The 55,911-nt window shown below is 33.5% G+C and overlaps 3 protein-coding genes across 3 annotated transcripts; 2 read left to right on the top strand and 1 right to left on the bottom strand.

Annotated features, from left to right (window-relative positions):
* Positions 1–1,899: 1,899 nt before the first annotated feature.
* On the bottom strand, positions 1,900–18,297 carry LOC129801605 (uncharacterized). The gene is made up of 2 exons (XM_055846831.1): positions 16,921–18,297; positions 1,900–5,440 (listed from the first exon to the last, which is right to left on the bottom strand). The coding sequence occupies exons 1-2, from the start codon at positions 17,570–17,572 to the stop codon at positions 4,431–4,433; spliced, it is 1,662 nt and encodes a 553-aa protein (XP_055702806.1). The 5' UTR covers positions 17,573–18,297; the 3' UTR covers positions 1,900–4,430.
* Positions 18,298–24,678: 6,381 nt separating this feature from the next.
* Positions 24,679–30,244, top strand: LOC129801594 (uncharacterized). The gene is made up of 3 exons (XM_055846820.1): positions 24,679–25,540; positions 29,285–29,501; positions 29,560–30,244. Exons 1-3 carry the CDS (start codon positions 24,740–24,742, stop codon positions 29,745–29,747), a joined length of 1,206 nt encoding a protein of 401 aa, XP_055702795.1. The 5' UTR covers positions 24,679–24,739; the 3' UTR covers positions 29,748–30,244.
* A 3,266-nt stretch (positions 30,245–33,510) lies between these two features.
* LOC129801586 (importin-5) lies at positions 33,511–53,211 on the top strand. Its single transcript, XM_055846808.1, has 7 exons — positions 33,511–33,817; positions 34,191–34,340; positions 38,317–39,612; positions 43,057–43,626; positions 44,887–45,457; positions 48,048–48,360; positions 51,963–53,211. The coding sequence occupies exons 1-7, from the start codon at positions 33,737–33,739 to the stop codon at positions 52,282–52,284; spliced, it is 3,303 nt and encodes a 1,100-aa protein (XP_055702783.1). The 5' UTR covers positions 33,511–33,736; the 3' UTR covers positions 52,285–53,211.
* Positions 53,212–55,911: the final 2,700 nt, after the last annotated feature.

Genomic DNA, 55,911 nt, shown 5'->3' with positions numbered 1-55,911 from the left:
ATTTTTAATGTTTAATACGCACACTCTTATCGATGGACTTTGCTTGTCTTGCACCACCAATATGTCCAAGTCCAATGGAATGCAGGATGATCACAAACATTCATTGCTAACTTTCTCAGATGCTCTTGGATTCAGTCTCTTTGGTGAGTGGTCATTTCTTCATCAACCAGACACCAAATGAATTTGATGAGAGGGGGTTATGTTTGTGCAAAAAAATTCCTGTCTTTTTTTTCTCTCCCGGATTTCAATGAAATTCCAATGATTCCTATCCCTCCGAAAAGTCTCACTCAAAAGACATTCTCTCAGAAAGTTGTAGTTCATGGAATTTTAACTGAAGATTCTCTCAAAAGAAGTAATTAAAAATTATATATATTTTTTATCATATACAGCTAAGTGGGATTGGGAGAATTTCTACTTCAATTCAAAATGATGCTATTGTTTGGGCCATTTTCGCCTAAAATAATAAGATGGTTAAAATTTCGTGTACTAAAGTGGCATTTTAATTCAATCTCCATTGTTTAAGAAGATTCTCACGTTTTCATGTTATGTCATTCTTTTTTTTCCACTTGAAACTTGACTTTTAATATTTTGTGCATTAGTGTTCCGTTTATTAAACAGGAGATTTATAACGAGAGATATATAGTATTGATTGGAAAGAAGCAAAAACAAGCTTTTCAGCTTCCAATCAATTTTTATCACTTGTGCTTCCCATTAGACTTAATTTGAAGCAGTTGTAATGAAACGATAAAAATTAGAATGTCAATTATAGATAATAATAGGCCCTTAAGAACTAGTAAAAACCGTAGGAATCTTTAACAATTTCAGTAAAAATAGTTGTTAACTGCATAATGATTAGTTGGTCAATAGGAGCAAAAAGATAATACTAACTTAAATGAAATTCCTTCTTAATCAATGATTCAAATATTTTCAATCATCATATTTTTCTTCAAAAATCAGTATTTGGTGAATAGCTGTGATAAAGTTGCGAATTCCAAACAAAATATTTAAACAAAAATTAGCAATGCAAGATTTCTACAAACCTGTCGCTGCTTTAAGAAAATTTCCAGCTCTCGCAATTTGAGGAACGAGTTCCAATCCAGCTTCTTGGCAAAAAAACAACTTCAAATTCATCAATTTTTTTTTTGTTATCGAGAAGGTTGGTCAATTGGCAAAATTCCACATGACGACGACTTTAGTCAACGACAAGCCATTTGAAATATTTACCTTGAGATTTCTCATAAAAAATCGTGTTAAATTTCACCATTTGGAATGTATTGGTTTGGTAGTCATTTTGAGTGACTTAGATACTACTAATTTTCGTTAGAATGCAATTAAGAGTATACTATTTAACCGATTGCCAGAGTCGTCGGAGTGGTCATAAGATTAGATTTATTTCAATATTAATTTTTCGCAAAAAAAACTATCTTAGAGATTCAATTTATTTTGTCTTATTTCTCTTATTGTCTACTAAACGGTATGAACGATTGTGAAATATATCTAGTTTTGTTGAAAACGGTTTTTGAAATTATTTAAAATTTTAAGGTGTACGTGATTTTTAACAATAATTTTTTTAATAGACTAAATGGGCTAAAATAATTCAAAACAAGCTAAAGAATAATAATACTAAGTATGTATGTATATTCATAAAGGTTAACTGAATCGATAACATTGAAAAATTCATGTACTTTACACTTTAGAGCATGTCTTATCTTTAGCTTGTTTAATATTTTAGCAGTTGTCTATTTAATTTTGTTAAATTAATTTTTCTAAACAACTTTTATAGCCATAGTCATGTAATACGATTTGCAACATATTTGCTCCATTTGCATAAATTAAAATCAATGGACATAAATCGAAGGGGATTGGAGAACAGGTGAATTTATCACAAAAAGACTGGTGTGTGAGATATTTATTACTTTTATTAGCTCCTCAATGTACTCAAAACTGTTTTCCACTTTAAGCCTACAATTACAATAAATTTTTCATATTCATTACAAGTAATATAATCATTTTCTTCATTTTCTCTTCTTCATTTCTTTGATTAACAATTTTACACCTAGTAAGGCACATGGCGTTTTCTGTTTCAGTGCTGTAGATTTTCCAATCTTTACAACACTTAGACACAACATTAGATATTCATCGTAATAATAGAGCGATAAAATGTATTTATAAAAGATTACAAATTATTATTACATATGCAAAAAAAAATATTTATACTTCATCGATTTTCTTCTTTTAGCATTGAACTCTTTCAGATATTTTGTTTTTGCGTTCAACACCCATATGGTGCTTTTCACCTTCAGAGACTGTACAAATTGGATGGTTTTTCATTGTGAAAACGGTGCAAGAAAATGTTACTATTCTTTGAGTATTACGGTAGTTTTTGCACGTCTTAAAAATGCAACATGTAACTACAATTTATCTCCTACCAAAGCCGTTACTGTTATTGTAATTTCCCTCCCATATCCATCATCATCTGCACTTTAGCAAAAAGAGATGACTAAGAACTCTCCAGACAATTCAGAGAGAATTTCAGTAGACATAGTAATTTCTCCCTATAAAAATAAAATTTCTAGTGCCTAATTGCAAAAGACTAACTTTGCACAAAGAAAATTAACTCGAAAGTTGATTTAATTGCGCAAAAATTTGCCAAGAATTTTTGCCCTGGTTGGCATGTTGGAAGGTCAAGTATAGCAATAATTCGAAAGTTCCACAACTTTTATGCAAATTCACAGTTTAATTATTCCATTTTTTTTCTTCATGGAGACACTCAATTATCGTCATTTTGTCATGCCTCCTACTAGACTTTTCAGGCCAAAATGATAATGGATTAATTATTAAGAAAATTAATATGTTATTCGTTGCTTTAACCCAAGTATTTAAAAAGATTTCTACCTATAAAAAACATTCCTAACATTTTTACACAATTCTCTGTTTTTACGTAAAATACTCAATTTGAATATTTTAGAATTCAGTCAATATCTTCCTCTTATCTCAGCAGAATAGACGTGGAATGAATCCAACTGAGATTACAGGTCCGACTGCAAAATATCTATGCACTCACTAATATCTTTTCAATTATTAATTTGAAGGACTTTGTGTAAAGAATTTCTAATCGTGTCGGGAAGTGTCCAACACAAAGAAATAAATTCAATTGTTTGATAGAATCAAAGGTCATATCTTAAACGTGACTTCCTCAAAATGAAGTTACAGTATCCAACTACAAACTATTTTTTGAGCAGATATTTTTAAGCACTTTATCCAAATATTGGGGACTTAATTATATTTACTCAATCCAATTATGCGCAACTTAAATAGTTAAAAAATTATGGCATACGCATATTTTCTTTTGTTTTGTAAAGATATTTCCGAAACTGGAGACGACTAGAAATAATTTATTTACTGAGCAAAACACAACAAATTATATTTTGTAAAATGTGTTTGACATTTCAGAAAGAGTGAGTGATATCTCGGTTTAGTGGAGCTCCCTCTCACTCACTCATATTCGAAAACATGTTTACAAACCAAATTTTAATATGTTTATGCCATTATGAGCAGTATACAATTACTTCTGTTTGATGTACAAGTGTTTGACATTTTAATATGACTGATCGATACTTAATTTTAGTTATCTCATTCACTTTTAAGCACAGTTTCTAGGATATTTTTAACCAATTTATTGCATACACTGAACAACTTTTGCCACGTGTACGCTTTAATTCTATTTTTTACATTCTAATATACCTGCTTTAAAATATAATTCACAAAATAAAATTAGTCCCATATCGATTTCTTCAAACACTTGGCATATACGATCAGTGATTCAGTGGTTTCTGCCGTTTACCTGATGAGATCGGTAGTGAAGTCGGTCGGCAGCCGCATTAAGCATACTTGAGGAGAAATACATTGAATTGAAAAAAAAATTGTTCAAAAAAGGGAAATAAACAAAAATAATTGTCCACTGTATATTAGAATACCCGCATTTTTTAGTTTTCATAATATTAAAATAAAATATGGAGTAGAGAAATTGAGCTCTTTAAATTAAATCCAATTTTTTTTAATGTAATGTATTTAACATTCTAGAAAATGTTTTGAAAATGCCAGTAAAATTTGGCAGTATTGTATTAAAGATCTCAAAAATAATTAAAAAGTTGTCTGGAACAGAAGATTTTAAAGAGCAAGTAAAAGCTTTTGATATTTTAATGTTTTATTGAAATTTGGCTTAATTGAACCTCATATTCTACTGAATAACTTAGGGAAGGGATCTTTAAAATCCTTCAAAACTTTATAAATTAAAAAGATATAAAAAAAATTTGGGTGCGCAATTAATTTTCACACGGACCTGTATCTCAGATGTATGGCTAATAGTGTGAAATTTCGGTTGTCCGAAACACACCTCAATAGCTCAGATCGTTCGTTTTGTTTGAGAACTATCTCCTGGGCTTGCCAAATGTTCCAGATGACCCAGGCGTCATATTTGCTCGCCTTTGCAGTGTCGAACTGGCTCCGTCATTGAGATCCAATCCAGCCACCATCTGAGCAATCTCGCGCTCTTTCTTCATATCAGGCGGATTAAATTGCAAACTGGCCAAAGATCCGTGGCTCCGACTTCGATGTTCCTGGCGGATAGAGTAACTGAATGCACGTTCGTTCAGGTGACCCTTCCGCCTGTAAATTCCTGTGCCACCTGGGGATTCTGCACCAGAATTTCCAGAATCCTCTAAGCCTGCTGCAGCGCTTTGGGCCAATTTGCGATTGCTCATGGCAAGTGGCCGGGGTTCGGGCACCATTTGGGCTGGAGGCGGGTAAGCGAAGAGTGGTGTTGGTACGGGAACCCCAAGGGGAATACCATTCGCTCGCCCATTCATCATCTTTTCTTTCTTCTTCTTGCCTCCCTTGCTGCCCGGCGTCTGCAGAGTAGCATACTGCGGCGGCAGCATAATGGGCATCGGCGGCATGGGCAGTGGCATCATGGGCATCATGGGAGGTCGTCCCGTGGGCACGTGCCCGTTCGTGTAGCCGGTCCGGTGTGTGAGAGTGTGAAATTGGCGGGAAGGTGGATGGCCAGGAATGGGACCGTAGATCATATGCGGCGGCGGCTGACGGGTGAGTGTGAGGGAACTAGCATGTACAGGCTTGGGACGTATGAGGGTTCCGGAGAGACTTTGGCTGCCGACACTAGAACGCTGCTTCTTCTCCTTCTTCTTCTTCACCTCCTCTTTGGGTGGAGGAGGTACTGGCACGGGGGCGCTAATTTGACGGGCGCGCGCCGGTCGCCCTAGAGTAGATGTGCCACCGGAGTAGATATCATAGGGACCCTCGAGACCACATCCATCCAGCTGATCCGTCGATCCTGTCCACACCTTGTGATTCTCATCGCCATTGTACATTGATCCCTCACCATCGTCCACTACATCCAAATCTGCACTGCTCGCATATACTGGAAAAAAAAATTAATTAAGTAAGTAAACTTTAGTACAAAATCATTTAATTTTAAGGTAACATAAAGTTTAAGAAACCTGACTGATCTGACTGAATATTGATATTCAATTCATTTGAGGACAATAGTAATTATTTAGGCATTTTTTAAAGTTAAGAAAAAAAATTAAATGAGAAATTTCGTTTTCAAAGTTTATTTAAATTTTTTTTTCCTTTAAAAACATATTTTCTAGGTAAAATAAAATTATCTCTAAAAACGATTAACTCTACTTGTAGCACTGACGCAACAGAAGTCAAAGTTTATTTGTTATTTGCTCGACAAATTAATTACACATGAACGTACTCAGGTTGATCCTGCTGATCCTTGAGAATATTCAGTCTGCAATATTTGGCAGTAAAAGATTAGCTAAAGGAAATTTATTTAACCCTCTAACGGGTAAGACTGCCTCCTTGGCGGTCTTCACAAAAATCACATTTACAGCGACAATAAAGGTTTTATTTATTTAAAAGTGCTATAGTGTCCTCGGTAATAGTCTTATAAACATCTCTTGAAAGTTTGTTTGAACTCATTTTGACTCTTCGTTTTGTTGCTATTCCCAGTTTTGTGTGACAGGTCAGAGAAAAAGCAACAAAAAATATTTGTGTAAAAAAACTCATTTCCAATTTCCATAAAAATACCGATTTCAAGTTATCTGACTAAAATAAATTTATTTTTTACTGAAAGATATGTCATTCTACTTTGTATATTTTATTTTAAAAAATTGAAAGAACTAAAAATGTCAATTTTAGAAGCAAAAATAGTTTCAAAAAATTTTTATATTTTCTCACCTAGCGCCTAAACTAAAAATGATAATGAAGAATAGATGTTTTTTTTTACTTTATTGGATCATAATTATCCTAGAAAACATTGTTTTAGAACTTTTTTTCGCATATAAAAGAAAACACCATTAGAGGGTTAAATAACGTAATCGATGATCATAAGTCCTCATTGTGTAACATTTCAGGATAAATCTTTACTGGTAAATTTTACAGACTGAATATTCTCGAGGATCAAGTCTAAGTCTATTTCAGCCTTTCTCACGATAAGCCGATATATAGATTACCGTAATTTACTGTCAAAATATTGATCAAAGCATTCCTAACCATTATTATCTCAGCCGGCTTTACACTTAACCCATAGGCGTATCAAAAGGACCTTAGGGTGAAGCTATGTGCTGCACTTATTAGTTTACGGTTTACATCTTTGAGAAAGATCTCTTAATGGCCTTATCGTATAAGAGAAAGAATATTTCACAAAAATATTTTACTTCCACCTTATAAGTAATTTACTTATTACAAGAACCGATTGATTACTTACTTGGCATAACGCAAAATGCGTTAACCCTTTAAGGACGATTGGAACACCGGTGTCCCATAAAGAAAATAATTTTTCCTGACTACCTAAAGTTATTTTTTTCTTATGTCTGTACATAATTGTAAAGTAGAAGTTTGAAGGAATCTAGAATATTTTTTGCAAGTCTCTAACTATTTGCTATGTAGTAAATATTTAAGCTCGTAAATGGCGAATTTTTAAATTCTCAAATTCATAAATAATTTTATTTATTTTTTATACTTACTTTTAATCAAAACCCTTTTGGCAATAAAAACTACAATACTCATACATAATATTTTTCATTAAAACGAAAAATATTATTCATTGGTATTGTCTGAAAAATTACTTAAATTTTCGGGCAATTTTTGTCCCTATTGTTCATAGAATCACAAAATACACCGAATCAGACTCTGTTGGACTTTCCAAGGTTAGATGTAAAACTTATCATTGATTATATTTCTCAGTTTAATTTTTATTGTTGATTTTCAGACTGTAAAAAGTGTCTCGTCGTTAAAGGGTTAAAGCAAAATAAGACAGACGCTATATAAATATGTATATGTGTATTACATATATAATATTAGAATATTAATATTATATTATATATATAATATATTATATATAATATTTAAAATATATATATATGCATTGTACCCATCATACACAGTAAACTTTTCAATTATTTAGAAGGTGAAAATGTGGCTTTTATGTGGTGATTTTGCGACTTTTGCAATCTCATTATGCCTCGTTATGCAAAAATATCTGTGTATGAATGAGTTAAAAAAAAATATGAATACAAACACCCGTGAGTCTATTGATCTGGCCTATGGAAACGGTCGTTCAGTTGGCGGAATATTTTGTAACGGGTTTCTGCATTCACTTCATCGATCTTTTTCTCCCTGCTTCACGTGGCAACATAAGACTTTTTATTGCATTACACACTTGCACATAAATGTGGAATGTTTTGAAATAATTTATGCACTTCTTCATTGATTATTCCTCTCACTTGGATTTTTTTACTCCTGCTTTTGTGCCTAACTTTAAAATCTCTTAAATCGTTAAAATACTTGCTGTAGTAAATTGAAATGTCTATTGCGATACCCTTGCAATGAGAAACGCCCTACGGTCCCTGTTTTCCCGGGGATAAAGAAAATTGGTGTAGAGATGCGGTTAGATGTAAGAAGAATGAAATAAAAAGTGTAAATTAAGAATGAGAAAGAGAGCAATTAATTGTCTTAAGATTGGTACAGTTGAAAAAAATCTTATATAGAGCCCTAGATGCAAGAGTGAAACATGAGAATTGCGTTCATATGACGGTGCTTTTGAAAGTCAAAGCACTTAATTATGCAAGCGATCTTGTGGTTTTCTGATTGTCTGAACACTCGTTGACGTCGCCATCATCAACACAATCATATACATTTGAAGTTTTCTGCTGCTCGTTGACTCTTTACTCTCTGAGAGTGCAACTTGTTCCAGGGACCTAGGCCATTGCGTAATTATGACAATCACCTAGAACTATGAGTAGCATTTTTTAAGAAGAATTCCTGAGAATTGCAAATTGTTGGAAGAGTTTGCAATTTTCTTCACGTGGCTTTTGTAAACTACTACCAGGTGTGCTTCTTGTCAAATAAAAACCGTCAAGTGAATTCCACAAAGATTTTTTTATAAGAATTGTAAAAAAAAAAATCAAGGTGTTTAATATACTCTCGAGCGTATTTAGCACTTTTTGTCCATATCTGTGATCTAAATCCCATCGCAAATGTGGATAAATCTTTCTTGCTTGCAGTATGCTCGAGGAAATTAAAAAAAAAAACACCTTTATGTAACCACAATCGTTTTAGCAATTATAAAGCAATTAGTCTCTTCACATATAAATATTGTTATTCAATAAAGTCATATAAATTTAAAAAAAAAAATATTTTCATAAGAAATTGCTGAACTGCATCGTTAGACTTTTGCCACAAAAAGGTACGATGTTTAATTAAAGCCATAAAAAGATCGATTTATGCTACAATTTAGTGAATGAAGATTTTTAAACTGAATAATATAGTATAATTTGTAATAAATTTGCATATTTTGGTGATATGAATTTGTGTAAACACTAAGAATAATAAGTTCCTTAATTATAAATGTGAATTGTGATTGTATGTCATGGTTAAAATCTGCGGGTGTTCCATAAGCGAGGCAAATTCAAGAACCACTATATTTATTGGAAGTAATTTAAATTTAAAGTGATTCTATGTTGGTTGAAATTTATATGGTTATTGGTGAATTATACAAGATTGACGTTTGATAAAAAGCTCAAGAATTTGTTGAATTAAGAGGTGCAGATTTAATTGGAAAAATCATTTCAAAGTATTTGCTACAAAATATACAATAGGATTTTTTGTATATAATTTCCGCTCCAGCAAAATTGAAATTGAAACTTGTTAATTGACATGTTATGTTTCATCAACTATGTAATTTGTACATTAATTTAAAAAATGTATTTATGAATAATTTATTTTATAGCATTCTTACATATTTGAAAAGTTATTCAAGAACGCTATTTCGTTGTGTTTGTTTTTCTGAATAACGTTTTTTTTTAACAATATTCAGCCAAAATTGATTAATAAAAGAAATGTTTTGTTTTCAATTTTTTATTTTAAAGAATTACTTAAAGAAATGGAAATTTTTTTGAAATTCAATTACAAAAGCTCAGGGCTGTTGTCATTACTTTAATTTTCTGTATGTTATAATTTACAACCGTGATATCCATTTTTCAAACTTTTAGAAAGTAGATTATTACAAAAGACGAGTAGGGGAAGTCTTTCAGATTTCGCACATACTCTAGCTTTGAACAAATTATATTTTTCCCATATTCCTTTAATGAAGACAAAATGTGTGAGTTAAGACTGGTTAGGATATTGTGCCACTAGGTCAAATATATTAAAGGAATGTGAAAAAAATATTTTAATTTGATGCTTTTAGATATTTTATTGGACAGGATGTCGGTCAAAGTAGGTCTTAGGCTCAAGACCTGAGCAAGGGGATTAAAATGGGGGGGGAGACAAAAAAGGAAAAAATATAAAATGCTCGAAGTCAGAATATATGCGAAGTCTAAAACCCAAGATGCAAAACAGCTGCCTTATAGAACCAAGTATTAGACAAGTCCTTTAGTACACTTTTAAAAGACTTAAAGTGAGAATTTTCGGTTGAAATTCTTATAGAAGCTCTTAAGATCCTTAAGAATGCGCCACTTTACTTATAGTAATCTCAGTGATGGAACCAAGAGCGTTATAAGCAAATAAAAAGATTTTTGGTTCTATAATGCCTTACTTAGGGAATTCTACAAGACTATATTAAGAAAAAATTGTTTCTTGGGAAGACTTCCCCTATACTAAATTATCCATTTAAAACGTCGTTCTTTTTCATACCCCATTTATTCAATAAATTATTCGATTTCACGATTAATATTAGCTTTTAACAAGTATGTACTTAATTAATTCTAAATTATTTTTAATATATTTTTCAAAGTTAATAGAAGAAATTAATGTGAATTACTAAATTAACAAAATATTTTCTGAAATTCGAATATTTGGATTAAAATCATTTCTAATTTAAATGCACACACTGAACAAAATGATAGATTAGGGATTGTAAATATACATTATACTATACAGAACAAATATTAGAGAATGTGCAATGATATTAATCTACTTGTAACAGTTTCATTCAATGACTCTTGTAGTTTGTATTTCTTAAAGGTTATTTTCGACGATTGTGTCAGCAAGCACCTCACCATGTGATCATCAGTTCACGATCATCGATCATATGATGAGAACAATGGAGAATTGGGCTTGGAAAAATTGCAAGAGTTTCAAGGTTTTTTTTATACATCTCCTCCGTGGCCAAAAAACAAGCACTAAAAATCGTAAATTAGTGGTAAAATGTTATCATGTGCTAAAAGTATTGTGGGAGGATTTGTCAAAATCTTCATCAACAAGCCATGGAAGAGGCATATTTTTTACTTCCCATTCGTATATGAGAACTTTTTAGCACAATCATCCATTTCATTTCAGATAATTGCTAACATTCCCATAAATTGCGAGATTTAATATGGCAAATAATGTGCATTTTATGCCATCATCGAGCCATCAGTATTATCAGATTTAATACAGGTATTATGGAAAGACTCTAAAAGTGCTGCATTGTCATGATCTTGAAACACTTCCCAAGTCGAAGAAAAAAATTTCTACCTCATTTGAAATTGAAATAAAAGCATGTTATGCTTAAAAAAAACACATTAAATTCAGTTTTTTTTGCACCACTTCTTTCTCTCTTACATTAAACTAAATAATACAGAACTATTTAAGACAATAATTTCTCTTCTCATTAAAATTCAAAATTCCAACTTACATGATCATGGTTTGAAGTTAAAAATAAATTAATGAAACTTTTTTTTCGAAATCACTTTCAGTGTCTATTTCCTTGTAGAAACTAAACTTTTCACGATTTTTTTCCGTTTCTCATGCAATGCCCAACATAAACCACAGAATGTTTTCAACCACCAACACAATATTGCACAACATTTTCAATTCGTTTGATTGAGATCATTTCGATTTCATTCAAGTCAGCAAATTTCGTGGATTTTATGCACTATCTATTGCAATTTTGAATGATAATGAAACTTCGTACAGAAATAGATCAAAAAAAGTAAAAAATGTGTCTCTATTTTGAAACTAAATAGAAAGAGAAAATAAATTACAGAGCAAATATCCTAAGGGTCTTACCCGGAGTCTTATGCAACTGAACTTTTCTCCTAATATTAATTCAAATTGCATAATAATCATAAATCTCGCGAATTCTGAGAGTTATAATTTCCCACACCCTCAGTGCCTTTCATAGATTCAAGATGATGAGAAAAAATGATGTTAAGGTTTTCTATAGAATAGTCTTATTTCTAGCACGAATTATTCTTTTTAATCGTAAATAAAGAAGTCAAAGAAATAGTAAGTTTTTAGTAAGGTAAACTGCCCTCAAGTCGACTGGTTCCTCAATTCGACCGTTAGAATTTTTTATTCAATTTATTTATATTTGCACTAATATTTGGCGTATGATCTAACATAAATAGGTCAATTATTCCATAAATAAGTACGAATCAGTGATAATTTTATAAAAATTCACCATCAAACATTCAAATATTGACCACCGGTCGAGTCGAGGAACCGGTCGACTAGAGGGCACTTTACCTTATATAAGAATATTTCATCTTTCTTATTTTGTATTCAGATTTAAGCTCATTTTGGAGTTAAACATAAAAGAACTGAAATAATCTTTTCTTAAGAAGTTCATTTCTTTTATCGACTTTTACCACAATAAAAAGCACCACAAGGAACTCGTAAAAGCAAAAATATGGTAAAGCAAATTTATTGTAATATTCTTTTATGGAAAATTAATTTAATTTCTTTAACAAAATCACAAGTTAAATAAAAATAATGTCTGTAATATGGAGAAACGATCTTACAAAAATAATATGCGAAATCAGTAAAAAAAAAATCTTTACACTAAACAATTTTTAAAAATCCGTTCAACTTCTGAAAGGTTTATAACCTTTATTTTATGTAGACTTGTAGTCCATTTTGCCACACCCTTAAAACTTTTACAATTTCCATTCCTCATTTAAAATTCCATAAATTCCCATAAAATACACCAGTTTACTGCTACATTTTTCTTGCAAAAATTTCACATTAATTGACCATCTAATCATCACTGAAGAAACCTTCCAATCGGGTTCACCTTGCCCATAAATCTCACTCACCAATTGCTCTTAGGAGTGGTCTTACGACTGCCTTTTTTCTCGCAACAACACCACAATCTTAATTGTAATTCTATGTTATGAAGAAAGTTTTTATTTTCAGAGTCACAAGACTGTGAATAATATATTCAACTTGTAAAGTTAAAAAAGCTCACTTTACCCTAGGTCTTACCGAAGGTGCATGATTCGTTAATTTGTTGCTTTCGCGTCACCAATTAAACCGTATATGATGTGTGATTTTGGGGCTGTCACAGTTTTACTGTTCAAGCCCACCTTATTGCACACCGACACAGTGGTTTTTTTTTTTTGGTCAAATGGACTTTCACGTGATTTAGGGGGTTTCTCGAACAGTCAGATATTTTCAATGAAACGCAACAGGAAACCATTTCTTGAATTCTTAAAAAAAAATATCACTTTAATTGAGAAGAAAGAAAGAGATTTTTGTTGAATGTACGAGAGTACTTAAAATGGGCATATCAAATACCACCTATATACTTATTGTTATTTCAAAATTTTTACATTTTTTAAATCATTAAATTCAATAGAATTATTTTTAAAGCTGTACTAAAACTGTATGCAAAATTCATTATTTAAATATCAATATTTCAATTCAATTTATTATTTATGTCAATTAACAAAATAATACTTTAGGCCCTTTAGGTGTTTTTTTTTTGGTGGTATGTGGTATATGATGAATTTGAATGTCTGATGGATTAAAGAATCCTTCTGGTTCTAAAAGATATTTAAATTTGGCCGCTTTTTTAAATAGCGAAATTTTAGTTTTATTATTTTTTTAATTAAAAAAAGACTATTTTTAATCAATTGAAATTATCAAATATTACAACCAATTAGTAAATATTCTATAGATAATTTTTCTATAAATTTGTTAAAAAATGAAGTAGTGTATGTATATTTGTAACATTCTTCTACTAATTTAAGTGACAACAGTAATGTAGTGTGGTAGCGGGCTATAGATCTTTAACTCTTCGCATTGCATTGCATTAAAGGTTGGCATTTCTTAAGTGTTCTTTAAATCTCGTTATGGCGAAAAGACAAAAAATCTTCAATATCAATTAATTATTATTTTTATAAATTTATAAATAATTTATAAAATTTTTATAAATTTTTATAAAAGAAAATAACAAGGAAGAAAAAATATAAACCGAGAATATTTTAACCAGAATTATATAAAAATGCATTGAAATATGTACGTTACACTTTTTTAATACAGTCAAGCAAAAGAAAAGGAATGATTTGTTTAATGTTAAATAAATATCTCACCAACTAAGTTGAGCTTTACCCTGTGACAGGTTTAGGGGCAAAAAAAATTAAAAAAAAATAACAAAAAAATCTAGGTCAATGGATAAAATAAAGAGATCTACAGCAATTCTACCTTTTTCTCGCACTTAACTTCCTCAGAGTAAATAAAAAGACTTTATCCATCATGACACCACGAATTTCCCTCAGTGATGTGGAACACAATTTGTTTTACCAGTCGTATTAGAATTTCTCTGAAGCACGGCTGTTTTTCTCTCTTACTGACACTGTTCTTCATCAATTTCTCCGTGACTCATTTGATAATTTTTCATGGAATAGATTTCACTTGGCATGTACAAGAGAATTCACACTTCAATCTTGTGCTTCTTCATGTAACATACTCTCGTACTGTGGATGCTGTACAAGTTCATCATTGTTCAATTGGTAGTTTGTGAGCAAAAGGCAAAAGGACAGTGATCTCAGTGGGAATACAATTTCCACACGAGTAAGCTTAATGAGTCATAATACAAGAGCAAATACCTTTAGCATATGGAACAAAATCAACCATGGATTTATGCAATATCTTCCACGACATACCAGACTCTCCTCAAGCTGAGAGATCACAAATCAGAGAACACCTCAAGATCTGCCAACCAGCGCATAGACACTATATAATACAAATATATATAGGAGCGGTTTCTATTGTGCAGTATACGAGTGGTAACGGACTCTAAGAAATGACTGTCTCACTCTTAATAACCAATACTCCTTCATCGTATTTTATTCTGAAATTTTGAGCAATTTTGTGGAAATCAAGAGCAATTTTTGTAGCCATGTCGGCCACGCGATCGACTTTCCAATTGACTAATTGCACTAATTGAAAATCAACACAAAATACATACCTATATACACGTCACAATCGACGAAAGCCCCATTCAGACTAATTGCAAGTTAGTATTTTTTTTATGAAAATCTATTAGGAATTTACCGTTCATTAAATTATAACTACACACATCTTATGGCATTGTTATGGCTTGTTTGTTCCATTCAAATGGCAACACGGATAGCAATTTATAACGTCGCAAATTATTAAATGGAGAGGAAAGAATCTTCAACAAAAAAGAAACTTGAACATAATAAAAAGCGACTAAAAAGTCAAAGAAATCTACACGAATGAGAAAGATGATAAAAATACTCAACAATCGAAATGGGGACTTCTTTAACATTGCTTTTTCTAACTAAAAAACAACAAGAAGAATACAAAGATGAACAACAATTCAGCAATGTGGTCATGTGATGTTTGCGTGCCGAAGAAAATGAAGCATCTCAAATTATTTTCTATTTTTGAGACAAATTATTTATACAATTGTTTGTCTCAATTTAATGATTTCTTCTTAACATCCACTCATCTTTTATTGAATATCCCCCTATTCTCTTCAAATTGTACCACATTGCATGATGAAAAATTCCTAGAACATGAAGAAACATCTCCACAATCTACTAAGAAGCCCCTCTATATACCTTTACACTATTACAGAAATGCTTTGAGTGTTTTTTTTTTAACAAGCTCACAAAGTGAATCTCAATTCCGAAAGAATTCACCTCAATGAATCATTTCTCAATTTGCCGGAGCGTTTTTTTTTCCTGCAGACTATTGCACCTCTTATTGTTTTTGCCACACTCTATCTCACTCAATCACTTTCATTTGGAATTAGTAATGTGAAAAAAAACCACGTTCCACACTATTCCCTTCCGTTTCATTAAAACAGCAACAGTGATTCTTTTTCATTATAGACCTGCAACAACGATCGATATCTCGCAAATAGATTGAGTAGTTGAAGGAAAATCCATCAGGCTGTCTTCTTTGAGGGGCATCTCACTAGACAAACCTTTCATATTTGTACAACAATTGTATGGAGTAAGGTATAGTGAGTTTAGACATTTTCTTGATTTTTGGATACCACTTTCATTTGAAAAGCATCGATTTATACTGAAATCTGCCTTTTTAAAATCAAGGTTATTAGTAGATAGCGCTCTCAATTGTAGGATTTAACTTAAAGCTCTCAAATGCAAAATTTTATTGTTTGTCCCAATTTAGTTTAATATATAGCAATACTTAGATAAATTGGATACAATATTGGATTTTAACGGTTTGTATCGAAACCTTAATCTTTTAAGATCAATAGGTCATTCACACTTATAAGAGGTACCTGTATATTCTTATGTAAAAGTTAGATAAAAGCTTATTAAAAAATGGTTTTTAATTTAATTAAGTTTATAAAACTCATTTTCAATCATTTTTTTAACTAATTTATTGTATTTAATTGATATTAATAATAGTACCTAACGATATGCTGTTAGCATATATTTTATAAACTATGTCTTTTCGATCGAATTCTACTTTTATCTTTAAAGTCAAGTGTTTTTCATTAGAACTTAACCCTTCTATGCTATTTGTAATTAATGAATGAATTTTTAAAACCAGAACAGTATGAGAAAAAACGACTTTTTAAGTTTTCTTCTTTTCCACGAAAGGTTTTAGTCGTTTTGAAATACCGCTGTTAAAGATCAAATTTAATTTAAAATTGAAGCTTTTCGCTTTTTGAGTGTTTTAAATTAAACGAAATAGAGATTCGAAAAATTGAAACGATATTATTTGAATTTAAATCTCGGAAAATTTCACAGGACAATTCAGCGAATTAAGCTGCCACTCTATCTCTTTGAGCTACGTTCCCAATATGTGGTCCTTCGACCCGGATCGAAAGAATACTTTTTGGGGATGTGAATATAGGAGTTTGCAGTAGTTCAAAAATAAGAGAGATTGTTAAAAAATCTCACCTAATTTGCAGAGTAGTTTTTTTCGTGGTTTCAGATGATTTCCCTACTTTTAAATACTTCAGTTCATTTTAATTTTTAATAATCGTCTTCAAGTCTAATTAAGAAAAAATATCTTTCGACAATCTCCGTTTTATCTTATATCTCCTTATTCAGTCGTAATATTCAGTCGTAATGGTCGTAATACACAGGGTTATGAGCATCTATAAAATGTTGCACTTACAATTCTTGACTGTAAATGAATCCACTCCATTTGTAACTGGCTGTCGTCCCACGCTGTTGAGAGTTGTGGTGCTGCCGGCTCTCGAACGCCATCCTTCACCATTAGGCTTCCCTAGTGTGCCATAGACACTGCCTGAAGTGCTGCCCTCGAGTTGTCTGGCGTAGGAATTATCAGCATAGGCATGAAAGCAGCACCTGACCAACGCATTGGCTGCTGCCTCCCGTTTGCAAATGAAGACATGACACTCAAGTACTTTGATGCCTGTAGTTCGCCTGAGAATCGCGGCGAAAATAGGCGGATGCTGGGCACGTGGTGTACGTGCAAAGGGTGAGTCCAGCGGTAGGAACTTGGGCTCTGGACTAGCATTACGCTCAGGAATAAGTACTTGTCTCACTGCTGCGCAATAGTGGAGTGAGTCAATTGGGAAGAAGCGTGTCACCTGCTTCCTGTTCTCATCCACATTCTCCAGCAGTATACCATTGGACCAGACACTGAGCCAGGAGTCTATGCCTTTAGCACCCACGGCACCTTCAGAGGGATATAGACTCTTCAGGGGCTCCTGAATACCCTGCAGACCATCCTTGCTCTGGCGTGGCACGGCACTGCCCAAATACAGTACCCGACAGCGACATATCGGTGTAGAATCACCCATTGTGGGTCACACACGATGAAACACAACCACCAAAGATTCCTCTTCTATCTCACTTCCTCTTCGTTTTTCTCCTCTTCGACTTATTCTACCAATTTGTTTTCTTCTTATTCCCTGACCAGTGCTTCGTCTTCACTTCAACAGGTATTTCTCTTTGGAACACACACACTCACAAGTCCGTCTTATTTACCAGGCACACCAGCCGACCACTACACTTCCATCGTCTCCTGATTCAGGGAAATATTTTTGTGAGGTGGATGCCTCTTCAAAAATGGCGTCTTACACGATCAGTATCCATCTACAGACTTGATTACCCAAAAAGATTTTTCAAAGATACACGATCATTGCTTTCACGAAATACACTCCATTGATCTTTATAAGATCAATTCACCTTTCTTTCCAAAGAGATTTACTTTTTTTTTTTGGGATGATCCGAGAAAAAAAATATTCACTCACACCCAATTTGATAAAAACCACGTCAACACTTTTTTCCGTGGGAGAGGATCGACTTGATGAAGAATCTTGTGACTTCTACATTCACGGTGTATGTTCACTTGATAACGGTTCAATAGCACGACACATAAAAAAGAGTGGCGACCGATGGCACTTTGCAGTATGGTAGACCCAGAGGCCAATGAATTGTGCCAGAGCCACTGGAGGAGCACACCTGAACAGCAAAGTGTTGGCACGGCAGAGGTAAACTCAAGAATGGCCGCCTAGACGACCGTACGATCGCGATCGAGCTTCAAAGACGAAGCACCAAAGCCGGTTTATCGTCTCTCTCTATTCAGTTTCAGAAAGGTGGGGATCGGAGACTTGAGTGTCTTGAGAATTGTGTTCCAGCATCGAACACATCAGGCGATCTCTTTCTCAGGTATTTCGCTTAAATACCACATACGCGACACAAGTATGTAAGCCCACGGATTGTGCAACAATAGGTGAGACGGGCAAATTGGATCTCTCAATTTTTCATATCCAACATACTCAATGTGCTAAATGGAATCTCGAGAAAGTCGATTCATATAGCGAAAGAAATATCAACCTGTCGCTCTATCAATAACTATGTTCATTCAACTAAACTACTGACCATTGCTGTTCATTTCATACGTGACCCTATGTCCTCTTTTATTTTACCCAACAACCACAGTTGCACCTGCGACACTGGATGATATAAAAAACTAAGATGTACAAATACCCCCATAATATTTGATAATTAACTGTGGAAGAAGGTAGAAAACCAAACCAATGGTTATGAGAGAGAAAAAGAAGAATTCCTTGATTCCACTTGTTTATTGTGCCTGTCTTTTTATGGGGTACATCCAACAGGTAGCACGTACAATACATAAACGGAAGAATGGAATTTGGAAACGAAAATCACAAAATTTATTATGTAGGATGGAATCTTTCATGCATTCATATTTTAATACTCCGTTCAATGAGTATGTGTGACCGTTTAGTGCTCGACCCCTTACTAAAATACTTTTAGTGTAATCGACAAAAAAAACTTTTTATCAATTATTTTTATTCCGACCAAATAACCTAATAAAATTCACATAGTATTGAACGACTCGTTTGAAAAATAATATGAAACGTCTTATAAAACAATGTACTGTAGATACAAAGTTTTAGGCCTGATCAAAGTTGGATTACACCTCGAACAACAGAAGCTGAGGTTATAAAGAATTTTTGCTTAAATTGAGTTATAATAACTCTTTAAGGACATCCCTGTTAACGGATTGTAGAAAAAAATTATTTCACTATTATATGGATTTATTAAACTAAGTAAATCAGAGGTCTGCAAGAAACCGTTGAAACCGAATTAACGTCAAAATAAGTTTGTTATAGTAGCGTTTTGACCATTTGACGTACATGTTTCATTTGACGTTAATTCGGTTTCAACGGTTTCTTGCACACCTCTGAAGTAAATATACTGATGTTTTTTCTAGGTTAATCCAATTGTAACCGCTTTTTAATTTTGAAAATTCTTATAAAAGACCTATCGCCGAATTAAGGAAAATGTATTGCTCTATTACAGGGTATCCTACGTATTGGTGACATAAATTTGTTGTATATGCGCAGGTGATAAATGCGAAACATTTTCGGTGCCGATTTCAAAAATATATCCATTAAAAAAATTAATGTGAGAATAACAAAGGACTGAGTTGCCACAAATTTCTCAATAACTTATTATAATCCAAAAATTATACGCAAAAAACCCTTACATTGTAAAAGAAAGTTTCGGTTTTTCATCAAAATGAAGCATTTGAATGAAATCGCTTGCATACACAGAGAAAATCTTTGAAGTATCCTGTTTCAATGTGGTATTAATTTTAAAATACCCTAACTATGCCAAATTTTACTCAAAAAATAAGTTAAACTTGGAATAATTTTAAAGTATTATTTAAGAAATATTTGGATCGTTTTTAAAACTTTTTTCAGCCATAAATTTTTCAAATTATTTTTTTTTTTAATGAGAAAATCGTATTGATTCTAGGACTTCGAGGGTATTTTTGATACAGTAGGTACTGACGGTACTTAGACTAAGTGAATTAAGGAGCTGAACTCTTTTCTGATGCGTCAAGGGGTGTAATCTTTTTAGGACAGGAATTCTAGAGTATTTTTTATACTGCAGAATTACATTTATTCAGAAACAAAGGAAAAAATTAGTTATTATTAAGCTTAGGATCGTACAAAGCATGGGCGCTTTCCCCTATAGGTTAGAAAAAAAGAAATGTTTTTTTTAAGTTTGCATGGAATAAAGATTACAATAAAGGTTCTAAAATTTACCATGTCAAAAGTAATATAGGCGTATTAGGCGTATTTAAAAAATGATGTTGCTAATTGGCTCATAATGGTAGGTAAAAGTGTCTGATTATGTGTTCTAATCGTGTTATTTCACTAATCTTAATGTCAATTGTCCCGGAACTCCCTATATTTTGAATCAAAATAAATTAAATAAATTTTTACTGATGTTTTCAGAATAATTCGAAAAAAAACGTCATTATTATCAAAAGTTCTCGTGACAGTAGATGGATTGATTAAACAATGTAAAATTAAAATGCTTTCATTTTTAACAAATAAAATTTACTTCAATTCTTGAAAGTATTACTATTTACTATTTATATATTTTTTCCTGTGAAAAAGTTTCACGATTTTAGGCTCATTTAAAGTTTTGTAGTAAAGTTCCATTTAATTCTAGAGGATTAGTTCAATTGCCAAAGGTCTCAAATTTCTAAACTAACAAGCAATTGTTGTAATATGTAATTCTATTAATGCAGCACATCAATACAGCATTCAGCTAAATATCTCAGACTTCATTGCTTTTATTGTAGTTGAGACAAGCAAGTGTTTTCGTGGCTTTGGAGAAGACCCAAAAAAAACACAAGAGACGAGCAGAGAAGCAGATAATACATTGAAACATGCTGTATAAGATTCTTTTTATGTAGGATTATTAACAAATCACATCATGGTCTGAGGTTTTAATTATATATATTTGTTTCTCTAATTGACTTCCAAGAGACATTTACTTTAAACAAGAATGTCAGAGAGACCGAGACTAAAAAAGAAAACCTACAAATTCCATTTAAAAGCATTGCAGATTGAAGTAAGAACACCATTTCAACATGTGAGACATTTAAATTGGAAGGACACGGTTGATGGAATTAAATGGTCAAAGGAAGTCTCGTTCTAGCTGAGATTGTGCGCCAAAGTGACGATAGAGTCTGAGATTAATTTCATTGATATTTTCCAAGTGAGGGAATATCGTGTGCTTTAGAAGATCTTCAAGTCTTGGAAACATTCCACTGAGTCAAAATCGACATTTAACAGTTGATGGTGTAAACGAGTCTTTCAATTTTCACGACACCAAACACCGAAAATTTCTTCTCAATCGTTCACAACCGGTTTCATCTCTTCGTGTCGAAGGCAAATCTGTATAACCTGATAAATAAAAAGACAATCTTGAATGCTCCAACTTCAACTCCCTCCAAATAAGAAGGGAATCTTCTTTGGTATCTCAATGGTAGGTATATAGAAGCATTTGTGCACGAAAGTCTGGCAACCAGAAGAAAATGAATCAAGTCTTAGGGTCTCGAATGAACTTCTATTGTCGTCTGGTGTGAATGAAAAAATTGCGTGACTCTCGCAAGCATATCAGACCACAATCAGCTTCTTGAAACTCCCATAACCGTCACAATTAGCTTGGGAGAATATTAATTCCAGAAGTGAATTAAATGACACAAAAGAAATATTTTCATGTTAAAGAAATTCTGCAATTGAATTTAATTAATTTCACTCGATATTTCAGGAAAATCTTTTTACTTTTCACTGACACTGATGATACTTATAAAGCGAAACACTGTGCGATTTAAAAGTCAAATTCTAAAGGTGCTAGTATGCTTAACTTCCTCTACATTATTTCTAGAGGAACGTTTGGACTTTGAAATAAATATAATTTTAGGCCTTCATTTGTTACAGTTAACTGAAGTTGGTATTTTCCAATTTAAAATTTCAAAAAAAGTTGAACTGTTTAATAAAAAATGCCACATTATATTAAAGACAAATCACTAGAATAGCGTGTTTTTTGTTAGAATTTCAAGACCTCTTTTAACTGGGCTAAACGTTTAGTCTAGAAAGCCGCATAATACGCATTTATCATAACTGCAAAACCATTAAGAACCTGAAGAACTGCCTCTGGGTTAGAGCTTGAACTCAATATAAAAATTAAGGATAATTATTATTAGTCCCACAAAAAATTTTGTTTGAAAAACCTACAACACTTTTCTTTTTGAGTTTTACAACGTTTTCACTTGTCGTAGGTCCTTCGTAGGGTCGAAGGTATAGCTATTGACACTACTCGTATTTTAAAAATATTGACACTCTACCCAAGAAGCAAAATAGCTGCCTCATAGAACCAAGTATTAGGCAAGTCGTTTAGTGCACTTTTAAAAGACTTAGAGTGAGAATTTTCTGTTGAAATTCCTATAGAAGCCCTTAAGATCCTTAAGAGTGCGCCACTTTAATTACAATAATCTCAGTGATAGAAGAGCGTTATAAGGAAATAAAAAGATTTTTGGTTCTATATTGCCTTACTTAGGGTAATCTACAAGACTATATTAAGAAAAAATTGCTTCTTGGGTAGGGGAAAGTGGTCTGCCTTTGAATGCGGCAGCCTTTGAATATTGTAATTTTTTCACTTTTCTTTAAAGCATAAATTCTTTTCTATTAACTATTAGATAGCTATTCATAATCCTCACAAGTCATCAAAAAATGCAGACCCTAGCTCTTATTTTCTAGGTGCTAGGGCAAAAAAACGAATCTGAGCTCTAAACTGTAATTTTGATGTTCCACAATTCATGTGTTTTTTCATAATTAAAATAATTTTTCGAACAAATCTTCTATTGTGAGTCATAGAAGGTTATTCTTGGATGGTATTTCTCCAAATACATTTTGATTCAGATGAGACAAATTTTGTGAGTGATAAAAGTTTTCAAATATTGCTCTGCGGCAGCCTTTGAATCTTAATGTTGTGTGCCTTTGAATCCTCTCTTTCCATGCATTGAAACATCTGACAGCTTCCTGTCCGGGAGCAGAATAGAACTCCTACTTTGGTCTGACGAATGTCATACAAATACTTATAAAATGCTATCTTGGTCCGGCCGAGATGTTTCAAACCGACAATTGTCAACTTCAATGGCGTTTTATTACAAATTTTCAAGTGAAAAACAGTGCTTCAGAAAAATGTAAAAAATGTTGTTGTATAATGACTTTTGACTACAGTGGTGGTTTTATTGAGTGCATTAGGGTTCATGCTAATCAATTATGGGCCGTTTAATGTTACAGCCCTAATATTCTCAGTGAAAAATTAAGATTCAAAGGCTGCCCAAACACATTCAAAGGCAGACCATGCAGGCTGCCTTTGAATATATCGACATAATATTTTTAAGTTCCTCACCAGGAAAATCTGAGGACTTGCGAGTCCTGAATGGGGTAAGCATAGCAGCTTAATGAACAAGAGAATATTTTGGTGTAGTGAAAAGTAAAACTAATGTTGTAGTTTACTCTGAAAAAAATCTCAAATTTTGAACATCATTTTTCGTTCAAAGGCAGACCACTTTCCCCTATTCTGTATAATTTGGTATACGAAATTTGAACACTTATACTTATAGGAAAAGGTACATAGATTACTGAAAAATATTACATTATTTACATTTTAGATGAAAACAATTTTTGATGAAAACTTCTAACAAATGTTCCTTGCCTAACTCATATTCTTTTTACAGAAACAATTGAAAATTAACAATTGGGATTTAAACATCGTTCAATAGTTAGACTTGTAGTTGCTTAAAGCAAATTCTAGACAGTTTTGGAAATCTTCGAAAATGATCAAATAAAACTAGATCATTTTACTGTAGATGAGATCAAATTTCTGAAACAAGTGCAAATTTTGAATTAAAATCAAAATATTTAGAATTTTGATAAACAGAGAGATATGGGTGGAATATAAACAGAATGGTCCTCTCTAATTGTGCCCAAGAACTTGATTTTATCGGTTGCCTGGAGCCGATATAATTCAATTTAAGAACTTAATTTAATTTAATTCAATGTATAATAGGTAACGTTGTTAAGAATCCGCCTAAAATAATACAAAAGAACAAGAATCAATCTATTTGTCTCGCCATTCTTCACGTCTATAAAGCATTTAAATATTGTAAATAAATTTATTGATATATGAATTTATTAGTAAATTTACTTGCACTATTTATTTATCTTGATATACAACATACATTGTCTTGATTTTTTTTAAACAATTCAAGTGCACGTTGCGTTGGTCAAACAAATATGAAATCTTGTATATGTTTGCGATCGAAGAACGACAACCTCGGTATTTTATCGCAATCAAAAGACATTGTGTGCAAAAATAACATTCGAAAGTCGCTTATTTTACACAAAAAAAAACAAACATTATAGAAAGAGATATACCTATCGCAATGTCGATTGAAGTTGATAGATAAGCATAATCGGAATAATTACAAGTGGCATAGATACTGAGGGAAGCCAAAAGCTGTGATAAGAAATTCATAAAATAGGTACTGGATGTTATCAGTGCTGGAAATATTCTTGAGCAAGTCAGTAGCGAATTTATCGGAGGTGCGTGAATTAGACCAAAAAATGTTCATTCCCACCTGGTTGAACAAAAGCTTCTTCGAAGAAGCCTTGAGAGTACACGAAAAGGATGAGAGCTTAAAAGTGCTGGATGTTGATGTCAAGAGTATATTGGATAAGAGTGAACCCACAACAAGTGCTATTTTTTCAGCAAATGTATCCTACAATTTGTCTACCAGCACAAATGAGTGCTCTATCAAATTGATTATAAAGACTCCAGCTACCTCAGAAGTATCCAGCAGCAATCTGGATCCTCTATTCAGCACAGAAGTGGAAATGTACACAAAAACACTTCCAGCTATTGGGAAATTTCTTTTATGTTCACTGGATGAGAGAGTTTTCTTTCCCAATTTAATCTATCACTCCAAGAGTCCGAACTATGTCTTGGTGTTCGATGACATCACCGATAAGGGTTTCGCCAAAGAGAGCAAGCAGCTCAATTTTGAAAATTCCAAGCTAGTTTTCTCCAAATTGGCCAAATTTCACGCTTGCTCAATGCTCCTGGAACGAAGGACAAACGAAGTCTCCGATTACAAGCAAGGGCTATTTCGGGTTCGACCTGATGGAGTTGAACATATGCTGAACTCCATCAGTAAGCTTATCGATGAGATCACCACCTGGCCAAATCATGAGACTTACGTGGAAAAATTTCAGAACATCCACAAAAATTTTCACCGGAAAATCCGGCATCTCTACAGCGTTAATCCACCCACACATGGCTACAATGTTCTCAATCATGGGGACTTTCACTTTAGAAACATGATGTTCAAGACGGATAAACAGGGGACAGCCTATGACTTCATGCTAGTGAGTGTTATCAATTGATATAGAATGAGGTATTTTCGATAAGATTTGCACTAGACTAACGGCGTTATCACACTTGCACATTAAAATTTTAATGTGATTCACATTAATTGTCGCTTGTGAGCGTCCAAATATGTTATTTGTGTCTTTGAGTCACTTAATATTTGGGGTTTTTCTATTTATTAATAAAAAAGTGGACTTGGCCTGCAAAAATAAGTTTAAATTTACCTAAGTCATAAATATTTTTCACATTAAAAAATTAAAGAGAAAATCGCATTAATTTTTCGCATTAATGCTATAAATCAATTTATATAAAATTTTGCGGGCCAAGTCTACCTTTTTATCAACAAATAGATCAAATTTTGAATATAAAATGATTAAAACACACAAATTACACATTTGGACTCTCACAAGCAACAATTAATGTGAATCATATTAAAATTTTTAATGTGCAAGTGTGATAACACAGTAAAGACCGTTTGATCATCATAAAATACACAATATTATGGAAAAGATTGTATAATTTCTTATATTCAAAATATTGAAAAATATCGAAATATTTGATATTATGGCACCGGCAGATCTGGGAAATTTCATGAAGTCAAACTCACATCCTTTTTTCAAAAGTTTTCTCGCTCTTTTTTCCTCTTTTGAAAATTGCACCAAATTAAATTTTGGAGGTAGACCTAAGCAAATCTTTTGAGAAAGAATGGGATGCAAATTTTGATTGCCGGATTGAGTACCGGAGGCATTGAAACCAACTTTGCAGTGCTAAAATTCAGCTTTTATATTTTTACTTTCTTCAGCATAAATATTTTTTAGAGCTTTTGTAAAAAAGGATGCATTGGGTCACTTTCGCCGATACTGTTTAAATGCCACTTTTTGTTCCTAATCCATATTTTATGAATAATTTACGTTAATAGGGTTGTACTATAACGTTTTCCTGGTCATATGTGTCCGATTTGCATGATCACTTCTAGTATTTTTTCATTTATAACCCCAATAAACACAGTTTTAAACAAAAAAAAATCTACACATGTAGAGAAAATGAATAAAAATGGATTTTGCTTTACACTGGTAAAAATAAAAGGGTCACCGATGATCCTTTGAAAGGGTCACTGTTTTGACACCTATTTAACTCTGGAATAAACGAAGAAAAACAATGAAAAAGTCATCTTTGGTGTTCGCTCAGATGAGAGAAATATGATAGGAGTAATAAATTTACGATAAAATGTAATCTATTGTGATAAATGTGCAATGAAATTTCAAAAGATTCAAGTGAACCTTTCAAAGGGTCAAATATGATCCATTTTTGTCGAAAAGGGTCAATTTGACCCTTTTATTTTTACCAGTGTACAAAGTGGATGCTAAACACGGATTGATTGATTGATTGATTAATTCATTTATTGTACTTCGGCCGTAAAGCCATTTTGTACAAATACAATACGATTCCATCTTCATCTAACCCCTAATCTATTTGAGAACGTTGCCCTAACTGAGGTCTGGCGAGAAGTCAGCAGTCTGCTAAACATAGAGTAGGCCATCAGTGACTAGACTACACAAATGTTCCATTCTACCATAAAATTAAGAAAAATGAGAAATTATCCCAAGTTCATCACTAATAAAAAACTGAATTTGGTCAAAAATTAATTTTTTGCTAGATTTACAAAGTTGCTTAACCTACAAAATCGATTAAAACTGTTAGCCTAATTGAAGATCAGTTTCACAAAATACCGATAAGTCATAAAAACATAATATTTGTCAAGTAAATCTTGTAATTCGTCAAAAAAAGAACCGAGTTTTCATCCTATTATTCAACATCAATCTGTTGACATATTTTCGTTTTCATATAGTTATTACTGCATTATTGGACAATAATTAAGCGTTCCTATGTCCCTGGCGGCCGTTTTTAATGTAAAATGTTAAGATTAAGTTAATACAAATGAATATGATTATTAAACCTTATAAAGGTTTCGACTTCTTTCTAAGGCTTTTAGGTCGAATAGTCTACGGCTTATTGATCTGTTCTGAAACTGTTGCTCACTTAAATTACCGGTTTATATCGATTTTATAGATTAGGCTACTGTGTAGAAATCTCGCTGAATGTGAATTTGACCAAATTAAGCTTGTTTTCAGTAGTAAGGTCAATTGCCCAATTTGTTAATTTCAAATGAGGATGGAGCATAGATGTGTTGTCTAATCATAATCACTGTTTATATTGACTACAACCGTGTTTGGTAGTCATTTTGTAAAATAAAATACATTTTATATTCATTTGTTCTATATGAGAAAAAGAGCATAATTTTAAAGGTGTTCTAATTCAAATTCTCCTTATGTTCAAATACAAATTTAACTCATCTATATTACCAGGATCTTTTCTTTAATTGAACCTCTTGTGCACAGCAAAGCTTTTTTCAAAAAGGCTTCCGAAAATCAGATCCCAATGATTAAATTTTTCAAAAGCCAGAAAATATAATTAAAATGTTGTACTTTTATTTAACGGCATAAATTAAATATTTTTTCTTATATTGAAAAGAAAATTTAGAGAGAATATGCTGTATTTTTTTATTTTAGTCTTCGTGATCCACATAACCCCTTAAAGGAATTAAATGTCTTTTGATGTTTAGTACGGGCTTCAAGTCTAAGGCTTAGCCATATGGCTTAACTTCTCTTATTTCTTATCAATCTAGATTTTTTGGTAAAATATGACTTAGGATTGAATATTATGGGTATAAATCATCTGGTTAATTCTCAAAAATCAATAAAATTGGTTACTATTTTGAAATTTTACTCTTTCGGGAACTAGGCTAAACCCCAGGTCTGAAGCCGGCATAATAGTCAAAAAGTATTTTTTTCATGTTTATGTAATATGTAAATAATAACTTATCCAGTTCAATAAAATCTTCCATCTCAATATGGGACTAAAAAATTAAGTACTCCGGAATTGAAATTTTTTTAAAATATTAATAAGTTTTGTGAGGTTTAAACGATTTTGTACTTCTTATTTGTGAATTAATTGTGTTTCAATTATTTGTATTGTTGAATAACCACAATTTCAAAATATTTATTCTATCTATTCTTAAAAATTGCAAAAATCACAATACTTGCAACTGATTCAGTACGCAGATTACATTTTACTGAATGGGTAATAAAATAAATATCTCTACGTTGAATAATCTGCCCTGAATATACTATCTTAGCTTCTCAAGCAAACTCACTTAACAAAAAAAAAAAAAACAAACACTGCAATTTAAATGAATGAAGTTGATTTTTTATGATTAAAGCGACTCAGTTCATTCTTATCACTTTTATCTTTTATCACATTTGTTTTAATAAATGATTCAGAATCTAGCTTACTCTCATACAAATCTCTTTATTTGAGTTATACTATTATTATTTAAATTTTTATGTGACAAATAATTGAAATTGTAAAAATAGAAAAATGAGCAATAAATTCCGGTAAGCTTAAATGAAATAGCCGCTCAAGTATGCTAAAAGAAAGATAAAGCAAAATTATCAAAACTGTCTTAGGATTGATCCAATGCTAAATACCTTAATCTTGAAACCACTAGATAAATTATTACAATTATTACTTCGATAATTATTGCAATTGTTTTGAAATTATTGAGAATAAGATATTCCAAAGAGTTTCATTTTGATTAGATAAGAAGAAATATCCAAAAATTGAAAGTGCCCTACCCTTCCCTATTAAGCTGATTTTGGATTTTTCTTGGGCTTTCCTTCTAGGTAGACTACCAGGTATGCATTTGGGGATCGCCTGCCCTCGATGTTATCTATGCGCTGTACATGGTAGCTTCGAAGGACACCTTGGAAAAACACCGTGAGGACTTGCTTTCACACTATTACGACGAATTTGTGAATGCTCACACAACTCTTGGAATCCGAGAGAAACCTCCCTCGAGGCTGGATTTCAACACTGAGCTTGTCCGCCATGGATTTTTGGGTATGTTTTTGAAGTTTTCTATGGAATTTGAAGATTAATCAGTCTTTTTGTTTTATAGAAATGATCATTGCTGTATGCTTCATGCCCTACGTTCATGTGGATTTTTCTAAGATCACCATTGATGAATTAATGGCCAATGGAGAAGCTTCCAGGGATGTTCGGAAAGAAATTTACGGACATCCTGAATATAAGAAGGCTATTCAGGAATTATTGCCAAAATATTTGGAAAAAGGATTTCTAGATTAAAGACAACACTTGTTGCAAAATTCGATATATTTATCAGCGGAAGTTTTAATTATATTCATAAATGTTCAATACAGTTTTCTTTAGTTAGAATATTTAAATTTTGAATCCTTTTGTGACATTTTATTAGGTTTAATAACAATAAAACAGCATATTTAGGAAAATGGTGTATTGCAAAAAGTTTTATGCAAGGCCGGGAATTGTGCAATTGAATTTTTTATTGACTTGAAAATGAAATTACATTAAGTAAAAAGATATACAATAGATACGTTATTATAAGATAAAAGATTAGAAAGTATTCAAATTAATAACAAACCTACACAAATATGTACTATAAAATGTTTTATAGCCGCTCTACATACTAGAAAAATTTATGTCCATATTGAAGAGTTTTTCATACACGATCGTAGGGAATTTGCTTTAATATGGACATAAATTTCTCTAGTGTGTAGAGGCCATTACTCTCATTATTGAGTTAATAAACTAGTCGTCTTGAAGAATCGAATTTATTACTGAATTAACCCATTCCTTACCATGGTTTTATACATCATACGCAAATTGAGTGATTTTAGATTATTTATTCCAGGGAAATTAATATTCGAATTTATGTCGGGAATGGATTTTTAGTTACTTTAGTCCTTCAATTACTTGGAAAAAATAGCCCGACAGAGATGGGAATACATTTTGTTGTTCTTTTCTCGCTTTGCGTGAAGTCATGCAAAAATTTTACTCAAAATGGCGGACGGAAAATTCGACATCTCGTCGAATTTGTTAAAATTGACCTTCATCCTCTTTCCTGATTTGAATTCTGGTTGCCAATGTGTTTTCTTGGATAGTTACTCTATCTAAATCAATAGAGTTTGTAATAAATTAATGTACAGAATTTAAATTCAGTGACCGTTAAGACGCGTGTTTGAGGGCGGCTCCCCGCGCCCCCATAATGGATAAAATTTTTTTCTTTTCAAAAAATTCATCTATTAATCTGTAGGAAACTAATCCCAAAATTCGAACATTCTATCTCAAGTATTTCTGGTACATTGACTGAATGGGTTAATCTATATTTCATCACGTTAAGGCCCAAGACTAAAGTAGATTTTTCAGAACATTTACCCTGCAAAATCTAGCGTTAGAGTCAAGAAGGGGAGGGAGTGAGGCACCTTTAAATTGGAGTACCTTTGAAATTGGTCCTTTTCTCCTTTTTTAAATGAAACTGAATAACATTACTATGATAAAATTTAGCTCAAGAAACCAATTGCGAAGCTAAATTGCATCATGATATGGCTGAATTTCATTTAAAAAAAAGGTGAAAGAAGCCAAATAGCCCAATTTCACGCAATTTAAAAATGCCCCACTTCCTCCTAAAGAAAATATGCAAAGAACTTCTAATCCATGGTCCTTACTACTCAGTGTATGATAGTTTGAGCTGATCCTTATTGACAAATTTTATGGAGCTGTGTCTCTTTGTAGCTTTAAATTTAGACTGATTTTCCGGATTTTCCCTTTTTTCAAAGTGACTTTCAGTATAACAATTTCAAAATTGTGGAGAACGTACGGCCTATTCGACACATGTCAACTCAGTTGGCGACCTTAAGCCTTGAAGGACAATTGGATCACCGCTGACCCAAAAATTATATATTTCCTACGGCCTTCTAAAGTTATGTTTTGCTCTAATAAAATGCCAGAAAATTTGATTTTATTTGTGAGACTCTTGTCCTTAAAAGGTTGATTCACTAGTCCTAATTTTATACAGTAGAGTCTCGCTATAAGCCATCGCTCTATATAGTCCACAATTTATCGACCGTTGATTTCAAAACACTGATTTTAAGTTAGGATATGTTTTTTAGTATGCGAAATTCATAATAATTTTAATATTTTTGTCAAACTTTATTAAGTAGTTGTGATAATTGTGATCCACAATGAAGAGAGCAAAGACAAGTATACCACAATCGCAAAGAAAGTGGAAGCCGTCGAGCAATTTCAATACTAAAAATCGTTGATAATTTTAAAAAATTACATGGACTATAGTGCGACCCAAGTGTCAAATTTGAAACCAAATATGGACTATAGCGAGACTCTACTGTATTATTTTGACACTCCCAACTCCTACTAGCGTTATAGGTGCTGAAGGATTACTTTGAGCCTCTTAACTGTCCTCAGTCTTCAGTGAGTGGGCATTAGTCTCCGTGGATGGTTTACTTTTACTCTTATGAAGTGAAAGGGGTGGCAAAGCGTCCGAAGTTTTGCGAGCTGCTCGAACTCCCGAGAAAGAGCCCTGCCTTATATACCTATTTTTCTGGTATATATCACAATTTTTCTGGTGCATATAAAATTATTGTCGAATTAAATTTGTCTATAAATCACCACAAAACCATCTTGAAGTTGAAAATTGTTCATGAAGAGGGTTTCAAAAAATCATTATGATCAGCGCACAATAACTTTTATTTGTAAACATATTTTCAAAATTTTCCATGAGTATGAGCGAGATGATTAGATCTAGATCTCACTCACTCTCATTGAAATGTCAAAAACATGTCAAAAACATTACTAAACAAAAGTTATTGTGCGTTGAGCATTAACCTTTTAATTAATAAATTTCTCAAAACTGGTGAAAATTAGGCTTTTGATAAGGCTTTTCTAAGGATAAGGACGAAATATTCAGCTGAATTACCTCCAAAACATATCCAAAAATGAAGGAAATCGTCAGGGAAATTTTTTGCAAAATTAGAAAAACCTAATTTTTTACCTATTTTTGGGGGATGGGAAGCGCATGAAAGGGGAGGGGGAAAACTAAAGTGATTACTTTCGAGATAATGTCATTTGAGGGGGGTCACCGAAGACAGGAAGTTGATATTTCTTACCGTTTGAATTTTATATAGGTCAAAAGACTGAAAAAGTGCGAAAAACAGTATTTTCAAAATTAATCTATTTCCGTTCCTTTTCCGATCCATCACCGATTGTGACCGATGCAGTCGGGTTCAGAATAATTAAAAGATCTTTCAAAAATCTCCAAATTTATCCAAATTCGTTAAAAATTATGCCCTCCAGGGTAGTTGACCTTTGATTTTGAATAATTCAAGATGGCGATTTTTCCGGTAATAGGTGTCAAGGACGAAATGTTCAGCTGGATTACCTCCGAAACATATCCAAAAATGAACGAAATCGTCAGGGCTAATTTTTTGCAAAGTAAAAAATCCATGTTTTTGGAGGGGTTAGAAGGGGTGGGTGGTAATTTGGGTAAGTTAGTTCGATAGAGAAAGTTGACTTGTAGGGGGGTCACCGAAGACCGGAAGTCAATATCTCTTACCGTTTGGCAGTTAGGATGGTGAAAAGTTGAAAAAAGTCGATTGTGGAAAATGCTCTCCCTTGGAGTTCGAGCAATTAAAATGGGTGGCACGGGATAGCGCATCTTCAGTTCTCTAATTTCCCTCTATTAAAATTTAATTTTATTTAAGTGAGCTCCATCAAGGCTTCCAATTGAGATTTTTTTAAAAACGCAAATAAAAAAATTATTTTAAATTTCAATTTTACAGATGGATATGCTGGAAAATCAAATTTATTTAACAGATTTAAATTTAAATAACTTCCAATCTCCACTATTAGATGGAGCGGAACATAGAAACAGCGAAAGCTTAAGTGTCTTTGCTAAATTGAGATTGAAAAATAACACTGCGAGCGCTGTTATCACAAAGGAGTCCAAGTTCCCTATCACATATCCATGGACATGTCTGTGGAAATTTATTAACAAATCGGTAAGATTTTTTAATTAAAAAAAGTATACCAATTAATATCCTGTATTTCCTCGATAAATAAACGAAATATCTAAGTAGTTTTGTCGCTTGGCCATACGTATTTTTGCTAATCCTTTAAATTCCTTTTTGGTATTGAATGCTGTCCATGGATGTCTGTAGTCGACCTTCAGACAATTCCGCAGACGCCTGTTGTGGCCTAATGACCCTGTAAAGATTTTGACATTTCTTTCAAAAGGCGAAACAATGGCTGGCGACCAAGTGCAGTTTCACCAAATCCTGAATTCCCTTTTATCCGTGGACAATGACGTCCGACAACAGGCTGAGGTATGTAAATCGCGAGTTTAGAAGCGCCCGTGTGGGATACAATGGGTTTTAGGTAGAGTCGCGGAGGATATACGGTGTGAAAAGTGCGTAAAAAATGTGCGACAACAAACAACGTGCTTTCGGGGTGCTTTGAGATTTGCAAAGCGTCGTCATATCACACAATCCCAAAACGTTGCAAATCTCAATGATTCCTCCGGGTGACTCACGCGGCCTCAATATCACGCAGACTGCAGGCAGTGTGACGGGAAGTGATGTGTCCGGGAGTGGAGCATATTTTTTGTTCGTGACATCCGGAACCGCGTCATCCGGACATTTTCCCTCCAAAATGCTCAGGAGAGGATACTAAATTTGGGTTATTTTTGGGGTATTCCAGGAGGCTTACAACAACATGCCAATCGGAGATAAAATCTCACATCTCCTTATGGCCATCTCCACCACGACCCTGGCAGAGGAAGCTCGGTTGATGGCAGCTGTTGTCCTAAGACGACTCCTATCATCAGAATTCCAGGAGTTTTATCCTATGGTGAGTACAAGCCAAATACCATTGACTAGCCTGAACGAGAAAAACTAGCAAGAATTATCTCAATCTCAATTAAAATAATCTTTAAAATTCCCATCTTCAGTAATTTATTTTTTTAATTATTAATTTTTATTCAAGATTCAAATAGAAATTATGTAATTTTCTTTAATTGCATCTTAAATCATATTCATATTAAATTAACAACCGATTATTCATGAGTTATATCTAAAACAATTATTAAATTTATCTTATAATTTATTATTAAAGATAAGCACTCAGTTGTGTACAAATATTTGTAGTTTTTTTAAAAATAATATTTGGAATTATCCCAAAACTTCTTCCCCGAATTGATTTAAAAAATTCACAGAGCGTCTTAGTGTGTTAAATCAATTGGGTGATCTGATAAGCAAGGTTTATCAAGGAAAAAGAGCAAACCTGAACTCAGAAGACAGTTCATTGAGTTATTGCTTTAATTTTGGCATTGGAGCATTCCCAAAGAGCCACGTAGATTTCAATCTTACAGCTTCAAATTTAAAACTAGAGTAATCGAAATCGAGAGCTTTTCCGAGTTGAGATTTTTAAAAAATGAATTTTACGAGAATGTAGCAAAATGCGGAAAGCTGAAAAATTCAAAATTCGATTACTCCTAAGATTGAAGATGCTGCCGATTTTAATGTTTTAGCACCGAGGCTATAGATCCCACATCAACCTTCTTTAAAGTCCCCAACGTTTCAACGAATCCGTATGAAAAATATAATTGGGAAATAAAAAGCTTAATGGCATGAAATTCTAGCCTTGCACAATACTTAAACTCAATAGATACCACCGATACCACCGTTTTGCTCTGAAGGTTATGCCGGCTTCAGACTGGAGGTTTAGCACAGTTCCCGAAGCTCTCAAAAATCTTAATAACAAGCAATTTTATTGATTTTTGAAATTCTAATTTGCCCTTAATATTCAATTCTAAATAACAATTTCCTAAAAAATCATGCTTGATGAGGAATTAGAGGAGTTAAACCAGATAGTTAAGCCTTAGGTCCGAACAAGGGTCCGAAGCCTGTATTAGTCACCAACGCTAAGACGGCGGTTGACGCTATCTTTTTCTTCAATTGTTTGTTTAAACCGTTTCTGTGCTTTCAAAGGATTATCTCAATAGCACACATTGTGACTGTAAATATAAAATAAATAAATTAATTAAATAAAATAAATATATTAAATAAAACTAGTTCTTGAATATAGACAGCTGCAAGTAGTGATTTTAAATCTCAACAAAATACACAGTTAAGAAAGAACACTAAGGCCTATTTGTCGGATAGTATACTTTTGGCTTTTGGCTTCCTCTTAAAGAGGATAAATATCAGCACGAGTGAAATTTCCGATAGTGTTTATAGATTTATGTACTTTATTCAGCATTTGGTACACAAAAATAGAACAATAGACTGACCAGTAGCAAGGTCTAAAAGTGTTTTTCTGACCACCTCAATACACAATAATAATAATAATAAGATTAGATATTTAGGGAAAATTATTCATTGCATTTTGAGAAATTACTAAAATTTCTTGTTATTTAGAAGAGGTAGATCTATGCATACGGGGCTCGACCATTCTGAAACCCGGCAAAGGCTTTTTTGGAGTGGAATTAAAAACTTTAGAATCTTTCGAAAAAAAAAATTAAACTTCATTAAATTAACTTTTGACCTTAAAAAATTAACTGTAAAAAAGTGTTTAGATCATAAGTTTCATATAGGTAACACACTATGAACTCTCTCCGGATGCGACTGGGGGTGTAATCCTTCCAGAACAGGAAAATTCTTTGCCAAAGTTTTCGGCGTTTCAAAGCGCTTTCCTCAGTAATCAAACCTATGATCTGTCTATGATTACCTACTACTCCAGTTGAGGACACAGTAAAATTCGGGAATTTGTCGAAGGGACACCTTCTTGGACATAGATCTGAAGTAATTTGTCCAGGATTATGATTGTCCAGGAGCACCGATTTATCTTCTAAGTAAGATTTAGCTCTAAATACGCGTCAAGGTGCCTTCCTTGCTTACAGTAATCATATAGATGTCTGTATTTATGAACGAAATAACCGATTGGATTATTCCCCCAAACACATTCGAAAATTTAAAAAAAAAACTATATTAAAACTGTTTTAGAAATAAATGAAAAATGTGAATTTTAAATAGGTTTTTGGGGTTTTTGTTACATTTTGCCCCAAACTGCCCTACTGCTCACCTTTAATTTTTGACAAAGTAAAATCAATTTTTGAGGCATGAAGGCCATGAAGGCAAAGTGCTATCAAAACTTCCTCTGGAAAGGTCAATGAATGCGAAGATTTTTTGAAGATCGAACTCAATATTCCTAAACGTTTGACAGGTTTTACCTCTAGATTTCTTTTTGCAAGAAAAACGGATAAATGTTTCCTAACATCGGAAACAAACCTTCAGAATATCATAATTATATCAGTTAGGGGGAGTTTTTTGTAATTTTAGAGCAAAATAATTAAGACGACTTCTACTACTTTAAATCTATTTGCAGAAATTACTTGATTAATTAAGTCCCTAAATCCTTGTTTTTTTTTGTATCAATAAATTAACCCTTTAACGACGAGGCAGTTTTCGCTGACCGAAAGTTCGTAATAAAAATGAAACCGATAAAAAAACTTGTACAACGTCTTACATCTAACCCTCGAAAAGCAAACAGAGTCTGATTTGGTGTATTTTTTGTCTCTATGAACGATAGGGACAAAAATAGCCCAAAAATCTAAGTAATTTTTCTGACGATACCAATAAGTGATAATTTTCACTCTAACGAAAAATATTATGTTTGAGTATTGTAGTTTCCTTTTCCAGAACGGTTTTGCTTTAGAAAACTGGAAGTATAAAAAATAATTAAAATTGATTTTCAACATGACAATTTAAAAATTCGTCATTTTTTAGCTCAAAAATTTACTATAAAGCAAATAGCTGGAGACTTCAAAAAAATATCCTAGATTCCTTCAACCTTCTATTTTGCAATTACGTACAAACATAAGAAAGAAATTACTTTAGGTAGCCAGGAAAAATTATTTTCTTTATGGGACACCGGTGTTCCAATCGTCCTTAAGCTTGCTTTTAAACGAAGGTTATTTCATAAATGCACCCCACTGTGCTATGCAGCGGCGAGTCTTGCAAAATCTCCCCTTGAGGTACTTGCTTTGAGGTACGTGGTATTGGCAATAATTTAATAGAAGTCAAAGGGTTATCAAGTAAATATTAATGGTTGATGAAAAATAAATTAAAAAAGATATTATATCAAACTCGTCTCACCGCAGAGTTTTATGATATGTTGTCAGGAATTTAAGGAAACATCGTCAGTTGCTTTACAATGCGAAAACGTTTTGCTAATGAAGTTACTTTACAATAGCTAATGTTTAGTTTTCTTTTATATAATTCATGATAGATAGACTTTATGAAAACCTTCATTGTACTTTAGTACTCCTCCTTGTGTTCTCTTGATAGCAATATTTCGTTTTTTGGAGATTTTACTCAACAGATCTTCTCCTTATTTGTGTTGTGGAACTGTTATTAAAAATAGAGACACAATCTATTAAAATGAAAATTAAATTCACTAAACAGTTTCACTGTAACACTAGGTATTTTTAAAGATGTCCTTGAAAAATCTGCACAGACAGCACTTTATATTTATCAATAACAAAACAGCTGATTGAGCTTCCGAAGAGTTATTTTTGTGCGCCAGAAGGTAGGCAATTTCCACTGAGAAAGCTAAGTGTGCTATTTTATGCGCCAGAAGGTAGGCAATTGTCACTGAGAGAGAGTTCAATGCGATATTTTGTGCGCCTGAGATTAGGCAAAATGACACGGCGAGAAAGCTCAGTGAGATATTTTTATTTCGAAAAAACAGTTTCGAATCAAAAGACCCCATATAAATGCCGCCTAATGGGTTAAGCAAAACAATTCAATTCTTGTCTTTTCTCTAGCTTCCGCCGGATTGTCAGGTGCAACTAAAGCAGCAAATAGTAGCGCTTGTGCAGCAGGATGAATCACCAAACATGCGTAGGAAGATCTGTGAGGTGGCAGCTGAGGTGGCGCGCAATTTGATTGACGACGACGGCAACAATCAGTGGCCAGACTTCCTGACGTTCCTCTTTCAGTGCGCCAGCACGACAAACTCAACTCTCCATGAGGCAGCATTGCAGATATTTGCATCAGTTCCGGGTATCTTTGGCAATCAGCAGAGTCAGTATTTGGAGGTGATCAAGCAAATGCTGACCAAGTCAATGAGTCGCGAAGCCACACCAGAAATTCGTTTTCAAGCTGTACGAGCTGTAGGGGCTTTTATTTTGGCACATGAGAAGGAGGTGAATATCCAGAAGAGTTTCACGGATATCCTGCCAAGGATGATCTTCATCATTGCTGAGAGTATTGAACAGCAGGTGGATCAGACACTTATAAAATTGCTGATTGATTTGACGGAATCATGTCCAAAATACCTCAGAGCTCAGATTGAAGCTATCTTTGAGATGTGCATGAAAGTTTTCCGGAGTCAGGATGTTGATGATGCCTGGAGGCATATGGCATTGGAAGTGATGGTGTCTCTGTCGGAGAATGCTGCAGCAACTGTCCGGAAGCGTTGTGACAAATTCATCGTGGCTCTAATTCCGCTCGTATTGCAGATGATGACAGATCTTGAGGATGATGATTCTTGGTCAGTGTCAGAAGTTTCGGAGGATGACAACAGTGATAATAATATTATCGCTGAGTCCTCACTGGATCGTCTAGCCTGTGGCCTAGGGGGCAAAGTTGTCCTTCCGCAAATCATTGGGAGTTTACCCACAATGCTAAACAGTCCAGATTGGAAGCAGCGTCATGGTGCTCTGATGGCCATCTCGGCTGTAGGCGAGGGATGTCACAAGCAAATGGAAGCCATTCTGGAGGATATCATGAATGGAGTCCTCGTTTACTTACGTGATCCCCATCCCCGTGTCCGTTATGCTGCTTGCAATGCCATCGGACAAATGTCAACGGACTTTGCACCGGTGTTTGAGAAGAAATTCCACGAACAGGTTGTTCCTGGACTTCTCAGTCTCCTCGATGATGTTGACAATCCACGTGTACAAGCACATGCCGGTGCTGCTTTGGTGAACTTTAGCGAGGATTGCCCCAAGTCCATTCTCACGCGCTATCTCGATGCCATTATGACAAAGCTAGAGTACATTCTCAAGATGAAGTTCAAGGAGTTCTGCGAAAAAGGAACCAAACTCGTCCTCGAACAGGTCAGTTTATTAGTTTTTTCTTTCTTTTTTTCCTTCAATTGTGCCCATAAACCTGAATTTTTATCGATTCTTAGACCATTTACTGTGAAATATTGTTGTCGCAGAATTGCCAAAAAAAAAACACCCACCCACTCTTTCACATTGCTTTCCACTGTGGAATTGCGTTGTATAGTTTCTTATCGTGCCAAGTTCAAAAAGTCATTAATTTTTCTTTAAGCAAGCAAATATTGCATTTTTGGACTCGTTAAAAAAACATTACAATATTTCTTAAGAGTTATTGTGTAATCTAAAAAGCAAAAGTACTTTGTTTACTTTATGCATCAAAACATTACTCCGGCGCATTGATGGTTACAATTATTGAATGCATGAATGATTAGTTATGGAAAATAATGGAATCGCGCTATTGAACTTGTTAGGCAAAAATCATAACAATGAACAAAAATACAGATTTTGTGCTTGATTTGTTTCGGAACAATCAAAATGATATTAGGGAAACCAGTAATGTGCTGGAAAAACTTACAACTTAAGCTGAAAAACGACTTAGCGTAATTGCAATCAAAATAATGATTTGACTAAATTCCCATCAGATTCCCACTAAATAAGCCGTTTCTCGGTATCCAAACTTTGCGCAGTGCTCGAATTCAGGAGAAAGAGCACTCAGTGAATTATCTTTTCGTAGCACACAAGTTTACTGCCGATTAAATTGTTCCATAAAAGGGATGGCAAAGCGTCCCAGGCTTTGCGAAATGCTCGAACTCGTGACTAAGATGCTATATAACCTCAAAACTACTTTCGCATCATTTACCATTTACCGGTTCTCAACCGATTTGAACCGATTCATAAATCATTCAAAAAGATTCTCCAAAATTGTTTAAAAAGCAATAGAATTGATTTACGGATAAAAATTATTTATCAGCTATGAACCGGTTCAGAGCCGATTGGAACCGGTTTATTTTTATAGGAAATTCCAAGACCTTTCCAACGAGCCCAAACATGATACCTTTCGCTTGATAAATGAGCTCTCTATTGTCTTTTTAAGCTTTGACCTTGAAAAACCGTTATTAGGAATGATTCAACGGTATTTTCGTATATACGACTTATGGGAGAGGGGGCTCCTCCGAAGGTCCCAAGTGGCTATCTTTTACCGTTTGGCCTCTAGAGCTGGCGACAGTCGGACGGACAGACGGACAAACAGCATGACGACATTTCTCAGAAATCATCTGAAACGTGAAGATTTGTTGACAAGTGTCCTCCGGGGGGTGGAAATTTTGAGAGGTGAAAAAATCGAAAGATTATATATACTGAAGAATGAATTTTAGAATGTTTTGGAATGCGTAACAAACATACGGACAAATACAAAAAATAAGTTCGAGAAATATTACGGATACTTTATCGAATCATTGTTGATTGAAACTGGCATGTTGACTTTTATATATATGGAGCTATTTGAAGCCAATTTCCTAAATTGATCTCGGACTCAGCTCACAGAGCTCCGAATAAAAAATGTATTTAAACAGAAATTGAGTATATTATCCCTCCACCGATAAGGGATTTTATAATATGAAAAAACTTCTCACATTTTAGATATTTAGCGTAACGGTCGCTAGTGCAAAAAAAAATCCCATTTCAATTTAAGTAGAAGTATGAGACAGTGGCTTCAAATTTCAGGAAACTTACCAGGTGCTTGATTGAAACAGTTGCCGCCTGATTGGGAATTCCAAGTCCTTTCAAAAAAAAAATCCAAATTTAAGCAAATCGGTTGAGAAATATGCCCTATAAAATGGTTGAACTTTAACCTTTAAAAACTCAATATTGAAATGTTTTTCGGTCATATGTGTCTATTTACGAAATATTCACCTTATTACCTCTATTACCTTATTACCTATGAAAAAAAAATCTAGGAATCGTTTTTGATAAAACCAAAAAAACATGATTTTGGAGAGGTAGAAGCCGGATGAAAGAATAAGGAAAAAAAACTTCTAGGGATAATCTTCATTTATGGGGAGGAGGGGGTCACCGAAAATCGGAAGTCGATATCTCTAACCGATTGTGCTCCAAGGGCTGCAAGTCGGTGACAAGCTCTCTCTATGAGTTCGAGCAGTAATAAAGATCATAAAATCCGAAAACGAATAGTTAACTTATCAAACAAGTTCATTACCCTGCAGTATTTGACTTCTAGCCTTGCTTACAAAGCACAGGAAATCACCACACCAGCTGGGCTCTATTTCGCTATCAGGTGGAAAATATCGACAACACCCACATTTTTCCTACACACCTCCCCTTCTCCACCAAAACCACGTTTTTGGGGAATTATTGGAGAACTCGTCGTGCGTTTTTTTTTTTTTTTACTTTTTTAGATGTGTTTTGGGGGTCACCTATCCAGTTTTAATCGATTCTGTGCCGGTAATCGGAGGCAACCAAAATCCCAAATGTTCAGAATCCTGAAAGGGATGAAATTCGGGATTTTGGCATTCGGGATTTTGGCTTTCGAGATTTTGGCATTCAGGATTTTGGCTTTTGGAATTTTAGATTTTGACCGGGACCCGTTTTTTATTCCCAAATATCTTACATTACTTACAAATGAAACACACATTGTAAAAGATAGTTCGTTACAATCGACGAATAATTTTCAAAATATCATTTTATTTTGGGGTGACGATAAAACTTTCAAGGCCGATACATGGTTCACTTACCTTATTCCATTTTATTTTTGTTATGGCTCTTTTTGTAAAGTTTAAGCAATAAATATGTAAATTTTTACTTCGATACAATTTGAATATAAAGCATATTTAAATTTTGTTCTGTTTTATCTTAAAGATCTAAATAATTATAAAATTTTAAAATTAAACAATTTTTAATGAAGAAGGTCAATTCTTCTGTAGAAGTTTGAATATAAAAAAAATTAATTAACATTTAATTATTTTGCAGGGGATAACATGTCTATATTCTAGCTAGGTCAATATTAAATTTTTACAAGTTCAAGACTAATTTAATGCACATTATTACCAGTGAATATTATTTTTCCATATAATTACTTTTAATTACAGCAAAATATTTTATTCTAATCACAAAGTCTTAAAAAAAGTTCTATTACGACCTTCCAAAGAATATTGATGATTCTTTGCAAACAGCCTTTCTGACTTGTAAAATTACCATAACGAGATGGTAAGAATGTTACAAACTCATCACCATCTTTTGAATACCGCGCAGAATATATTTTACGTTTTGCCCTAATCAGGATATTGTGTTGAATTTACAAAGTATCCTTTACTTATTGTGAAACTTTTTAGATAAGCCATGAAGAAATTCAGATTGAGTGAATTTTCCAGAAAAAAAATGTGGGTTTATCACAAAGTTTTCTGTTTGGCAAAGTGTCGCAACAATTTTGCTGTACATTTATGTATATGTATTAATTTGTAAAACAAATGCATTCTGCGATAACAGGTAGTAACAACAATTGCCTCTGTGGCTGATACGGCTGGGAAAGAATTCATAACATACTACGATCGCCTTGTGCCATGTCTCAAGTATATCATTCAGAATGGCAAGACAGACGATATGAAGATGCTGCGTGGGAAGACAATTGAATGTGTAAGCCTAATTGGACTGGCTGTTGGTCCGGAGAAATTTGTACCCGATGCCAGTGACATTATGGATATGCTACTTAAGACGCATACCGAAAATGAGCTGCCCGATGATGATCCACAGACGGCTTATTTGATTTCGGCCTGGGCGAGGATCTGTAAGATCCTGGGCAAGCAATTTGCTCAGTATTTGCCGCTGGTAATGGGCCCGGTAATGCGAACGGCATCCATCAAGCCAGAAGTTGCTCTTCTGGACAATGAAGAAATTCAGGATATTGAAAGTGATGCAGATTGGCAATTTGTCAATTTGGGAGAGCAACATAACTTTGGTATTCGTACGGCTGGATTGGAAGATAAAGCGTCAGCTTGTGAGATGCTCGTGTGCTATGCACGAGAATTGAAGGAAGACTTTGCCGATTATGCTGAAGAGGTAATTAAAAAAAAATATTTACTTTTTTTAAATTTAGTTAGACGCCCGAAAATTAAATTTATATTTTCTCGTACAATTTTAAAGATAGAAAGCTGTAACCTGGGAGTTTTCATTAGAATGTTGTAGGGCATATATAGGGGAAAGGCTCATAATTTTGTCCAGTTTCTTATTTTGGACACTTTGAGGATAAAATTGGACACTAAAAATAAATTGATTAAAATGATTGATTTTTATTCAAATATTTGATGAATAATGAATTCTATCTAAATATTTGTTCTTTTTGGAAGATTTTAACACTAAATATGTTAAATTTTGAATATGATTTGAGTTGAAAGTGCTTTGCTGAAAATTCAGCGTGAGCAATTGCTTACGAGAAATATGACAGAACTTTATGTTTACTTCAGTCTTATTAGCTTTGGTGAAGTACTAACAATGTTTCTTCGTTTTTTTTTTGAGTGATATTATTGAATATTCATTGAATATTGTGTTGATTTACGTTAGTGGTGATTTGTACATTTGACCTGAAGTGAGATTTGCCTTGTGGATTACATTTTTCCCGTGAAAAATGGGAAATTTTTTAAAACATTTACCAGTGATGTGATACTCCTTATTTTGGACAGGTGTTTTTCTCACGAAATTTCTTGAAGTTTTAGCTTTTGTGATGACTAGGTTGGACAAATGCCTGGAGAAACAAAGGAGCATAATCTCTACGAAAGAAATGTAGCGAAAAATGCCTTGAAAGGCTCCCGAAAAGGCCAGGGAATGAGCGAATCCGCACGTACTTGGAGTACCGAAGTCAACTCACTTTAATGAATGATATGGAAAGTTTCCGGGCTTCTTGTGACATTCTACGTTTCCCTTACATGAACAGGAAGAGGACTTGGGAAAATTCGTTCATGAAATGAAGAACAATGGGCATCCTGTTGAGGCGGATTAGCTGTCCAAATTTACAGCCAAGATGTCCAAATTAATAACCAAGTTGTCCAAAATAAGAGTCAAATTCACCTCTACATATCAATTCATTTTTAAACGTATTAAAACTAATTTTAGTAAACACAAAGACGATAAGCAGCTTGCCAAGTTCCTAAACAAACCTTCTGAAAAGAGAGTAACAAAAAAAGCCAATTAGTATTGAAAATATCGCACTTCAAACTTGGAACATCGATGTTTATAAGCAGACTGTCCAAAATTATGAGCCCTTACCCTAATTCTTTAATTATTTTATTTTTAATTTAATAAATTAAATATTGTCTATTGCAGGTGGTTCGTTTGATGGTGCCCATGTTGAAGTTTTACTTCCATGATGGTGTTCGCACAGCTGCAGCTGAATCGTTGCCCTACCTCCTGGATTGTGCAAAGATTAAGGGACCGCAGTACCTTCAGGGAATGTGGCAGTATATCTGCCCTGAACTCCTCAAGGCCATCGATTCAGAGCCCGAAGCTGAAGTTGTGCCCGAATTGCTGCATTCCTTCTCCAAGTGTGTCGAAACTCTTGGACCCAATTGTCTCTCCAATGATGCAATTGAGCAGGTGCTGCAGTTGGTGAACAAATTCATGGAGGAACACTTCCAGAAGGCAGAAAAACGGGCACAGGCCCGAAAAGAGGAGGACTACGATGATGGGGTTGAGGAACAATTGGCTGAGGAAGATAGTGTCGATATGTATTTGCTTTCACGCCTCGCTGATGTAATGCACGCCCTCTTCGTCACTTACAAAGCCGGCTTCCTCCCCTATTTCAGCCAATTGATTCCGCACTTTGTGAAATTGCTCGATCCATCGCGTCCGTGGTCTGATCGACAGTGGGGACTGTGCATTTTTGACGACTTAATTGGTGAGTCAAATTAATTTTATTTGAATTTAATAGCCAAACATGTTTTCTTAGACACACCCGGTTTATTTGTATAAAGGAGTTATTGACATTCCACACTTACAAAATATTCGCAGAACATATTATATTGGACAAAGAAATCCAATTCTTCAAGGTCAGTTCTGGGTCATAAGAAAATATCCAATTTTATCCAAGAAATTAGATTTCCCAAAGAATTAAAATAAATGTAGAAACCGCTCTGATGGTCTGACCTAGAGAGCGCCCACAGAGCTGGGGTAAGTTTAAATAGCCGAGACAGCGACAACTGAGCGATAACTATTTTTTTACACTTCGTGTCTCGGCTATGACCTTTTTTTTGGTAATTATTGAGGAATTACCATTTTTCGTTCCGAAAGCTCCTGGTGCTCCAAACATTTTTATTCTCGCCACATTGTATAAATGATCGTTTATTTTTAAATCATTAAACCGCCAAATTGAAGAGCCAAAGTACATCTAAAATTGTTCATTGATAGAAAATTCATCCAGGAATGATAAAATATGCTAAATTTGCTATAAATTCAATTTTGGTAATATCAAAATTGTTTACAATTTTCGTGATTCTAAAATTAACACTGATTGATTGTTATTATTTGATAACAAATAATAACCTCAATCATTAAACTAATATTTTAATTATTAATTCAGTAATTTATATTTTTATTCCTTATTATGCTCAAATTAATATTTGCATTTTGTCAGGTAGTAATTTAAAAAAATATATAAAAAATTAAAGAAAAACATTATTAAAATTTTGATGTTTTATGCGGATTATTGCTTAAATTTCAATGAAGCAGTCTGACATTTTATATAAATTTTATATGAAACTTAACTTTCAATTCATTCCGAAGGATAAAATCGACGCTAAGACAATGTAAATTTAAAAATTTTACAGAAGAATATTTTATAAAAGTTCTAACATATTTTGGTGATCTTTTGAGTAATTTATGAAACGGTTTAAATCGTTTGTGAACCGGTAAATGATACGTGTCATATCAAGCTATTTTTTCTGTATAGAATCTAAATCTCGAGTTCGCATATTTCGCGAAGCTGGAACGCTTTGTCACCCTTGAAGCCATGAAGCCTAAAGGCTTCTGCAGACTTAGGGAGTTAGTCAAAAAATGCGTTTTTAAAGAAAATTCCCCTATCATTGTGAACAGGAACGTCAAATTAAATAAAAAGAAATTTTGACGCAAATTCCTTTTGGTGTGTGTGTAGATGCCATAGGGTAAATTAAGCTAATTCAAAACCTGCTCTAAATGGAAATTTTTCGCTACTCCAAATGGAAACGTCACTGTTTTCATGTCAAATACAGTACTAAATTACTATATTTATATATTTTCTATGCCTCAGTTTCATTATTTAGTTAATTTTGCTCCAAATAAAGCGAAAATCCATTTATTTTCAAAATTTTAATTTGTAAATTTCTCAGAAAAATTAAAAGTGTACCTTTTCACCATTGAATTTTTCATCGACCATGTTTTCCAGTGAAAAACACAATAAAGTGACTGTTATTTATTCTTTTTGTTTAACATTTATGTCATATTTCTGGTTAATTTTAGTTAAATTAAGTGCTAATCTTTATTGTTAAAGTTACGTGAAGTTTTCAAATAAAATAATTACCTATTTCGTGAACAAAAAGGGTTTTTCTGAAGTGTCTGCAAATGCTTCAATAGGAAACCACGGAAATATGATTTTTTGGAGAGATTTTCTTATTGTTTTAGATGAGAAAAGAGAAAAGACCAGGAATAAGAATAAATTCTGCACTCAAGAGCAACTCAACAAGGTTTTGGAAGCCTTTCGTCGCGGTTTCAGTTACACTGTTTGTTTCCAATTAGAAATTTTCCCTTGTCTCCATTTGGATTAATATGTTTCCAATAGAAGCATTTTACACTCGCGTATTTTTCTTGTATTTAAGAAATTTTCAAATTATATCTAAAGAATTTTCACTAAACAGTAACATTCTAGAAGAGTCAACGAGCAAATTTATGTAATTTTCTTCAGAAAAAAAATGAACTTAATGTGTTGAATCTTCCTGTCAAAGTTAAAATGTCTGAAAATGGTTTTGAATTAGGACATTTACCCTAGGCTTTAGTCAACGTTGAAAACTTAATTTTGTTATAAATTTTATTTTCAAATATTATAAGTTTTGTTTTTTTTGTTGGAAAATGTTAAAATCCCTTAGGTACTTAATGTAACATTAGCTAATGAAATTCAAAACGCTACAAGAAATATCGCACTAAAAATATGACGACAATTATTCGGTAATTTTCTAAAGTATCTCTCGTGGGATAATTAAGTTCATTTGTACCTACACTGTACACTAATTAGAGTAATTTGTGATGACTGATGAATTCTGCTCCTGAAAATGAGTAAATAGTCATCAATTTCAAAGGAACTTTGTAACTATAGAGAACCTCATTTTGTTTAACCTTTCGGCATTATTCGCGTGAAATGTGGGTGTACATTAGAATTGACTATGACAAAAGGTGAAATTTGATTCTATCTTCTCTAGCATATAGTTGACAATGCGTTGCTTTTTTTCTGCGTATTGCAGAGTTCACTGGACCTATGTGCGCTGAATATCAACACTTCTTCTTGGAACCTATGATTCAGTATGTGACAGACAAGAAACCGGAGGTTCGGCAAGCAGCAGCGTATGGATGTGGCGTGATAGGTCAGTTTGCCGGTGAGCAATTTGCTATGGCATGCGCTCAGATAATTCCACGTTTGGTGGAGGTGGTGAATACACCGGGTAGTCGTGAGCCAGAAAATGCCAGTTCCACTGAAAATGCCATCTCTGCAATCACCAAAATTCTCAAATACAACAATACAGCCCTCACAAATACAGATGAGATAATCAATTTATGGTGAGTACAAAAATCATGCATTATTTGAAAAAGTATAAAAATTTACAAAATTTTCAAACTGGGGTTGACCAGCATTTGAAATTTTTCTTAGCAAATAATTTGTGAGAAAATTCTATGATTAATTTAAACTGATAAGTCTTTCAGTGAATACAGAGATGTTATTGGAACTTATTATAGGGGTGACTGAAAGTTACTTTTGTTTCAAACTAGTAGAACATTTCCTAAGACTTTTAAGTTTATAATAGTTTGGGCAAAATAATTTACTCATTGAATTTGCCCTTTTTGGCGAACTCTTCCCTGATATCAAAATCTCATGTCGTCCGATCGCGCTCAAACTTTGTCAAAATGTGTTTCATCACTTCCTATCACGAATATTGTAGAAGTCAGTTCTTCTATAAAATTGTAGCGATCATAATTTTTAAAATCCATGAGTTATTTCCTCTCAATAGAAGGGGATCGAGTGGAGAACGTTGGTAGGAAGAACGAGATAGTCTTGGGAGTGCCACGGAAGGGTGAGCATCAGGCTCCGAGTTCTGCGTCTCAGGAAGTGGATTTAGTCGTCCAAGAGCCCGGGATAGCAATATTTGGGTGATTAAAAAACTTTCCCGGTTGCCCGCTATTACACGCTTATTATCTTCAAAACTAAAATAAATCGACTTCCAGCTATACAGTACAGGGCAAAATTGTATCAATGTTTCACGGTTCTCTATAAAAAAAATTATTATCTCAGGATCTAATTTATATTTCGCCTCAAACTTTTTTTCTTGGAAAGCCCTATTATAAAGCTACAAAATATGCCTGATAAGATTTTTTTGACAACAGGACTAGGGGAAATCGCCCATGCTTTACACGGTTTCAAGCTTTACAATGACTAAATTTTTCCTGTGTGTTTTTCATTAAATGTGACTCATCTGATCCATATTTTAAAAACCAGGGGAAAGTGTCTTGTTTTTAAAATACATTGCGGAGTCGCATTTATTCAGAAACATAGGAAAAATTTAATCCTTATAAAGCTTGGGACCGTAGTCCCAAGTTTTATAAGGACTTGAGCTTTATAAGGCCCTTGAGACCTGTAGTCCTTATAAAGCTTATAAATCATGGGCACTTTTCCCTAATATGTTTTTTACGGCCTTTTAAAGAAAGGATGCACTGGTACAATTTTGTCCCTTGTTCTGAAACGCAACTTTATGGTCTAAAATTTTATTTTACGGATTATTTACGTTAATAGGAGTGCAAATTATGACATCCGGCCGTTATAAACGCATTTTTCATTATTACTTCCGGTATTTTTCCCTTACATCTTAAATTATGGCTAATTTAATCAAAATACACTCCGATATGCAAAATATGTATCAATAATGGATTTTGGTCCAACAAAATGGTTTAAAAACATTGCGTACACCGTATAACAGTGATCAGACTACATATCCATGCTTAATCCAGTTATAGAATTATAAAATCCGGACGCCAACCAAACTTTATTACAGTATTTGGTTCAAAAGTTCACTTTAACCCTTTAAGGACGAGAAGGTCAAAAAATGAGGGTCTGAGAAAATCACCTTTTCTGACTTTTTAGGCCAAAACATAGCTTGAGAAGGCCGTAGGAAAAATTCCATTTTTGGGTCACCGGTGACCCAATCGTTCTTAAGGGGTTAGGCGAGTCCTAAGCTATTGACTAGCCTGCAAAACTAATCAAAATCGATCTCCTGAGCAACCTGTCGCAGTCCTGCTTGGTGCTGGGAGTCTAGTGAAATCTGGCATCGAGGGTAGAAAAGTTCAAATTTTCTCAGATAGTAGAGCTGCGATTCTTTCCGTACAGAAGTAGATCTTGAAAATTTCGAAAATCTATTTGAAGATCCAAAAAAGAGACTTTCTTACTTCTTAATACTTTCGCAGGGTGGCGGAAGCTACATCCTGTTAAATAGAGGAATATTACTTTCACAAAGTTGTAGAGCGGTAAATTTCCTATAAAACTGCGCTAATTAGGAATTTCTGAAGCGCTCGAGTTGCTTGTAAAAAAATAAAATATCTGTTTTGTGACTTTTTGCCCAGTCTCCACTATACATTCAGGCGTATTTCAAAAATGAATTCATAAATTAACTCCCAATCAGGGGGGTGCCATTAGCTCTGAAAAATGCGACCAGTTTTAGTCTAAATTTTTCCCTGTTTTCGTACACTGAGAAAAAAAGAGGCTGCGATTAACTTTTTTTCGCCATAACTTTAACACTTTTTTAGTGTAAAAATATATCAACATTTTTTAATGTTAATTTTACACCTCTTTAGGGCAAAATCAACACGAAAGAAGGGTAACTTTAACCCCCAATACACCTAAAAAGGGTAATATTTACAACGTTTTAGGATCAATACTGCAGGGTAAAACTAACATTTCAGGAATATTATTTTGACTTTTTCGGATTTTTCTCAGTGTACACATTTCACAAGATATCTCCCAAACAACGTATGTTGCCAATTTGGGGTTTTCGGTTGCCTATTCCATATCAAATTGGCTTTTATTTTGTATTTGTATTTTTGGCTAATTCATTCCACAATGACAGAAAACACTGAATAAACTCCAAAGTTTTTTCGGCACGCTAGAAACATATGGGAAACATAGGAAACGTCATGCCCCTGCTCCCAATGGTAGGCAAACTTGCATAATTGTATGTGCATAATCCCGATGTAATTAATGCCGGGACTGAGTGTATCTTTGTAACTACCCCAGCTTATGTAACATCAGACGAGTGCTAGGCAAAGCGGTGCTGTCTGATGAAGACCTATCAAGATTGAAGCTGCCCTGTTTAATGGAGTTTATCCGAAAAACGAGCTGGCTTGAACCATCTTGTCCTTAACGAAGATTAATTTAATTGGGGAACCATAATGGGCCCAAAATTTCCCATGTGAATGAGCGAGATGACTAGATCTAGATCACACTCATTCTCATTGAAATGTCAAAAACATGTTTACTAAACAAAAGTTATTGTGCGTTGGGCATTATGCTCAGCGCACAATAGCTTTTGTTTTGTAAACATGTTTTTGACATTTCTATGAGAGTGAGTGAGATCTAGATCTAGATCTAGTTATCTCGCTCACACTTATAGAACATTTTGAAAACATGTTTACAAACAAAAGTTATTGTGCGCTGGGCATTATGACCAACACACAATTTTTGTTTTGTAAACATGATTCTGACATTTCAATGAGAGTGAGTGAAATATAGATCTAGTCATTTCGCTCACTCTCATAGGAAATTTTCAAACATATTTACAAACAAAAGTTATTGTGCGCTGGGCCTTACAATTAACTAGTTTGCAAAGAAAAAAATTATATAACTTTCAACTGGTTTCTAGAACATGGATTTGTCAAGAAACTTTTGGCCGACACTGTAAGACGTTTAATAATTTTTCTTTATCGATTTCATTTTGATTGTTGATTTCTGGTCAGTGAAAAGTGTCTAGTCCTTAAAGGGGGGTTCAAATTGACTTAAAAATAATTGTTTTTAATGTAGCAAATAAAATAGTTCTTTAAATATTATGTAAATTTAAGCTATCTAGGGATTTTTGTTGAAAAGTGTAAGATGGAGAAAATGCATTTTTTCTTTGCAGGTTCTCTTGGCTTCCGGTGATTGAGGATGAAGATGAGGCCCCTCACGTGTATGGATATCTGTGCGATTTGATTCAGGCAAATCATCCAGTGATCCTTGGGGCCAACAATGCACATCTCCCGCGAATTTTGTCAATAATATCAGAAGTGTTTGTGCGTGATTTGATTCCTGTGCAACATCCCGATGCAACGAGATTACTGGGCATTGTGAAGCAGCTGGAGCAGAATCCCGAGGTCTTTCAGGCATGTGTCAATGTTTTAACACCAGAACAGAAGCACGCCCTCGAGGAGGCATTCAGGGATATGACGACAACTTCCGCATAAAGGTCAATAATTTCTTATTTCATTTCCCTTTATTAGTTCTTTTTTTTTTAATTATTCCTTCAATTTATGAGGATTATTCGTTGTTTTACTCAACCCATGAGGGCAAAGAAAAAAAAACAGAGAAATAGAAAATAACACGAGGTATATTTTATTGATTTACACATTAATTTTTTAAAAGTGATTGCATGTGGAGAAGGCACATGTCATGTGTTAGAAGTCACCTGGTTGGGGGATTCTGTTTTATTCAAAAGAGATTTTAATGAAAAATACAAAACGTTTAATGTTTCAAAATAACAGTCACACTTATGTAACTATTTTCCAATCACTAGGAATTAGCTGTAGAGAAAAAAAAGAATTAATAAAGATAAATAAGATTTTTCGCTTTAACGCATCAAATTTTTCCCTTTTACCATGGTGACAGAATCCTTTAGAGAAAAAAAATCCCTCCAGAAAATTTGATTTATAAAAACAACTATACATTCAATCACACTATAATTGTTGATAATCAGTTTAAAGTTGTTAAATTTAACTTTGAAATAACTTAAGAAGTTTCAAATTCACATAATTGGCCTATTTTCTCAAAAAAATCAACTTCTTTTCTGTTCTAATGCTGTGAGAAATATTTGAGTTTATATTTCATCTTCTAAAATGGATAAATAATTATATATAACAGAAAATATATAATTAAACTTAAAAAAAAATGCGAGAGAGATAAGAAGATAGTAATCTTTTAATTACATAAATTAATGCTTTGTTGTAACTGCAAAGATGTAAAATTGAAGCGATGAAGAAGAAAGAAAAAGGAAACAACTTGTAACTTAAGAATGTGTGAAGAACATTTATCAAAGAAATGGCATAAACATTTTCCGAGTCCAATTTCGCGTGGAAGCAGATGATGAGAAAAATATAAATGCACGTATTTCTTGACGTATTTGCCTTGTCGATTTGTGCGATCTGAAAAAAGGGTGAAAATTGAAATCAATCATTTGGACATGTAACTTGGGGCCAAAGAGAAGACCAAGTTTTGGCAACCTTTGGAAGTTCATGAGAATTGTGATTCCCAAGTTGACAATTTTGCGAAAAAGAAAAAGTCTGTAGGGGAAAAGCTCATAATTTTGGACAGTTTCTAAATTCGGACACTTTGAGGATAAAATTGGACACTAAAAATAAATTGATTTAAATTATTGATTTTTATTCAAATATTTGATGAATAATGAACTCTATCTAAATATTTGTTCTTTTTGGAAGATTTTAACACTAAATACGTTAAATTTTGAATATGATTTGAGTTGAAATTGCTTTGTTGAAAATTCAGGGTGAGCAATTGCTTACGAGAAATATGACAGAACTTCGTGTTTACTTCAGTCTTATTTAGCTGTGGTGAAGTACTAAAAATTCTTCCTCGCTGTTTTTCAGTGATATTATTGAATATTCATTGAATATTGTGTTGATTCACGTTAGTGGTGATTTGTACATTTGACGTAAAGTGAAATTTGCCTTGTGAATTAGATTTTTCGTGTGGAAAATGGGAAATTTTTTAAGAGGTTCACCAGTGAGGTGATACTCCTTATTTTGGACAGGTGTTTTTCTCACGAAATTTCGCGAAATTTTAGCTTTTGTGATGACTAGGTTGGACAAATGCCTGGAGAAACAAAGGAGCATCATCTCTACGAAAGAAATGTAGCGAGAAATGCCTTCAAAGGCTCCCGGAAAGCTTAAGGAATGCGCTAATCCGCACGTACTAGGAGTATCGAAGTCAACTCGTTTTAATGAATGATATGGAAAGTTTCCGGGCTTCTTGTGACATTCTACGTTTCCCTTACATGAACAGGAAGAAGACTTGGTAAGATTGGTTCATGAAATGGAGAACAATGGGCATCCTATTGAGGCGGATTAGCTGTCCGAATTTACAGCCAAGTTGGCCAAATTAATAAACAAGTTGTCCAAAATAAGAGTCAAATTCACCTCTACATATCAATTCATTTTTAAACGTATTAAGACTAATTTTAGTAAAAACAAAGACAATAAACCCTTGCCAAGTTTCCAAACAATCCTTCGGAAAAGAGAGTACCAATAAAAAATAAGTATTGAAAATATCGCACTTCAAACTTGGAACATTGATGCTTATAAGCAGACTGTCCAAAATTATGAGCCTTTACCCTATAGGTCGTTGTGAGTCAACTTTGCAACACCGATTGTCAAAAACATCCTCGACATTTTGGTCAGAATTTTAGTAAATTTGAGCGGTAATGTCTCCGGCACATCTTTAAATCCGAACCTTTAAATCCTGAAACTTTAGATTTCGACTTTTAGAGCAGAATCACATTGACAGTAAAATGCTCACCGTCACCGTCAAAGCCCTCACCGTATTTCGTTGATTTACGCATTTTCATTGCAATTCTTACGCAAATTTTCCATTACGATATTACCTTGTCTCATACTCGGTAGCACTAGGTAAAAATAGTATAAGAAAATTGAATAAATAAAACGAAAATGCGATAAACGGTAAGCAAAAAAACTGTAGGATTTTTTTGCTACAGTTTTTCGTACAGTTTTTTTGCTCACCGTTTATTGCATTTTCGTTTTATTTCTTCAATTTTCTTGTATTATTTTCACCTAGTGCTACCGAGTATGAGATAATGTAACAGGGTAATTGAGAATTTGAGTAAAAATAACAATTAAAATGCGTAAATCAACGAAATACGGTAAGGGCTTTGACGGTGACGGTGAGCATTTTACTGTCAATGTGATTCTGCCCTTAGACCAAGAAAATTTCATGAAATTAAAATTATCACCTCTTTTTTTCTCAGACGTCTTGCGTAATGCACATCCTAATCTTTCGCACTAATTAATTTGGTGTGGTGTTTAAAAAAAAGAAGAAAAGTGCGAAATAGTGGCACAGACATGTGCACTATGTTTGAGAAAGAAAGAGATGTGAATTTTGATTTCATGAAAGTTTGCTAATCTAAAACGAAACGTATTCATTCCGTTATGTATTTTGGATCAGGAAAATTCTAAAACATATCATTTCTTTCCTTTTCTTTCTCAAATGTTCCGGGTCCAGGTGAAAATCCTCAAAGCCAAAACTCCAAAAGCCTAAATCCTGGAAGCCAGAATCCCAAAAAAGTCAAAATCACAAAATGGCAAAATCACGAATGGGTCGAAATCCCGAAAGCCAAAATTTCGAAAACCAAAATCCCGGAAGCCTAAATCTTAAATGCTAAAATACCGAGAGCCAGAATCCTGAAAAGCCTAAATCACAAGAATACAAAATTCCTCATGTGTCGAAATACCGAGAGCTAAAATTCCGAAAGCCAAAGTCCTGAAGGCCAAAACCCTAAACGCTGAAAGGCAAAGTTTCTGTTATTCTTTTCTGAAAATTATTCTACATATTGTGCTCCGTATAATTTCGTCTCTCTCAGAATTTTGGCTTTCCGAATTTTGCTTGGCATCAAGAGTGACCTATCCCATTTTTTCAGAATCATCTTTTTCTTTCAAACATCACAACAAATTCAATTTAATTGAATTTATTTTGAGTGCAAAAGCGTGAGATAGATATTTTCAAAAAGTTCGAGAAAGAAAAATTGTGAATTTTGATTTTATTAAATTTTCTTTATTTAAAAGCTG

This window comes from Phlebotomus papatasi, chromosome 1 (genome assembly GCF_024763615.1).
Source record: "Phlebotomus papatasi isolate M1 chromosome 1, Ppap_2.1, whole genome shotgun sequence".
In the NCBI taxonomy this organism is placed as follows: domain Eukaryota; kingdom Metazoa; phylum Arthropoda; class Insecta; order Diptera; family Psychodidae; genus Phlebotomus; species Phlebotomus papatasi.
This window is presented reverse-complemented; position numbering and strand designations above follow the sequence as displayed.

What these genes read in the sequence shown, in the direction of transcription:
- LOC129801594 (XM_055846820.1), top strand. Translation starts at nt 24,740, where the DNA reads ATGTTCATTCCCACCTGGTTGAACAAAAGCTTCTTCGAAGAAGCCTTG. An exon ending in CAGCCTATGACTTCATGCTA is followed by an intron (nt 25,541 to 29,284) that starts GTGAGTGTTATC and finishes CTTTCCTTCTAG; the next exon opens with GTAGACTACCAGGTATGCAT. An exon ending in TGTCCGCCATGGATTTTTGG is followed by an intron (nt 29,502 to 29,559) that starts GTATGTTTTTGA and finishes TTTGTTTTATAG; the next exon opens with AAATGATCATTGCTGTATGC.
- LOC129801586 (XM_055846808.1), top strand. Translation starts at nt 33,737, where the DNA reads ATGGCTGGCGACCAAGTGCAGTTTCACCAAATCCTGAATTCCCTTTTA. An exon ending in CCAAACTCGTCCTCGAACAG is followed by an intron (nt 39,613 to 43,056) that starts GTCAGTTTATTA and finishes CTGCGATAACAG; the next exon opens with GTAGTAACAACAATTGCCTC. An exon ending in TTGCCGATTATGCTGAAGAG is followed by an intron (nt 43,627 to 44,886) that starts GTAATTAAAAAA and finishes TGTCTATTGCAG; the next exon opens with GTGGTTCGTTTGATGGTGCC.
- LOC129801605 (XM_055846831.1), bottom strand. Translation starts at nt 17,572, where the DNA reads ATGGGTGATTCTACACCGATATGTCGCTGTCGGGTACTGTATTTGGGC. An exon ending in TTCATTTACAGTCAAGAATT is followed by an intron (nt 5,441 to 16,920) that starts GTAAGTGCAACA and finishes TTTTTTTTCCAG; the next exon opens with TATATGCGAGCAGTGCAGAT.